The following is a 72,089-nucleotide window of genomic DNA, read 5'->3' as shown; positions in this document are numbered from 1 at the left end:
TAAGATCGTGGCATCCACGTCTTTGAAGTGGCCGGATGCCTTACCGTTAGCATTACTCTCTATTAGATCAGTGCCCCACTCTCGAACTGGCCTCACACCTTATGAAGTGGTGTTTGGAAGGCCAATGAATATATGGGGAATTCCTAAGCCGCGATTGTAACATGATGTGCCTTGTATAATGATGAACGATTATTTGGCACGATTAACAAATGATTTACTTTCTATTCGCCAACAGGTTCGAGAAGTGCTCCCCGACAATTCTATTGGAGAGGCCCACAATCTTCGTCCTGGCGATTTTGTTACGGTAAAATCGTTTGAGAGAGCGAACATCTTGGAACCGAGGTGGCGTGGCCCGAGCAAGTCCTGCTTGCAACTCGAACGGCTGTGCGAGTGACCAACAGGAAGCGGTGGGTGCATTCAACTCACTGCCGTCGCGTCTCTCCGGATCTGGTGAATCCCACCGTGCTGTCTGATTACAGAGACATCTTGGACGAGGAGAAAAGCTCAGCTGTGACGTCGGCCGAATCTGAGGGAGCCTTCCCGGACCACACCATTTCTGGACTACAGCGTTACAATCTGCGGCCACGATAGAAAGAAGATTTTTTTGGGTGCGAGACTGGTTGAGTTACCGCTCTGGGGTTTGTGAAATGGAAGCCAGGAATCTCAAGGAGGGGGGGGTCAGTTCTGCCAAGAGTAGCGACACCCGTCTTGACCCCGGAGAAGAAAACAACGGCTACCTCGGAGCTCAGCACTCACATTTTTATTTTTTAGTTGTATATTTGAGACATTGTGAACTCTTTTGAACTATGGCGTCTTCTGCATCACGAGACAAAAGAATTCTTGGTGCTATATTGTTTGTATTGACAATTGTGGTAATAGTAGTGATAGCCTGGGTAGTAGAACTTGTGGTACCCATACGAGAACATTTGCTGCCGACTACCCCGCCTCCATCTGAACATTTTCATTTCACCTTACCCCATCATGAAGAACGGCATCGACAGACTTATTTGAACAATAGCTTCATTCAAATCTTGCATCATACTCACAATATGACGAACACTTCTAACTGTTGGGTATGTGGGATGTTGCCTGGGCACCAGAAGAAAGGGGGCACACCACTTATCCCACTCCTGTTTTCCCACAATGGTTCCTGCAATGCTTGGTATACTCTTCTATTCACTTTGCGCTGGCCAACAAAAGGGGGGGTGCTTTTCCGTTTAAACAAAATATGTTATCATGATCGGGACGGCTATCCACAAGCCGAGGGTACTCGATTCAAATGGGAAGAGTACCGCCCCGACAACGTGTCTGCACCCCGAATTTACAGTAATCAACGAAACATCAATATGTCCAGCTCTCATGTTAATAATGTCATAGATACTAAGGCTGATCTCTGTATACGAAATAAAGGTACAATACCGGTTGGAAAAAGTGAATGTAACACCGCACTTACATTTGACAGTTCGAATGGCATATCATTTGTGGCATCCCGAAATACATACTTCATCTGTGGCAATAAAGGTTATCATCGTCTCCCGTTAGGATGGTTAGGTACATGTTATATCTCTTTTGTATTGCCCCCTGTATTCATTGCCCCACCAATGTACCATAATGACTATATTTTATATCACGATTTTGTCCTAAATAGAGTCAAACGTGCTGTAGTTCTTGAAGATATCGATTAGACCGATACTGCTCTGCAACAATATGTGGATTTTAATTTGGGTTTGTTTTCCTTTGTGGGGGCTGCTCTGAACAGTCAAAAAATACGACGACTGACCCGTGTTGTTGAGGCTGTAGCCAATGATACTGCTTTTGCATTGGGGAATATAACTGAAGAGCTTCAAATTTCTAGAATTGTCATGCTCCAGAACCGGATGGTTCTAGATGTAGTTCTAGCCGATCGAGGGGGGGGGGCATGTAGAATTATCGGAAGTAGCTGTTGTGTTTACGTTCCAGACAATTCACCATCTGTATATGATGCCATATCTAAATTACACAAAATTGCTGCTGAAATACATCCGGACAATGGTACATGGACCTTTTCGGGATGGTTCTGGTCAATGCTTAGTACATGGGGCTGGAAGCTATTGACAATCTTATGTATCATAGTTGGGATATTATTCTTCTTGTGTTTATGTATACAATGTGGCCCTGCATTATGTTCCATGTGTTTATCAGCTTGTATTCCATCTAAACGAGCTCTCGCCCAGAATGAATTGATGCTACAAAAAGAATGGCTCAAATTATGATTGATATAGAAGATGAGTATCCCGACTATGTTCACTATGAGGTAGCTTCAGCTAAACGCTAAAAGGGTCGTCTGTCGTAATTTGACAATGACTGGGTTAGCGTTAAGCTTTGCTACACGTTATTTCCCTTAACTTGGCCTTATTCGAAAGCACCATTTTGAATGTTATGGCGGCCATTTTAGAGAATGAGCTGCCTCGTGGTCAGAGTACCCTTTAGTCCTTTGTCCGTGCTACTGACAACTCGAGTTTGCCCAGCAACAGGCTATTTTTAGTAACGGTCAAGCCTGTACATGCGCAGTTCCGACTGACCAGTGACTGACCAGTCACCCCTTAGGAATGATCCGCCAAACTGACCAGTGGTGTTGTAACCCCTCCCATGAGTTGGCTGTGTTCCAAAAATGACCATTTATGTACCGAAAACTCTGTAACCATGTACCGCCTACCTTTTTATTACTGTAAATCTGTATAAAAGAAGGACTCGCACCGGCGTTCGGTGTGATACTTCTTGCATTGCCGAAGGGTGCTGTAGGAATGTACCACCACCCCATGGGGTCTTAATAAACTTGTCTTTTGTACTTTTCAGTTTCCGTGCCAACAGTTCTTTCGGTGTAATGGGTATTCTGCGGAGTATGTCGGCCTTGGGAACCCAATACCACAGTACGGCGGCGAGGGCGAGGCTAGCGGACCGTAGCTGGCGGGTGGGCGTGTGAAAGGTCAGGCGGTCATTGAGGTACTTGGGTCCCAGGTTGTGGAGAGACTTGTGTGCATCGGTGAGGAGCCTGAACGTAATCCTCTTGTTGACGGGGAGCGAGTGCAGGTTCCTCAGGTGGCCAGAGATGTGGCTGCATCGAGGGATGTCGGGCGGAAGCGTTCTGGATGGGTTGTAGTCTTTTCTGTAGCTTGGCTGTGGTTCCGGCGTAGAGGGTGTTTCCGTAGTCCAGCCGGCTGGTGATGAGGGCCTGAGTGACCGTCTTCCTGGTTTCGATCGGGATCCAACGGAAGATCTTGCTGAGCATGCGGAGGGTGTGAAAGCATGAAGAGGAGATGGCGTTGACTTGCCTGGTCATCGAGAGAGAGGAGTCCAGGATAAAGCCCAGGTTTCGTGCGTGGTCTTTCAGCTTGGGGGCGGTGCCCAGGGCTGGGGGCCACAAAGAGTCATCCCAGCCGGAGGGTGACGGTCCGAGGATGAGGACTTCCGTTTTGTCTAAGTTCAGTTTCAAGCGGCTGTTCTTCATCCACTCGGCGACATCTTTCATCCCTTCGTGGAGGCTGGTTCTGGAGGTGTCGAGTCTCTGGTGAGGGAGAGGATCAACTGGGTGTCATCAGCGTAGGAGATGATGTTGAGGTTGTGTTGGCGTGCGATGGCTGTGAGAGGTCTCATGTAGATGTTGAAGAGGGTGGGGCTGAGTGATGAACCTTTTCTTACCAAACTTCGACTAGATGCCCAAATCACTGGTTTTAACCCTGATCCCCATCAAGTTAAATTGTCGGTTTATGCAGACGACATTCTTTTCTATTGCTCTAACCCTGAGTCCACTCTTCCTGCCTTTTTATTCCAAGTTGATGCCTTATAAAAAAAGGTTTCGGGATACTGTCTCAATCGTGACAAATGTGAGGTTTTACCCCTTAATGTTTTATGTCAGCGTCATTATTTTGATCATACTGGTTTTCTCTTGGCAGTCGACCTCTTGCTAGCTATCCACGGATACTCCCACTAACTCTCCTGTTTGGCTTACTCTGGAGGAATCTCTCATTTCACAGTTTACTTTTTTCGAGATTCTTGCCTTTTCAGCCAACGTTTCTCTCTTGAGGTCCCCTGTCATTGCTCATTCCCGTCATCTCTTAACCCCCCTTTTACCCTATTCTTATCCCTCTCTTACTTCTTTGTCTCATCAGTCCATCTGGCATAATAAGTTACTTCGCATCAAGAATCATTCCTTTTATTGGAAATCTTGGCAATCCAAGGGTCTATCTTGGATCTCCCAACTTCTATCCCATAATGTTCCTCTTTCTTTTACAGATCTTCAAACTCAATTTTCTCTCCCTGCTTCCTTTAGGAAACAATACGACCTATTACTTCCTGCTCTTCGCAGGAAGTAATAGGTCGCTCCTGTCCCTCAGGCTGAGTGGTCACTCCCCAGTGTCCCCTCGTGACACTCGGTATCGTTGTGCTGCTTTAGCCCTGATTTCTGCTCAATTGCATTTGCCTGCTGTGTGCCTGCCTGCCGAGTTGTTCATTTGGTTATTTAATTAGTTATACGTGCCGCTTTCACTGTACTCGGTATCGTTGTACCGCTTTGCCCTGATTTCTGCCTAATTGCATTTGCCTGCTGTGTGCCTGCCTGCCGAGTTGTTCTTTCTGTTATTTAATTAATTAAAAGTGCCGCTTTCACTACATTTGCGCGTTCTGACTAGCGCGACGCTGTGCTCCCCCCTCCGCCTCCATTTTGTTGTTGTTGTGATCCCTGGAGCCCGCCCCGCCTCCCAGCTGAGCCGCCCTCGCCCCTCCCCCTCCACTATCCATATATGACAGTAGTTCCCGCGTGCAGCGTCCACGCGCAGCGACCGCGCCCAATCCGCGCCGAAGGTGCGCCAAAGGTAAGCCCGTCTACGCCCGTCCGCGCCTGGACCGCGCCCAGCGCCAGACCCCCTGCCCCTCGCCCTGCCCAGCCCTCCCGCATTACCTACGATGCTGCCACCCTCCTAGCCCTTAACCCCGGTCGCGCCCCCAACTGCGTCCAAGCCGCTCCTGGACACACCCATGGACCTTTCTCCTGCTACTCCTGCAAATTCTGCGGCACCGACATCATCTCCGCTACGACTACACCACAGATTCCCGACCCCAACAACCTACAATGCATCCTTCTCAACACCCGATCGGTGCACAGGCACGCCATTGACCTATGGAACCTTCTAGACACCTTCTCTCCAGACGTTGCCTTCCTTACGGAAACATGGATGAACGCTTCCTCCGCACCAGACATCACCATTGCCATCCCTGAAGACTATAAGATCACTCGCAAAGACCGTACCAGCCACACAGGAGGAGGAATCGCTATCGTCCATAAGAAATCCATCCGCATCTCAACCAGCTCTGACACCAACCTCGCCAACTCCGAACACCTTCACTTCCAGATCCACATCGACCCCAAAACCACACTCAGAGGCACTCTCCTCTACAGACCACCAGGACCCCGCGCAAAATTCAGTGAAGACATCACAGACTTCATCTCTCCACACGCGCTCCCCTCCAAAGACTATATTCTTCTGGGAGACCTCAACTTTCACCTTGAAAAGATAAACGACCACAACACCGCCACCCTCGTGGACAACCTCGCCAACCTCGGACTTAAACATCTAGTCACTACCCCCACCCACATCGCAGGTCACACACTCGACCCCATCTTCACTTCCAGCAATCATGTCTCCTTCAGCCACACTACGGATCTCCTATGGACCGACCACAGCTGCGTTCACTTCACCTACAATAAGCCGAAACCCATCAACCACTCCCAACCTACCCTGCAAAGAAACTGGAACAAAATCACCACGGACCAAATCTCCGCATCGCTCCTTCGAAACTCCCCAGCCCTCTCTTCTAACGCCAACGAAGCCGCCGCCAACCTCACCCTATGGTTATCCAACACCGCCGACACCTTAGCACCACTGAAAAAACGTCAAAGCAAACCTGGCAGCAAGAAGGCCTCATGGTTCAACGATGATCTTAAGAAATCCAAGAAACTCTGCCGCTCCCTTGAAAAGGCCTGGAAAAAAGACCCAACCACCAGCACCAAGGACGCCTTCAAAAACGCCACCCGCACTCACCACCAACTGATCCGAAAAGCCAAGAAAACAGCATTCAAGGATCGACTTGACAACAACGCCCACAACAGCAAGGAACTTTTCAACATCGTCAAGGAATTTTCCAACCCCTCAGCCAACTCCAACGACATCACCCCCTCTCAAACCCTCTGCGACTCCCTAGCCTCTTTCTTCCACAACAAGATTGCAGACATCCACAACAGCTTTGACAACCAACCCGGAAACCAACCCACCCCACCATCTGCTGACCATCTTCCCCCCGTAAACACCCTTAACGCCTGGAACCCAATCTCCACTGAGGAAACCATCCGCCTGATGAATTCCATCCACTCTGGATCCCCCACAGACCCATGCCCTCACCACATCTTTAACAAAGCAGACTCCGTCATAGCACCGCACCTCCGAGACGTCATCAACTGCTCCTTCAACTCCGCTACCTTCCCAGAACACTGAAAACACGCTGAACTCACCGCCCTTCTGAAAAAACCAACAGCGGACCCCACCAAACTCAAAAATACCGCCCCATCTCGCTTCTTCCATTCCCGGCCAAAGTCATCGAGAAAGCTGTCAACAACCAGCTCGCCGCCTTCCTCGAAGCCAACAAATCCCTCGACCCCTCACAATCTGGCTTCCGAGCAAAACACAGCACTGAGACCGCCCTCATCGCAGCAACAGACGACATTCGAACTCTACTGGACAATGGAGACACAGTCGCCCTCATCCTCCTCGACCTCTCTGCAGCATTCGACACAGTCTGCCACAGCACCCTTCTACAACGCCTCAATAACATCGGAATCCAAGGAAAATCACTTGAATGGATCACCTCGTTCCTCACCGGAAGAACCCAGAGAGTCCGCCTTCCTCCATTCAAGTCCGAGGCCTCGGAAGTCATCTGCGGCGTACCTCAAGGATCCTCACTCAGTCCCACCCTCTTCAACGTATACATGAGCCCCCTCGCGGCCATCGCCCGCCAACACAACCTCAACATCATCTCTTACGCGGATGACACTCAACTGATCCTTTCTCTCACCAAGGACACCAGCACCGCCAAAACTAACCTACACGAAGGAATGAAAGAAGTCGCAGAATGGATGAAACAAAGCCGTCTGAAACTGAACTCAGACAAAACAGAAGTCCTCATCTTAGGTACATCCCCCTCTGCTTGGGACGACTCCTGGTGGCCGGAAGCCCTCGGAAAAGCACCCATCCCGACAGACCACGCACAGAACCTTGGCGTCATCCTGGATTCTTCACTCTCAATGAACAGACAAGTCAGCGCCGTATCCTCTTCCTGCTTCAACATTCTTCGCATGCTCAGAAAAACATTTCGCTGGATCCCCTCCGAAACAAGGAAAACAGTCACCCACGCTTTGGTCACAAGCCGACTGGACTACGGAAACACCCTCTACGCAGGTACCACCGCTAAACTCCAGAAGAAACTCCAACGAATCCAAAACGCCTCAGCCAGGCTCATATTAGACATCCCACGCAACGAACACATCTCTGGTCACCTTAAAGACCTCCACTGGCTACCCGTCAATAAGAGGATCACTTTCCGACTGCTTACCCACGCACACAAGTCACTCTACGACATCGGACCAGATTGCCTCAACTCTCGACTGTCCTTCTACACCCCCTCCCGCCAACTACGTTCTTCCAGCCAAGCCTTCGCCACTGTACCTCGCATCAACAAGACCACCATGGGAGGCAGATCCTTTTCATATCTGGCTGCTAAAACATGGAACTCACTCCCCGCTTACCGTCGCCTCACCCATAACCACCTAGCGTTCAGAAAGCAGCTTAAAACGTGGATATTTGACAAATAATCCTCCTCCCCTTCCTAAGCGCCTTGAAACCCTCTGGGTATGTAGTGCGCTATACAAATTTTATGACTTGACTTGACTTGACTTGACTTCTTCAGTATCTCCAATCTCTTCCTTCTTCCTCTGAAATACCCTCCTCTTACTCTACTATTCGCCCACTTTTGGACTCTTCCCCGCCCGCTTCTCACTTTAACAAATGTCTTATGACTTTGCCTCACCGACTCAAATCAAAGACTGAATTGGTCTGGGAACGGGATTTATCAATATCCTGGCCTATCTCTCTATGGGATAAGCTGTGGTTAAAAATACACAAAACGTCCAGAGCTGCTAATACCACTCAAAATCTTTACTTTTTATATCATTGTCTACTTTTCACTCCACAGAAGTTAGCCACCTTTTCCCAGGATCTTTCGCCAAAATGTTGGTCTTGTTCCTGTACACATGCAGATTTACTTCACATGTTGTTCCATTGCCCCAACATTGCTTCATTTTGGAAACTGGTCCGGTCTCGTTTACATAAGATTTTTGGTTTTACACTCCCTTTCTCCCTTCCCAATGTCCTTTTAGGTTCCCTATCCCCTGATTTACCACTCTCCCCTTCTCACTATAAGTTACTTTACTTGTTTTTGGCCGTTGCATTTCATCTCATTACCTCCAATTGGAAAGATTCCACTAAAGTTAGTTATTCAGCTTGGTGGAATGCTATTTGTTTTCATCATAGACTTGATACCAACTTTGTTACCCCTGTTTCATTGGCTGTCAAACGAGACATATTATGGATTCCTCTCACTACCTACCTTTCCAAAACCGCTCCCTCTCCTCAAACTATTGCTGTTAATTACCAACATCCATCTGATGATGTTCGCAAACCACCATGATTTTGCTTATTTCTCTTTTTATTTCGATTTACAAGTTTTATGCTTATTTATTGCTTGCGGTCTATCACACATTCTTTATTTACATTCATTATCTGCATACAATGTTATGTTTTATGAATTGTCATACTCCATTTTCCTCTTATTTTTGTTTCTTTTTCCCTCCCTTGTTTTTTTTCTCTCTCATGATTTAGCTGTAGGTGTTTATTGATTCCGTTGTATTATACCTTCTTAAATTTCATTTGTATACCTCTTATGCCTCTCATTGATTGAATGTATTACATTTTGTATTTTATGCTATGTTCTTGCTTTCAATAAACTTGAACTTAAAAAACTGGCCGCACCCCTTTCCTTAGACAGGGCTCATCTAAAGAAAGGGGCATGGCCTCCATTACCATATAAGCGCAGCATGGGGCGATTTGATAAAAAAAATATTTGCAAAGCAATAAGTCTTGCATTTCCTAGAGTTTAAGTTACTGTCATTTACCATTCCAATAGCTCCCCATTGTCCCGACCTGCATGGAAATGTTGCAGGAAAGCAGTCATGCCTGAAGCATGGCAAAACTCATTAAAGAAAATAGTGCTTGCAGACTAAATAATACATACAATGTAACAACAGAACAAAAAGGGCAAGTCCTCAAAGGAGGCTTCAAATGAAGCCAAGGCGGTACTAAAGAGGGACTAACAAGACGTTTAACGAATCAGAGGCCAACATTTAAAAAGGACAACGTCACAAGCCAATGAAAAGTATTGACGGCGAGTCGACTGAACTTTAAGTCTCTACCTGAATACAGCATGCCTGGCAGAGCAGCGCATGCGCTGCCCAGGCTCGACCTAAGATTGCAACAGCTTAAGATGAGGACTTGTTTGAAGTGTTTTCACAAATCACTGTTTTAAAAATGCCTTTCCAGAAACTGGGCCATTTGAAGACAAAAGTGGGAGGGTTGGGGGGGCGGTGCCTGTGTATAACACACAAACATAAGCTCCACTATTTGATACAGCCGTAATGCCAATGTGAATTACTGACTTTTATAAGGTGCTCAGAAGCAACATTTACCCCCTATCTGAGCACAATCAACTGTTAATGACTTAGAGAAATGAAAGCCCTCAAATCATTCTATTTTGCAAAGAGGCATAGGCAACAGATTATGCAGGGGCAATAAGCAAACCCAGAAAAATATCGTAACACATCAATTAACACAAGGACGGAAAATAAAATAAAGAAACGGAAAGTAAAGGAACGCAAAGCCAAAGGAAAGGGAAAGTAAAGGGAAAGTGAAAGGAAAGGGAAGGAAACAAAAGAATAAAGATGTCAGTTAAGGAAAAATAACTGCAGCTTTAGAGATATATGTAAATAAACATATACAAACTGCACCAGAATACGAGGCTGCACATCATGCTACCTACAAACAGGACGTTTCTGATTTCTAACCACTTCTCTACACTGGACACTTTAGTTTCTCCTGGGACTTTGGTATAGGGGGGCAGCAGTCACACCTCATTCCAACGGACACCCTACTCCGGTCCAGCCTTGCATGAGCCAGGCCGGTATCCAAACCATGCATCCTTCTCTCAGCAATGTGGACATGCTTGAGAAACCAGCCTGGGATGGATGGTGGTCTCTATCAGAGATGACCTTTGGACTAGACTGTTCCTATTGGTGCAGGATCGAGGTTGATTTGCATATGACAGAGTTGGCAAAATAACGATGGGTTACAAAAATAGTTGAACAATTTATTGCACCCAGATTCACTCAGAGGGTAGGAGGTGGGAGTAGGAGTGTTGCTTTATATGCTGAATCATGCTGAATCACTCTTTATGGCGGTTTTGGCATGATCAAGTTTGCTTTTAAGGAACGTGTAGTTAGTTATGTACAGATTGGTATGCGTGTCTTAAATTGTAAAACAGCGTCTTACTTACTTGGTTACAGTGTGATAGAGGGGGATTCTTGTGTTTTTTAATTTAGTGAGAGGAGGCACAATCGTGTCCAATATGTGAGTAACAATGCACCCATCTTTTATTTGGACTCGGGATCAGTGAGGAGAGATTAAGTAGCCTTTTAGAAGGCAAGCATGTCCTTGAAAACATTAGGATCGATGTTTTTGATGTCTCTGGTAGTTCTCCGGATTTTTATGGGTAGAATGATCTGTGGCAAAGGGCAAGAGTGAAGGAGAAAAGAGAGGTACACATGTCTAGACAAAACTCCTGGCAGAGGTGTGCTTTCCTTATAGTGTCATCTTGAACACAGGTAACTGAGGGGCATATTATCAATGGGGTTTATCTCCGCTTTTTTGGCTTTAAAAGCCAAGAAAGCGGAGATAAAATTATCTCCCTTATTACCTAGCTGTCGCTAACACCAGTTAGCGACAGTTAGTAGGAGATAGCGACCATCTTGGGCCCCGCTATCCCCGATATTTATCACTAATGACATGCAAAATGGGCGTGCCAAGATGTTAGTGACTGGAAACAGTCACTAACATCGCTATCTCCTAGTACCAACTTTTGTAGATATTCGCGCTAAGCGCGAATATCTCCAAAAGCTACCACCTGACCCTGATCAGTTCTTAGCAATGTTATCCAATGGGAGGTGGATAGCATGGCTAAGAGCATTAGCTCGGTAATGCATGATTATCACTGACTTTTCAGCGATATTCATGCATTTTGGCCGATTTTTATCGCTTAGGAGATAAACCTTGATAATAGCAAGGTTCCTAAGCGATAAAAATCGCTGCAGCTGGGCGATAAAAATATCGCCGCTAAACCAACATAGCGATAATTATCGCTAGTTGTAGGTAATATGCCGCTTAGTCCTCAGCATTCTTAGGATACTTCTCCCCTTGTGAAGTCATCACGAATGGGAAATCTGCTGGCTTATTCTTCAATCCCAGCAAATACTCAAACCCCAACTCAACTCTCAGACCAGACAGCGACTTTCAGCCTTCAGCCATGCCAGCATTTCCACTGGTGTTTTTAATACCAAAAGCATGCATCAGTAAACTGTAGTCCTTACACACCATAAAAGGCACGTCCACCGGAATACCCTGTAATGTTGAATAACCCAACCACTGACGAATGACTTCTTTCAAGCTTAGCTGAGGTTACCGTATATGGTGTAGGGGCCAGCGGTAGACAAATTTCTGCACTACTGTGACCTTTGTGTATTACCCATACTCTTGGTATTATGTCACAAACTTGACTATCAATTGAGTAATATTTTTGTTCTTCCTATAGATTTTTATGTTGCCGCTTCTCCCCTGACTGATGTTGCATTGTGCCCAGTTATTGGGGATTTTAGCTGTGCCCTACTCCTATTTCCCTTTTCCGTATTCCTTTCACCAGTCAACTCATTTTTTTGTGATTGATGTATTGTTCAGGTTCACGCTTCCAGGCTGCAGTGATGTAACAGGGACCACCATATTATGTATAATTCCCTTTTGTATGACCAGACTGTTTTTTAAGAGTTTTCTTAGGCCTATTTTGATGTTTTCCAGTCTGACTGTCAGGGTAGTGATAGACTGGTTAAATGACTTAATAATATGATAAATAAAGGTTTTCCATCTCAATAGGAGATACCTTATGTTTATTTTTGAATATGACAAATTCAATGCCTATTCTAATTTTGTTCTCAGTTCTTTTTTTTTCCTGCTGCTTTAATCTTTGATAGACCAGATGTGTTTTAATAATGGAAACACAAGGACTCTCTGGATCTTGTATTTTTGTTTCCACATTTTGATTTTTAGCCTATGTCTACATGTCCCTGATAATCTGTATTGTGTGATTTCGCTTTTGAGGTGTTCTAGATGAGGAATTTAGGAACACTTAGACTTAATCATTGAGGAAAATGTTTACCCCATTAGACGATGCCACTCTGTGTGAGGACATCTATTCATAGAGAATTTGTATGTAATTATCTACACTTAGGTGGTAGAGGATATGCTCTCATATGGAAACCCAAATGAAGAGGCTAGAGTCATTGTTTTGCCTTTGTCTTTGTATTCTATGAGAATGACAGTGTATTTTAGATCATAATAGTCCCATGGCATATGGCCACTCTTTTGAAGATTGCAGGCCACCTGTTTGCAGTCCCCTTGTTAAATATTGAACTGTTTTTTGTAATAAATTGAAGGAAATTAACAGTTGTGTCACATTTCTTACATCACTAGGTTCTGCAGGATCTTCCAGAGTCAAAGGGAGAATGATATCCTGCAGAACAAGTGACCAAGACAAATCCTAACTCCTATTATGGGCAGCTACTGATGAAAGCAGGAGGCATTGGCCTACAGTCCCAGCACCCAGAAAGTAGCAAGGCACCCCCACGCCATCAATGGTATCTTCAAAGTATTGTGTTTGCTTCATCGGACAGCGTTGAACATCAGAGAAAAAGGAGGATCTAGTTTTGCCACAGAACCAGAGTTTCAGTGCAAAAAAGCATACGCTACCTGTCATGTGCTGGTAACCTCTGACAGTGTGCAGTCCCTTGAGCCCCTTGGCCTGGGTTTTGGCCACACACTTCCTTTTTTCCATTTGCTCCAACGGAAGAGCAGTGCACCGGAGAATCCAAGATTGGCAAGAGGAACTACATTATGGTGCCCTTGAAAGAGCAGCCTGAGCGTCCTCTGACACTGAATAATGAGTGTTGGAGCTTGAGAATTTAGACCCGAGTCTGCACGAGATGGTTTTCACGAGATGATTTGTGCCCATGATCAGTGAAGTTCACAATATCTCTAGTGTCTGCCGCAGAGGAGAGATACTGATGCACTGCCTTGAGACATTGAGACTTTCGACTGAGCTGTGAGTGTTTGAAAGGAGGGCACTCCAACGGATACTGAGACACATTTCCATGGGAAGCCTGAATAAAGAGGCCCATGCAACAATGGTAGAAGATTTGATGGACAATAGAAGCCTGCCAGAGAGGCTTCGAACGGACTCTGGGCACAGTTGTAGTTACCTGAAATGGGTGTTAGGAGACTGATTCTTATTATTTTTCTGGTAGTGTTTTAGAGTAGTATTCTGTTTAGTAAAGGTAGAATAAAGTTCATTCTCTGTGGAAGAGTATCCCTATTCAACATGAGAGCATTGAAGGATTGCCACTGTTTCACATGAGTATATGGTGCTTACTGAAAGAATTTAGGATTTGCATTTGCTTAGAGTTGTGAAAAATGCTAATTTTCTTTGTAATAGTGGTCCTTACTTTCTCCTACTGTCTGTATGTATGTTTATGACCTAATGTCCCTTTCTTTTTTGTATTCCTGCTCATACCTAAATGAAATGTTTAGAATAGAAAATGCTTATCTAGCAATGAATTAGGAAATTGATGAAATTGTGACAATTAATGAGCACATGTTTTCTATGTTCCTACTGGATCCTGGGAATGTCTTCAGCTAAACGCTAAAATGGCCGTCTGTCGTAAATTGTCAGCAATGGGTTAGCGTTAGCAGAAGCCATTTTGTCTGCCATGTGCTCACCATGTGCTTTGTCCTACTTTCCTGTTAGCTGCGCCTGAAGTCTGCCCAGTAACAGGATATATTTAGCCTCCTCCACTTTAACGTATGCTCAGAAATGCCCGGTAGGGTCTGCAGCTGTTACTTATTAGTTTCACATAGGAATGTGTTTACTACGTTCTGAAAACTGTTAGCTCCTCCCACTTGGTTGAACAAAGAGAACTTGTATGTCCATATTAGGCATTTTTGCGGGCTTGCATGAGCCAGGACTGCCCCTTGCATTTATGCTTACTTTGTAATTCTCAAACATATAAAAAGCCCCTAGTTTCTGTATTCTGCAGACTGCCTCATTCAGTTGCCACGGCTTCTGTGTGACGCAGCCTCAAATCTTGTGAGTTTAATAAATGTTTCTTTTATATTTCAGCTTCTGTGTCAACTTTTGTTATCAGCAAGACCCCTGAGAAGGAGTGTTGATTTCCACACTTGTCAGAATGTAGCCTGCCAATTGTGTATCTGCCTATAAAGACTCACAAATCTTTTTTAACAGTTTGTGTGTCAGCCAAGCACCCGAGTCCACATCCAAATGAATCTTGTCCTAATAGTTGTGGGACCGCATTGGTCCATGGTGACGTCTGCGCGTAGAAAGTCTAATGCTGTCTAACAATGGTGTCTGAACTGGGCTGAATACACTGTAGTCAGGTATCTGGTGGCTTTCAAAACTATGATCTCTGGAGAAGACATCACAATTAATTCTGAATTCGTAAATGTGGGCATTCATCCCTGGCCACCAGTACTCTCATTCAATTCCACTAGAGTTTAGAGATCCCTTGATATATCAGACCCTCTCCCATAAGTGCTTCTTGTATCAAAGCACCTCTACGTTTCTTGTTTGGAATTACTCTGTTCCCCACTCCAGGGATTCGAGCAAAAGGACTGCAGTTTGCATCAATTATGTATGAATACTCGAGTGGATAGTTTAGCAGTAACGCTGCACCGTTGCCTTTGCTAGTGGCGATGACAGCTAGCATTGTTTCACCATCTACTTTTGTTTTTGAACGAGTGATGGCAGCTACAGAAGCCATTGCACAGCTGCCTTCGCTGCTTCATCAGCCAATGAATTCCCTGCAAGGTGAACGCCATCACGCTGATGACTCAGTGTATGGATCACATGAGTCTTTTGTAGTTCCTTCTGTAATAGAACTACTTGTTCCCAAAGCAAATTATGCTTGATTGTACCACCTTTTGCGTCTTTGAAACCTCAGGAAAAACAGAGTGACACTACGGACCGAAAGAGGAAACAAACATAGCAGTGCCAATCGGAACCCGAGCAGCTCCAAATGCAATAAGGACAGAAACTAGAAACAGCCAGACAACGAGCAAAAAAGAAGTCTACAACAATGAAACAAAGGCACCAGTCCGGCAAGTTGGCGGGCTCTTCATCACTGAAACCTGGCTTCACGATTGTTCTGGCCCAGATGTTGCGGAAGCATTATCTACTGGGTATGCCATTGTTAGTTGTGACCTCCCCAAGAAAATCGGGGGTGGTGTTGCAATCATATTTAAAGACACCTACCAATGTCAGCTAGACCCTGTTACTTTAGTCAGCTGTGAGACCGCATATTTTAAGCTCGCTTTGCACCCTAAGACCACTCTCACTGGCCTGCTAGTCTATCGACCTCCAGGTCCGGCTAATGCCTGGCTGGTCCCATTTACCGATTACATAAGCTCGGTCCTCTCATCATCCAGCAACTTATTAGTCGTGGGCGATCTTAATGTCCATCTGGAAGACCCCACAAATAGTTTGAGCAGTAACCTTATTGCCGACCTGGCTGCCATGAACCTCGTCCTTCAGAATAATGGTCCCACCCACAGAGGCGGTGATCTACTTGACCCTATTTTTTCCAATATTCCTCAGTTACTTTGTTTTCCATCCATACCGATTCTTTAGTCTGGCCATTATTTAATTAAGTTTTCAGTTGTCAGTACCAATGCATTGACTAATAGTAGATCTCCCGAGAGCATAAAGAAGAGAGACTGGAACATTTAGACATATGTGCTCTCAATAAAGCTCTGGCTGACCACTCTCCGTTTAGTCAGCCGAACCAAGCAGATATTGAAACAAAAGCTTGTGCCGTGAACGCCTGGCTTCTTAAAGCAATTGATACTTGTCTTCCTTCAGTTCTGAAGAAAAGCTCCACTCACAGAACTCCTGCCCCTTGGTATAATGAGCCTCTTCAAATTGATAAATCCCGATGCAGAACATTAGAAGGGGCTTGGAGAAGGGATTATTCCGCTTCCACTTGCCTCGCTCATAAAACTGAGCTGAAGCATTATCACAAAGCCTGTGCCCAGACTAGGGCAAGCTACGTGAATAAAATGATTTCCGAAGCAGTTAATAAATCTAAAATTCTGTTTAGCGTGGTCAAGGAACTTGCTGGCTCCAGGACCATGGCCACGCTTCCCTCCCTATCTAATAATAAATGCAACGGGCTCGCACAGTACTTCAGCTCAAAGATAGAAAACATACATCAGGACATTGCTGCTCAAGGAGCTAGTAACATCAGTAATATTTCAGTCAATCTGCTCCATGATGCTGGTGGGGCCGTTGCCTACCCAACACAGTCATCAGTTACACTCCTGTTTTGGCCTGATTTTCTTCCTTCAACCCTCTTGGAGACCCTGAGCAAGGTTAAGTCTGGTTCGCCATTGGATCCGGTGCCTGCCTCCATACTACGCTCCTTGGACTCCCCCCAGCTTTCTACCATCAGCACGTTGCTTTTTCACTCTTTAAATTCTGCTACTGTCCCCAGCTGCTGGAAGCACGCTATTGTCACCCCACTCTTCAAACAATCCACTGCTGATCCCAATGTTTCCTCGAATTATCGTCCCATTTCTTTATTGCCTATTTTTTCTAAAGTCCTGGAGAGACACATTCACGTACACTCTCTCAGTACGTTGCGCTTAACAACTTATTACACCCTTCTCAGTCCGGCTTCCGCCCGGGATTTTCCACTGAGACTTCTCTCTTGGGCCTGACTGAAAACCTACGCTTGCTTCTGGATCGAGGGGAAATGGCTGCACTGATATTGCTCGATCTCAGTGCGGCATTTGAGACCGTATCCCATAACATCCTCATCAGAGCCCTTGCGAACATTGGCATTGGGGGTATAGCCTTGGATTGGCTCTCGTCCTTTTTGAAGGATCTGACTTTTCAAATTCTTTCCCACTCATCCACCTCTAAAATGTATTCTTCCCCACATGTTGTACCCCAGGGCTCTATTCTGAGTCCTCTTTTGTTCAATCTTTATGTTACCCCCCTGGCTCATATTGCTCAAAGGTCTGGGCTGAATTTATTCACTTACGCCGACGACTCTCAAATTATTTTTTCCCTATCCCATGCTGACCCTACTTTGCCATCTCATTTGCAAACAGGACTCAGCGACATAGCCTGCTGGATGAACAGCAACCTGCTTAAATTAAATGGTGGGAAAACTGAGGTCCTGGTATTGGGTAACAAACTAGATCTTTGGAGCCCGAGGCATTGGCCTTCTGCCATGGGTGTCCAGCCGGTTCCGTCTGAACGTGCGCGTAACCTCGGAGTGACCATCAATAAGGGGTTATCCATGAAGGACCAAGCCAACAAGGTAGCAGCCACCTGCTTTACCATACTGCGGTGGCTTAGAAAAATCTTCTGGCTACTTCCCTCAGACACCCAGAGATCTGTGGTGGACGCCTTGGTTACTTCCAGATTGGACTATGGCAACGTGCTCTATCTGGGGTCCACCAAGGCGGTCACTCGCCGCCTCCAATTGGTCCAGAATGTCGCTGCTTGGCTCCTTTGCAGCTGCCTTAAAACGGACCATATTACGGAGCGTCTGAGGGAAGTCCATTGGCTCCGCATCGAAAGCTGTGTAAAGTTCAAAGCCCTCAGCTACATGCACAAGATTAAGGTGGGTGTAACTCCCCTATACCTTCAGTCTCTTGTTAAGCCTTATATTCCTTCTGGCTCCCTCTGCTCTTCTTCTGAAACACCTATTTTGTGTACCCAAGTTTAGGCTGTCCAGAATGGGTGGTAGTGCCTTTTCTACTCTAGGACCCAAACTTTGGAACTCCCTCCCTCTGGCTATTCATATGGAGTACAGCCATGCTTGATTTCGAAGGGCAGTGAAGACCTGGCTCTTTAATCAGTAGTTTCCTTGTTTGGTGTCAGGTTGCTTTTGGTCAATTAGCGCCAGGAAACCCTTATGGGTAGCTGTCGCGCTTTATAAACTCAATAAATAAATAAATAAATAAATAAGTTCTTCCGAAATTCAGGAAACCTAGAATTGACTGTAAGTTTTTTTCCAGTTTTTGGAGGTTGGAACAGCCATTTTTCTAAAACGTTAGCTGCCAGGCTTTTGCCTTCACTTGAAAGTTTGTATCCTAAGAATAGGACATTGAGTTTGGAAATTTGTGATTTCTTAAAATTGAATTTGTACCCTTCAGATGCGAAGCCAAGTATTATATTATTCACTCTGTTGAGGTTACTGTCCAAGTCATCGTCTGTTAGAAAGATGTCATCAACATAAGATAATGCCTCATCAACATACGTTTTAAGTAACTCTGTTACTATGGCCAAAAATAACCCTGGACTATTCTTGAATCCGTGGGGTAGACACCAGAAGTGACGCTGTGTCCCCATAATTGAGAAAGCGGTCAAGTACCTGCTTTCAGGTGCAATGTTTTGACAGAAGAAACCGTTAGAATTATCTAATGTGGTTTTATATTTTTTGCGCACAATGTTATTCATCAGTGCTGCACTGTGTGCATTTTGCACTGCAAAAGTTTTGCAACAAGAGTTTAAATGTCTATAGTCCAAAACTAGACAAGATGTATTGTCTGGTTTGGAGACAGGAAACACAGGATTGTTCCTTGACGAGGTGCATGTTTCAATCATCATTTGGTATTCAAGTTGATCTAAGATCTCTCTGACCTGTTTTATTGCTTCTTATTTACCTGGATACTGCCTATGAGCAGTATGTTGATTTTTTAACTGGATTTCATGGTGAGGAGAATGCTCATCCCATTCCACATGATTTTTATATAATGCTGGAGCTTGGGCTACTGCCCATTTTCTGGCATGTATTTTTCATGAATTGGAATATGATTTGAGAAGGCTGCCATAATTATGTTTTCGCCATGTGGACACTCCCTGACAAAATCAGGTTGCTAGTCTTGTTCAGCAAGAAGAATGTCATAACCCTTAGAGAGCTTCTCCCAAAAGAGTGCTCTTATTTTCCTAGTTATGTCCCCCTCCAATCTGGAATATTACTACATATAACCCTGGTATCGGCAGTTTCAACTTGAATGTAGTCTCCAGATGATCCTTCAGGATCCTGCGAGCTACGGTATCCTCTGCTCCGCTGTCCAGAATTATCTGAGCCCACTCCCCGTCTTGAGTTTTGTCCTCAAGATCCTCAGCATGTCTGAATTTTAGACCTGCTACCTTCTTCTTGGTGAATTGGGGTTTCTTATTCTTTGGAACGTGTTGATCGTCTTAGGACTTCACACGTTCTTCCTTGTGTTCTGACCGCCCTCTTCTTTCGGATTTCTGCGAGGAAGTCTGAAAGGTATGAGAGGAACATGTATCAGTATCTTTATATCTATCCGTTTTTCTCAAATGATCCCTATCCTGAGGTTATACCTCTTTTCAGAGGGCTCCTTTTGAGGAGACCTACCTCTGGACTGAGAACGTTTCTCTTTAGGAAGTGTCTGTTTAGTGTTTTCCCACTTCTTCTTAGGAGTAGTGAGAGGGTTTTTTATTAAAGACCTTTTCAGGGTTCTCTGTTAGTTGGACATTTACTGGTTTCTATTCCAAACTATCTCTACCTAGTTCCTCATAGGATTTTTAAATTATTCTGGCCAGTTCATACAGTTACTCAGTTACATCAAGTTCTTTTAGTTTTTGGCGGATTGCCACGGATGCTGCTTCACCTGTAATATTAGCTAATATTATAGCTGAGACCGCCTTTAAATCTTTAACTAATTTCATACCTAGATTCAAAGCAGACTCTGCCCCATATTCATTTTGAATCTGTTTCTGGACGTCTGGTATTACCGCCATAGACGGAACACTGTGTGTTTTTGTGTAGATTGCAGCAAAGACTGTACCCCAAGTGTCACAGTCCTCCAGGTGTGGTGCGATCCCCATTGGTAAATATATTGTTAGAATCCTGTGTTTCTCTTTAGGTGTACTGTCAGGAAATACTGCCTCTATTTGAGTAATCTTTTGAGCTAACCAGAATGGAATTTATTCTCATTTTGCGGATAATTTACCAATGACTGATTGTATAGTCTGTGGTGTAATTTTGTTTGTGTTCCCCTGATGAGGTGTGTGTTGTGGAATCCTTATAGCAGGTTGGACTGTTAAAGTCTGCATGACATATTGAACCAATTGTCTATGTATTTTAAATAATTGTTTTAGTTGAACCAATAGTTCTGCAGCTGACATTTTTTCAATGTCAGGAAGTGGTGTATAGCTGGCTATTACCTGCCATGTTGCTCCTGGTCTAACTAGTGGACCGAGCCTGGTAATGTGATTTTGATGTTGTAGGGCGCCTGTAAACCAAAACGCATGCTCTTGGTATGTTAATGGAATTTCAATATCCTCGAAAGGAGTGTATTCCGCTGGAGGTTCCCCTATCTTCTTGAAGTGGAACACATGTGTTGTTGGATTTACTTCTGGGAAGATAATCCATTAATAGAATACCTCTGTTTGCCGATATTCATGTGCCTCAATGACAAATATCACCCTACCACCTCTCGATGATAGGCCATTTGTCATAGGCTTTATAGTGATGGTTTTCCTTAAGTTTTCCAGGATGATTATAGCATCCGCGTCGTCTTCATTAAATGCTTTAACGTCAAAACCTAGTCGGGCTGCTGCTGCAGCTCCACCAGTCTTGTTGACTGAAAGTTTGCAGAGCAAGCTTTAGGAAAACACAGATAAGTTGTGCAATATTTTGGAACACTGTATCCTTCAACGTTGAACAAACCAAAAACTAATACATAGGATTTTTGTCCTACTCAGTTATGGCGGATTTTATCCTTTCACCCACTCCAGAAGTCTATTGGAGTATTTTTATGGGAAAATGTGCTCTCTGTGAAAAGCCTGACTGAGTTACTCTAGTATCTAGCGTTAAATTAGTGCCTTACCAAACGTTGGGCGCCATGTAGTGTAGTTCCTATATTCCCAATAGGCTCTGCGCATTGGAATAATATATCCTATAGAATTGACGTAGGATTTAGGTCGAATCCAGGTCGCTATTGAATATTACATTTAATTGTGAGTGCCAGCTAGCTCAGAGGTCACTACAAACTTTGTGGAATAAACAAGAAGGGATTTGTTTCTGCCAACCAATTAAACATGACAACTTTGTTTACCCAAGATAAAACATATCTTCGTGGAAACAATAGATAGATATTTTACTCAGTAAATCGTGCATGCTCCGTTTCACCAGAGGTGCAGAGAAATAGAGAGACGGGCGTTTTCAATAAAAAGTATTTATTGAACAGTCTTCTTTCTCATGCAGAAGAAATGTAGTGCTACAATCGTAATACTGGCTGCAAAGTATAATACGTACAGCAAGAAGAGTATTATGAAATAATACTGTAAAAGCATGGTAAGGTTTCTAAGACATAAAACACATACATAAATAAATAAAGACTAAAAGCACTCAACTGGTGTTTCTAAAATACGCCTACCCCAATGTACCTAACCTAGGTCTAATACGAGCGAAGAAGTAAGTATGGTGTACCATAGGTTTAGTATTCTTTGCCAAGAATCTATCCAAGATTTCTCTTAGGGTCTAATTTGCTCCGTACCTTGGTTTAGAATGACGGAGGTCTGGTATCTCTGTCTCGGGACTAAAATTCCCAACACCCCGCAAGGGAAGCTTGGAAATACTGGAGCTCACCATACTGACACATTCCTAGTGGTTACTTCAGCGACATTTTAAAATACTTTTAAAATACATTCACAACCATATCTACGCTCTTCTCTACATAGCATCACTGACAGGTGCCATACTCAGTGCAAGTCTGTCTTTTGTGTCTGTCTTTTCACTTTTTCCTCCACAGACGCTACTCACATGAGAGACACGGCCGCCTCAACAAGCACCAGCTGCGGAAGGAAAATACTATTTAAACTGCACTGCGAATCGGTGGCCAAGATGGCGGTGTGAGCGGACGTGTCTCCGAGAGCTCCCGCCACCGGCAGTCTTTATAGCACCATTGCAGCGCTTCAATCCCCAGTCAGTGGGCCCCATCGAAGTGAGCTTGTCGCCGGAAGAGTGGAGTGTCGCCATGTGCGAGGCCCGGTTGGGGCTAACGAAGAGGAGACGCAGGGCGTGACCTTGGGCCCCAGCGAAGCAATCCGCCTAGGTGGCGCCTCAGGCGGTGGCGGACTACACGAGAGCCGACAGCAAGAAAACGAGTCCGGCCCGCGCGTTAACGGTGCGAGGCCCCTGGGACGACACAGTCCAGGGGTTACTACAGACCCGCGAATGCATAGTAGCAGTGGTAGTGGCCGAGGCTGAGATCTCAGATGGTGGACGGTCGGGTGGCCAGGCGCAGTGGGCCCGACCGCTGACCACCACAACCAGAACGCAGCACCCGAGACCCCGGGGACTGAGGTGAGGAGAAGCGGGGAAGAATAGCACCCGAGTGGCGGCTGACATAGTCGGCGTGTAGACAGGACCCAGTGGATTTCAAGTACGCCGACATGGAGCCCACGGGGGAAGCAAACAGTGGCACCGGACTCGCACTGGAGGGGCTGCTGCGGCCTTTGGTGCCTGAAGCTTGCGCCCGCCATTTTGGGTAGCACATTGGTCGCCTCCGTTCCTTTGTCCAGAGGACTGGTGCGCCGCGGTGTGGAAACAGTTGCGAGTGGCACGTCAACAGTTAGCAGCATTAGATCAAGACAGGGCATAATATGCGGCACTGCGGGTACGACATGCATACTACACCGGGGGGCGACAGATGCGGGAGACTATTGGGCCGGGCACTCTGCGAGCAACACACACTGGACGGGGTTATGGTGTCGGAGGATGGGGCTATAGCACAGGCATTTAGTGACTTTTGTACCACATTATATGAGGGGGCTGCTCTGGAGCCAGCGGATGGAACGGTCTTCCTGGATTCGTTGTCCCTACTGGCTTTGTCACCAGCACAATCGGAACTCCTTGACAAGGAGATCCGCCCTGAAGAAGTCATTGCCGCGATTGCCCGCCTCAAGCTGGCCAAGGCGCCAGGACCGGATGGCTTCACTGCCGCCTTTTACAAAATGTTCTACCCACAGGTCGCACCCTTGCTGACTGCCCTCTCTAAGTCCTTCTCAGAGCCAGGCGCCATTCCAAGAGATCTGATGAGCGCCATGATTTTGGTAATTCCCAAACCGGGGAAGGACCGAACGCAATGCGGGGCCTACCGCCCTATCTCGTTACTTAACATAGATCTGAAGCTTTACACCAGTATACTGTCGAAGCGGCTGGGTCCCCTCATGCCGGGTCTGATCGATCCGGACCAGGCTGGCTTTATCCCGGAGCGGCAGACGTCGACAATACCAAAAGGGCGCTCCACTTAGTGGAACGGGCCTCCAGGTTGCCGGGATAGTTCATGATGTTGGCAATTGATGTGGAGAAGGCCTTCGATCGTGTCCACTAGCCGTACTTGGAACAGGTGCTCATCAAAGCAGGGTTTGATGAGAAATTCCGTACGTGGGTTCTGAACTGTTATACCTTCCTCACAGCGGCAGTTCGGGTGAACGGCAGCTCATCGTCCACATTCCCCATCGAATGCAGAACTCGGCAGGGGTGCCCACTCTCACCTCTGCTCTTCGCACTGTATATGGAACCCCTAGTACTGGCCATGCGATCGCATCCGACCATCAAGGGGATTAAATTCGGGGCTTATATTCACACGATCAGCTTATACGCTGGTGACGTCTTGTTTTCCTTTGCTACCTCCCCGCCGGCTGGGGCGGCCATCCTGGAGGCGTTTGCGAAGGCCTCTGGCTTTAAGGTTAACATGATGAAATCAGTAGCCCTTGACCTCTCCCAACAGGCACACACACGGGCCTCCCTAGAAGCACAATTCCCCTTCCAATGGGCAGACGGTGCAGTCCCCTACCTAGGCATACAATTGGTGGCCACGCTACCAGAAACGGTGCGTCTTGACAACGCTGACCTTAGTGGCACTATCCGTGTGGAGGTCGGGCGGTGGCGGCACCTCCCATTATCTTGGCTGGGCCGAGTGGCAGCAGTAAAGATGACAATCCTCCCGCAAGTTTTATAAATTTTTCGGGCTATCCCGCTCCGTCCCCCGGAAGGATGGATTTGCCGCACGCAATCGGAGCTGGCTCAGTTTGTGTGGAATGGGAAATGGCCCAGGCTCAACCTGAGGCTAGCGATGCTCCCACCGGATTTGCGTCTCTATTACCAAGCGACCCGACTCAGGACCCTCGTGGAATGGCGCAAATGGGAATCAGAGCGCCATTGGTTGTTCCAGGACCAAGCAGTCGTGGGGTGTCCACTCCAGGAGGGGCCTTTCTTGCGGCGGCAGCACAGGACCCTAACCTATACGCCTCCTTCATCACGAGGGTACCGCTAGAGGTCTGGGATCGAACATGTGTCCTGCACGACCTAACAACTGTCTCCCCTCACACCCCTGTTGGAGAATCCTGACTTCAGCCCGGGTGGGGATGTCCAGGGTTTGCACGGTGGCGCCCGGCAGGTTGCCGTTGCCTCTTTCACATATATTCAGGTGAGGGAGTGATGCCTTTTGAGGAATTCCGGAAGACCTATGACCTCCAGGAGACCGAACGCCTCCCGTATCTACAAGTCCGACATTGGGCGCTTCAACCCCAGGTCCGAGGAGACGCCACACGCAAGCTCAGTAAATATGAATACTGGCTTCTTTCCCGCACTACAGATAAACAACTCATTTCAGACATGTATCGACTCCTCCTGGACTGATATTCGCGCGTTTACAATGCAGGACGGGCGCGTTGGGAGAGGGAACTGGGGCGGATACTGCGCAACAAAGAATGGGAGGGCATTTACTACCGCACCAGACACTCGGCCTATCACATGGGGTTGACTGATACATTTACCAAATTAGTAACCTATTGGTATCACACGCCAGAGCGCTTGCACGAGATGGGCCAAATGGGGGATGCACTGTGCTGGCGGGGCTGCGGGGAAAGGGGCACTCTGACACACCTTTTGTGGGATTGTAGTCTTATACAGGGTTATTGGAAACTGATTCTGGATGAAGTTGAAGCCCACTTTGAGACAGAGATCCCGCGATTCCCGGCCTATGTTCTATTGGGGCTCCCTAATGCTCTAACCTATCCTCTGAGAGCCCGTAGGGGTCAGTTGATAGCGATAGCGCTGGGTGCGGCTGTACAGGCTCTGTTAGCCCTGTGGCATTCCACGCAAGTCCCCACCCTCCAGAACTGGCTGTGGCAACTCTGGTCTGTCCTTGGTATGGAGAAACTATCTTTGGTGAAAGCTGGGGAGGGGTCAAAATATGCGGAGCTGTGGCAGCCCTTTTTATCCCTGCTTGCCACCGAATTCCGAGAAGTGACCTGTCCTAGGTATTTATGGTTGCTCCGCTTGTCACAGGTGAACGGCGAATCTGGATGAATGTATGAGGAATGAATGGTGGGGTTGGAAGAAGGATCCGGAGGGTGGGAGGGGGGTGGGGTTTTGGGTGTTGGTTGAGGGAATGAGTTACGGTCCGATGTTTTCTTTTCTTCTCCTTTTGTGGCTCCTGAGCGCTGGATAATCTCTGCTGGTTAAGCTCGTGGCTCCCAAGGACTACAAGACATTGTGACTTTTGCTTAGAATGGAGCTCGGCAGATCTTGCTATGCATCACAAACATTGTTATCTGTATTATATTATGCTATCGCCCAGCTGTATGTGAGAGCCCTTTCTTTTTTTGTTTTAGTTTATTTTTTTCGCAAATAAAGAGATTTAATACTAAACTGCACTGCCACACGGATCCCTCATTGACGGAGTTCCCGGTGGGCCACATGAGGTGCAACAGCGTATCCTGCGATCACGCCAAAGTGCATGAGTATCTCGGATCCCCACCAGAAACTTATGAAGTTTGTCCCTTGAATCTAGGGAGTAAGCTCCTACCTTTTTAATTCTGTTTCACCTTGCTCACAACAACATTTTGTTTTGTCGGCCTTCAGGTATTAGCACTTGTACCGCATTGCAATACTACTCGACATATACTTCACCAGCAAACACTAACCGCATAACACTGCCGGTTTTCCCGCTCACTGTTTAGGCACCTTGTATCGCCACCCCAGATCGTGTGCCTTAGGAGCTTGTTTTTACAAATTATGTCTCTACTTGTTTGTCCCGTCTTTTTTTCTTTACAGATACAAACCGAGAGGAAATACTACTCTTACACTAACAGCACCTTAGCGAGTGCTTCACATAGGGTGCTTAAAGGCACTTACGTTCCCTGCTTCACCCCTTCACACATAGGTCCTAAAGAAAGCCAGTTTTTCAATCCAAGACCTGACCCAAACTAGTAGACCACACCGGACGTGGGAGACCATAAGTCTCTCCCACCACGTCCAAAAGGCTTGTTTTTAACTCTGCCTAGGCCCCACTAATAAATTAATTGACTGGGACCTCTAGGACAGATTTTTAACCCCACTCTAAGCACCATCACTGCACACTCACTTAACACAACCTGCTCTGCTGTAAACAGGCTTCGTAGCACACCTGAGGCACACTTGGTGCCTCGGGTAGGGCCCATGATGAAACATGCCACCAACTAGGTTAACGAGTATGTTTTTCAAAAGACACATCCAACATGAGCGTTATCAATGTAGCTAACTCCTATTGATTACTACAGTTATCCTATCATTCCATTTATGGTAAGTGTAAACAACCAATGTTACGAATACCAACTTAAGCCGCACTCTATGTATCGACCTCAGAAGGCTAAATGAACCCTTGTGTTCATCTTGCCAGATCTAGAGCTTGTGAACTGTAGCAGACAGCACTTAATTTCGCTGAGCCGAGATTGATGTACAGCTGCATTTCACAGAGCGAGGTATTGCTAAACGGAAGAATGAAATTTGATGACCCTGCAGTCTTTATTAAGTGCCAAGCTAACACATTTTGTACTCAAGACATTTCCTGTTGTCAGAGAGCGAAGGAGGTGGAAGCTGCTGTGTGCACTGCAAAACACAAGATGGCTGCTTAAATTAAACTAGCATTTAAAACAGCCAGTGAGACATTGTTTTCTCTTTATAGGTTTACGTGTGCACTTGCTCCTGTCTTTGCCTCACTAGGGCCCATGCAATCGAATATTCACTTCATTTTTGGACAGTGCTAATGTCTCATGTTTTCAGAGCAGCTGCTGGCCACTTTCCCATGCACATACGAGCTCACCTAATACAGGCCAGGCATGCGGTTTGGTGAGAAATGTAATGCAATATTGTGCAGTATTCTATTTTGTGAAAACCCTGGTCCAGGATAAACAAATTGTTGCAGCCTTCCCCTTCATAATGTAAGAACCACAGAGGGTGATTTGACTTTTTATGGGGTTAGCAGAATATGCCCCCTCTGTGCCGTATTGCAGTCCTGAGAGGTATGAGGAAATGCAGTCGCTCAACTTTTTTATACAGTTAGGGCTGAAAGGCGAGATTAGCATTTGATTTAATTTGGCATGCCGAAGAACCCACTCTGTGTTGTTATGCATAACCGGAGTCACTGAATGGGGCTTCTATTTCATTACCATATCCCCGACGTCCATTATGTGTTGCACAGCAACCTTCTTCCAACGCCATCTAAAATTGCATTTTTCTCTCTCCACAGAATGTCTCACAGAGCAGCGCATTCTCTGGCTCAGGCGATACCCAAAAAACACTTCTATGAGGACAGTGTAAGCTACAGGATTATTGAAAAAAGATTACATCAAAGGGATCTACTAAAGAACACCATTCTGGGTTCACCATTAGCTTGGAGATCCCAGCCACATTCCATACCAATAACCTTAAAGAGTGGTTTTTCAAATGTCCCTCTCCTGTGTCTGTTACACTCCCCAAGACTGGGCCTGCCCCACCCCCGTTTCCCACAAAAGGATCCATCTCCCTGTTCACCTAAGGATCTGGAACCGCAGCACATAATGAACAAGTTGTTGGAGTGTTAGTATGTGACGGCACCGGGGGACTTGGAGTGCCTCGCCTGTTTGCAGGTATCATCTGCGCTTCAGGCGGGGGGGTCAGCTGTCCCTTCTCATTGTACTCATGTGTGGCAGGAGCAACCCTGTTGGTCTTATCCCCTTTGTTGGAAGAAACAATCTGGTGCAGATTTCAGCTCTATGTGTTAGAAGAGGTCTAGGTGTAACTCCTGCGGATGGTCTATACCTAATAGAGGTGTGGTAATTTCCTGGGGGGAATGTGCAAGAATCAATTGACAATAGCCAAGGGATGATACCAGCATCATAGAAGCTAACCTCAATCATATCCAATATTGACCTGTGCATAGGGTGTCTTCTAGCTGGTTTTATATTGTCCCTAATGATTAGCTGGTTTTATATTGTCCCTAATGATTGAGTAACATTTTCGGGTAGACCTCAACCAGTGTATATCCTTGTTCTTAAGTGATTCATTATTTTCAAAGATCCTGGGAGGGAGTTTAGGAACTTCTATGAGGTAGATCTCTGTAGAGCTTTCCCATGGCCTGGGTCTCACAATGAAACCTTCCCATACAGTCCCCTAGCTGGGACCCTCTGGTGATCTTGCATATGTGCATCCCCTTCATTCAGAACCACCTCTCCTCTGTCCCTGCCTTGTGTGGGGCCCGCTGGATTTCTCTGAGTTTGCTTTATGGTATCTTGAATGTTACAATCCCCAGTGTAGTGTTGCAGGGGCTGGGGGTATCCTTTTTGCACTGTTATTATACGAATATGCCCTTTCTGTTAAAAATAAACTTCCCCATGATGTGGGCATAACATTGCTTCTGTTTGCTGCTTGTGAGAATATAGTCCTTACCACAATACAACGCTAGTCTCTCATTCCTCAAGCCATCATCTGAAAGAATATATTCCATGTTGCATATTAACATTCAAACAAAGGCAAATAAATGTAAAGACCCTGAATTTCTGATACAAGCATTAAAACGTAACAACAATAGGCATTCATGCCTCTAGTTTACCTGCCAAAAATTGTCAAATCATTTTAAATTGTATCGCATTGTATTGCACCATCATTCTTTATTTGCAGATAAGGATCAAATGGCAATAGAAAGGAATTCTGAGATTCAAAGCTGACCCAAATTGCTGTTAACAATGTTTATAATTCAATAATTTAATGTCAAAAACGTTTTATTTTAATAAATGGAGAAAAGGGTAATTTAAAAGAAAATATTTGGAAAAACACAGGGTTATTCAACTTTTATATTGGTATATCTGTCATTTCTGCTGATAGTTTGTGTTTCTGGTGAGCAAAGTGTGTTTAAATGCAAAGTGTGCTCAAGGCTCCAGTACCACAACCTGTCTACATGGCCAGAGCTGAGCAAAAATATAAACACACTTCATGAAACTCAGGTCCCCACAAGGTAATTTTTTTTAAAGGTGTAAAAATTGACACAGATGTTCCTGAAGCAATTTTTTAGAAGACATTGCCTTGTGGGGACCTGGGTTTCGGTCCCCACAGTGCAATCAAGTGCCCACAGTGCGAGTATGTTATCACACCCAAGTCCCCACAAGGATAGTAACACAAACCCACACACACATACACACACACACAGTGGCCAGAGAAAAGAGATATGTAACACAGAGAACAGTATTCAGCTATGCCCAAAAAATGTTCACAACACACATCCTCCAAAGGCATAAGCCCACCTAAACACTGTTTTCAGGGGGGAAACGTTAAAAAAAACAGAACAAACACTTTTTGTATTTTATTCCAATGCCATTCCTGGCCTAAATGATGTTTCATATCTACAGACACCACAGAAACAGTTGTTTCATGCACCCATTAATAGTACAGGGCTTACTGTCTGGAAGGCCCATTTGCAGACTAGGCAACATAGTAAATTAAATCAATCAATATTGCAAACTTATTAGCATTTATTCCCTGTGCAACATTTTTCTTTTATAAAAGATACATTTCATGCACACAAAAATTAGGCCCCTATTAAATCTGCAGGCCGCCCAACAAAATAATTTTAAAAAATCAAATAAAAGTGCAAATAAATCCAGGTGCATGCATCCAGTCAAATTAAACAACACCCATATACACCAGTTTTTCAACTTACTTACGATGTCTCAAAAAGAAAGTCCTTAAATCCAATCGTATATATGTAGCAGACAAGGAGAATTATCCTTCCAGCTCCAAATCCAATTAAAAGTAACCAGGAGAGGGACAAAGCACTGGGAGTAGCCTGCTGGACAGGAACAGGAATAATAATAATATTAATCCACATTTGTAAAGCGTGAACAATCACCAGTAAGGGTCTCTAGGCGCTGGGGGACGTCGGGAAGATTAAGCAAGCTATTGCCCAGAGTCACATGGTGCTGGGCTGATCTGCTGCCGGCTCCCGGGACCGAGCCGTGATCCCCAGAAGCCGGCGTCAGTCGCCCTGGTGACGGCGCCAAACCTCTCCCCGACGGATGTTGGAGATTCTGGGGCATATCCTTCTGGTTCGAAAAAAAGGGCTTTCTCGCACAAAAAACACTCCAAATCCCTCTAAGCGGCTTTCTCAAACAGAAAAGCTTCTCAACTGCTTCATTTGTGATCAGCTCTAAAAATGCTAGATTGGTTCAGTGAAGGCCTGAAGCCATGCAAGTAAGTGCAAACTCTTGTGGGAGATCTATAGTGATGTGAGAAGTTTCATGTTATGTTATGTTTTGTTATGTTATGTTATGTTATGTGAAGAACTTGTATCGCGCACGAATCACCGGGGGGCATCTCGGCGCTTTTTCTAGGTCACACCTGAAGAGCGAGATAGCCAAACAGAAGTCAGGGCCGCTAGTACAGAAATGCTTTGAGGTGTTTCCAAAAAGCATAATAAGAGGAGATTTCACGCAGGGCCACAGGGAGACTGTTCCAGTATTTGGGGGCTAAGTAAGGGAAGGCCTTGCCCCCCGACCTGCTGCGTTTGATGCACCGTACTTGGATTAATTGCATCGAATGAGACCTCAGCGCCCGGGTAGGACTGTATATTACCACTTTCTTTTGCAGGTAGACAAGACCCAGGCCCTGAAGGGCAGAGAATGTCAGACAGCAGACCTTAAAAAAGGACCGCTGTTTGACTGGAAGCCAGTGGAGGGATTTTAACAAAGGCAGTGATGGTGTGCCAGCTGGTTGATTCAAAATTAGTAGTGTTTTGAATAACCTCAAGTGGGATACACCGACCTGGACTAGCAGAGCGTTGCCATAATCTAGCTTAAAAATGATCGTCGCTTGGGTCAGCGTCCTTCGGTAAATCATAGGGATAAAGGGAAGAATTTTTCGTAACAGCTTCAGCCTGAAATATCAAGCCCCGGCTATTGATGATATATGGTCTTGCATTGACAGGGTTTGATTTAGTTTGATGCCTAGATTGTTAACACTATGTGCCAGCACAGGAGGCGCTCCGAGTTGCGACAGCCACCAGTCCGAGGACCAGGATTCTCCTGCCTTGCCCAGAAGTATAATTTCTGTCTTGCTTGGGTTAAGCTGAAGATAGTTTTTACCCATCCAATTGGGAACCTCCAACATGCCCATACAGAAGAGATGTTTATCAGCCTCTCTGTCTGGTCCACATTTGAACACCAGTTGGGTGTCATCGGCGTATGACACTGTTTCAAACCCCAGGGCTTCCACCACCGTAGCCAATGGCGCCATATAGATATTAAAAAGGGTGGGGCTAAGAAGCTGTCTGAGAGCCTTAGCGGTCAACCTCAAAAGAAAACTAGAGTGAACAAGCAGAAAAAAAACTTTGCGGCCAAATGGTGGAATTCAGAAACTTCAAGTTCCTCCATGGAGCGTGGTGTACCGTAATTCAGCAGACTCCACAAGCAGAATGGACATTACTGCTCAGGCCTAATTGGGGTGTAAGGACGCACATACATGCACAAGTTGTTTTTAATTGAGTTGATTTGGGACATGAGCACGTTGCACATGGAACTCTTGATCTGTACAAATGTTCAGAACATTGATTTGTTTGTAGTTACTCCTCATTAAGGAGTACCCAGAATGCATTGGGTGGGGGATGAAACTGGATGCCATTGAAGAAAATGGGTAATTAGCAAAGGTTGTGCATCCAAGCAAAGCATTTGGGTATTGTGGATATTTACATTTGGAATCCAATAGATCACAACAAAGCATAAGAAACGTGAACATTGTTAGATACCAGCTCCTTTATTCATTGATACATTGTTTGAGCCCTTGGGCCATTAGTCGTGCATCTTAGGAGTGCGTCTAATGAAACAGGAACCTTTTAAAAAAAACATAACTTTCACAATTCTAACATATAGATGTAACTGCAGGAATTCAAAAATTCTGTTTAACTCAGTATTTTCTTGGAAATATGACTTACTGTAAAGGTATCAAACAACTTCACACAGTGGCAAATCTCACACAGTCCCTTGTCACAAACTGTTTGGTGCACACACTATCCTTAGCATATTATTCTGGGCTTTAAATCAAACAAAAATAAATATGACAATATCTGTACATATGTCTTCGAAAAAAGCCACACATTTTAAAAGAAAATCCATATTCTGATACTAATATATTTCCCCATGTTGTTGGCATAACATTGCTTCTGCTCACTGGCCACAAGAACTTAACCTTTGGCACAATGCAGCTCTAGTCACTTACTCATCTAGCCATCGTCTAATAGAAATAATTCCATAGTGCATATTACAATGCGAACCAAGGCAAAGCAACATAAAGACTCAGAATTCCTGATACAAGCATTAAAAGTTAACAGGCATTAATGCCTCAAAGATTTTTGCAAGAAATCTTCAGATCCATTATAGCCTATCTCAGTGCAGTGGAATTGCAGATAAGGATCAAATGGCAATAGTGAAGTATTCTGCGATGAGAAACGGACCCTAATGGTCTTTAGCAATATTTATAAAACCATAACATTTTAGACACAAAATTCAATAGCTTCATGTAAATAACCTTTTATTTAAAAAAAATAAAAAAAAGTTTAGTTTTCATCAAAAATGTTTGGATGAATACAGGATTATGCATCTTTCCCTTTGAAATGTCTGCCCTTGCAGCAGCTAGCATGTGTATCTGATGAGCAAAGTGAGTTTAAAATATAAACACACTTGATAAAACTTAGGTCCTTACAAGGCAATTAAAGAAGTATATAACAAAATTGACACATGTTCTTGAAGTAATTTTTTATAATTTTAAAGATTGAATTTATTCTAAAATGCTAATAAAAATTAAAAAAAAAAAAAAAAAGATGTTGTCTTGTGGGGGCCTGAGCTATCAAACCCTCAAAGTGTGAGTGTTTCATCATACACAAGTCCCGACAAGGAGAGTATCACAAACACGCACGTAGATGTCATTTTTAACAACCACAGTTTCAGTATCAATATACTGCATGGGAAACTTTAATCCTAGTATAACGCAATTGTTTTCTCATTACAGTTGATGCCATAAATACAGTTTAAAATCAGTTCATGGTGCATCAGAGAATTTGAAATTTAAACAATAAAAATAAAAACTGACTTTTAGCTTTATGAACTGTTTTTGTTTAATAACCAATGGCCAGCAGAAAGAAGATCTTCATGGAACTACTCATTTTAAGCTCCAACATTTTATGTAATCTGATTTATATTAAACCAATTCTAATATGTTTTGAAACATACTACTAACTGTTTTGATGGGTCTTGTTAGTACAACAGATTCAGCTTTTATTCATCATCTCTACACCATACTTTCACATTCACATAAAGGAGCCAGATTCAACTACGTTACACAGTTTGTGAAATGATGATGGTGTGACCTAGAATTATAAGGAATAAAATACCTTCTGTCATATGTTGAAATTATATTGCATGTCACATCTGTCTTTGGCGTCCTTGCTTTAATGCTAACAAAACACATCAGTGACCTGTAATAGCCTAATAATGTACAGCAGACATTACTTTATTCCATCTATAATTCATCTCCATTCATATGCATGTATAAGACTCTTTGTCTCATTTTCATTCTGGCTTCTCTTTATAGCGCTGTATATCACACTAGTCCCCAACTCCGCCTTCTTCAACCCTTCAAATACATCCGATAATCAAGATTGTTTTATTGTTGCTGGGACAGATTTGGAGTGAGGTGGGAATTATTTATCCAAACCACATTTTTAAGGGAAAGAGAGAGTTTAATCTGATGGTGTCAGATAATTATTTGCATCTGGCCTTTGACAAATGTTGCAGCGGCCTGCCATCTCAGCCTTTGGAGTCACCAAAGATGATTTATCCAATTAATTACTTGCAAATGTTAAATCTGTGCATTGTTTTGAAAGTTTGATATTACCCTATGGGAGGCATTTCATACACAGTTTGGTATTTTATCATGTATTCTTTCTACTATTCGCTTATTATTCGTCAATTTCAGGTATTTTCTTCATTGTTATGTTATGTTAAAAGTACTTAAAAAAAGTACACCAAGCGGTTTATTTTCTTCATAAGATTGGTTCTTCAATTTTGTCAATGTCAGAGATTAGTTCTGGAGTTTGAAGCTTATCTTTTGTCATTTTTGTACAGCATGACCAATTTTTATGAATGTGATTCTTTGCTTCATTATTGTTTTTATCTTTCTATGGAAACAATCATTTAAACCAGAGACTACTTCTCTTTGTGTAATTACAAGGAAGTAAATCCTTCCTAGGACCCATCGTAGACACTTTTTCCAGGTTAAAGGGAAGTTCTGTGCAAATAATAGAAGATGTTTTTATTCATTTTTCTTCAGTAAGAAGCTTGTTGACACTTGATATTTTCAAAACCATTCACGTTCCCATGTGTAAAACATGGTCCCCTTGAGAGTTGCATAAAAACAGAACAGCATGTTTTCATACTAGCAAAATAATATATATTTTTCATTTAAGGCTTTCATGTTGCTCATGTTGACAAAATGAATGCTATGCAGTACATCAACATGAGAATAATTAAGGGCTGAGTAGGAGCTGCACTGAGTCTGACCTATTCGATTTATAGTTTATGAGTCAAGGAACAGTGTGGGTTAATATGCTATTTCATGACAGTGAAAATTAGTTATCAAAGTTATAAAAGAGACATTAGTTAGTATACAGTCAATTATAAGACAGAAAAGTACTAGTCACATTGAGGGCAGATATTTTGTGAAGAAACTCAATGGCATCATCAAGAGGTATAAATTACATAACAAGAGAAACACAGGTGCCACATTTATTGTGGATGTATTGGATCATTAATTAAGGTAAATGTCCATATGTTTATATTAGGAAAGTGTCCATGTGCAGTGCATGATACTGATATTTTGAGATTCTAATACATTGTTACTGTAAGAATTACACACCTTCCCTGGCCCCTATCAAGGTTAGTGGATGTCTTTCAGGTTGGAATGCTAAGAAAGCTTAACAAGGATCATTGAATTCACAGGCTTTGCTCAAGTGGATCACCAACACCAAAACCCTTTCCTACTACTACATCTGTGAAACTTCAATCTTACAACATACCTGCTTATAGGCTGATCACAGTATAATAACAATCCATCTGTACATGGCTATTGTCTTTAAAACACAATATATATAGTTTGGGCCTACTGACTTTGTCACGTTGTTTCATGATAAACAGATGAAACCTATGATATCTGTCATGACGTTTACCTTTACCCTTTCTGATTGCTTTACACCTTAACCATGACATTCTTATTCAGGTGCTCGTAAACTTGCATCCATAATGCATACAGATATAAAATTACAAATATGTAATGGAACACTGTAACAGGGTGGGTCCGCTTCCCCAGCGGCCCAGGTACTCTGTAGGGGATTCATGTCATGGCCCACCCCTCTTATCTTCGCAGAATACAGACTGGACTTACATCGGAGAACAAGAGGATACACTGGACGAGGAAGAGGACAGCGGTCCCTTTAACTGGCAAGACTTCAGAGAGTGGGAGGAGCCACCAACGCCGTCAAGAGCAGAGATCGAGGATGCCAGAGTGTGCTTGTTCACCAAAGGCGTAGGAGGTGGTTTGGCGAGAGGAGTCGAGTGAGGAGTTGACGGAGGAGACACGAGTTGGAAAGGAGGAAGAGTGGAGACCCGAAATACCATTGTCGGAAGAGAGGAGGTGAAGAGAGGACCCGTTGGCGGTGCGGGAGCCAGGAGGCCTTCGGCACCACGAGTCGCCCAGCCAGACGCCTGGAGGTGTGTGGCTATCCCACGTACGGGGGCGTATAGCAGCTTGGGTGGGGAGAAAGGGTGGGTCTGTGACGTAACCTGGTCCCTTGGCAGTTCCCCGGTATTACCTCTCTTCCCTGCATTCCCTTTCACACACCCTTTTCAGCACCAGAGTTCAGAGTGTTTGCACAAGAGGTGTTCCCTCACTCCCTGTCCCTGTCAAGTTTGAAGTACGTTCACCGAAGGACTGATACGTTCCCTTTCTATCCTTTCCTTTTGCATGTTTCGAGAGACGACGACCCAGCACCACGGAGCTGGAGGAGTCCCGGACCCGCAACAAACACAGATGCAAAACAAGAAACAATCCCTCTAGACAGGGTCTATAAAGTATCATCACCTCAACATTTACCAGACTGAGTGGCCAATGCCATAACCCCTACCCACTATGGTAATCTGTGAGATTACATGGAACTAAAAATCAGTCTATAACCTGTAACACCATGTGATAACCAACTACTAAAAGCTTCCTGGCGTAAACATATGCTTTTCAAAATTAATAAGCTAGACCAACTACCTTTGTCCTAATGTTTCATAATAAGCAGATCAGACCCAAGTCATTCGACATATAATTTCCAGTGCACCAAACTGCTGTATAGTTTGTCATCACCCTAACCATTTTAGGCTTACAGCATTGAAAGTAAGCTTTCCCACAATATAAACATTGGACACAGTCCTAAAACTGGGAAGGTATGCAAAATAATGTCTGTCCAAAAAACTGCTAATAATGATTCTGACACAGCAAGCCTTCTATATCAACATTTCATACACTGAGTGATCGACACAAACACCATTGCCTACTATGGCCCTTACGTCAGATTCCATATTATATCCCTAACTGCAGGCTTTAAAAGAGGCTAATAACATTCCAACCTTAAATGTCTATCAACCTAAACGCATTCTTTTCATAATAAATATGTCAGGCCTACTGCCTTCATCATTATATTTATTCATAAGCAGCAGTAGTGAGTATAGATTTTGGAATACAAGTAGTGTTTTAGTGGAAGCACAAATATTTAGCCCATTGAAATCCACAAGTTATGAGTACTATAATGAGTGTGGAGCCTATGCCCTACTCTCAGTAAGACTTCCAAAGCTCTTTAACAATGATAATATAAGTTCAGGTAACAGTTGCACTTTCACGCTGGAAAAATTAATCCATGTAGATTAGTGAAGCCTTGGATCTCAAACACAAAATTGAAGTCAGAAGTGCAAATGTAATAACCACACTCCTCGTCTGTGCTGCTACCCGTGAAAAACACTGCAAATTATCTTGTTATCTAAGACAATGTCATTTGTGTGTCCATGAAAGTTTAAGCTCAAGAAACTGTCCTCATAAACAAAGTTATCACAGCTCTTTGTACGCAATAAGCAGTTTTTTGTAGAAGCACATATCTTTTGCCTATACAAAAAATGTCCTCCAGACTATCAACATAAGGACGGAGTCAAAGCCTCTCACCCGTTAGTGCTCCTTAAAGTCTGTTTTCTAGATTGACAGCACAATGCCTGGCAACAGCTGCAATATCAGCCAGATCCCATGAGCTTGAAGATGAATATAGATGAATGCTATGTGAGTGATGGATTGAAAGTTGGTGAGGTCATCAGTGTCCAGTGTAGGATTCTTTATGAGTGGGAGTATCTGGCCTGTATTGAAAGCTTCTGAAAAGATACCTTGAGTGAGGGAAGCATCGTCAATGGAGAGTACGGGTAAGAGGGAGTTCCCAGAGTGAGTTTTGATGAAGGGTGAGGGTAATACAGTATAGGCTTCATTTACAAGGCCCCTGCACTGCAAGAACGTCACTTTTAATGATGTTCCAGTGGCACACATTACAGGCCATAGCTACAAGGCCATGTAAATCCACCCTTCTAGGCTTTTCATGGCATTGTAGATATGGTGTCAGGCAACACAGCGCAAGTTGCTGGGTTTCCTCGCACTGGGATGGGGAGGCTTAGCATTGGCCTTACTGTGGGTGTTCCCAGGTAACACCGATGGCACTTGACAGATTCCCAGATTTACAATGTTCTGTAAACTTGGGAATGTACCCGAAGCATACGCATGGTGAGGAGTAGGGGAGGCGTAACAAGGAGAAATAAATTTTCTCCACATTTTTTTCCTCTGCATTAAGCAGATAAAATAGAGGAGGAGATTACCTCCATGGATTGCTTTTGTGCAGGATGGTGTCCTTTCCTGCACAAAAGAATTCCCACAATGCAGACACCCTTACACCATGGCGCATGGTAGTCACCTTAGCACCAGTGCGGGGAAAGAGGAAAGGAATGAGCTAAATCTGTTCAACAAGGCACATTCCTGCCCTTTTCTTTTGCTGTAAGGCAGTGTGGTAGAAAGACCTGCAGTGCTGCCTTTCAGCAAAATATTGTAAATGCATCCCTATCTTCATAAGGAGTGCCTTTGAGGGAATATGATGGTGAGATAGGAATTTGAAGATTTTTTTATTGCTGGATTTTATGGCAAGGTGCAGTTGCCAAAGATGAAGCAGGGTTGGTGTTTGTGATGTGCTGTTGGATGTTCAGTATGAATTGCCTGAAGACGAGGTTCATGGGATTTCACTTTTCTGTGGAACAAGGACAAGGTGAGTCTGACAGGGGGTTGATGCTGTGCTTGATTGTATGCCTTCATTAGGCAAGAAGACCTGGTCAGCTAGCAGCCCATTCACATTTAGGAGAGAAGCTTAGGAGATGTGAGAGCTCCATCCAAAGGTATTGCAGAGCAAAATGCATGAAAAGAAGCAGATTACTGGGATTGCACACAAACTGCAGTGCTATAGGAACGCACTGCTTTAGCGTGCTGCAGCTTTCTTCAACCTTTGGTTAGCCTCTCCCAGCTTATGTATAATGTTTGGTAATCTAGCCGTGATCAGGAGTGAGCTACTTTCAACCAGGGGTCTTAAAGTCGCTGTGATGTCATTCAAGCCTCCCAGCAGACCATCAAGCACTCCACTGAGCTCCAGGTACATGTTGTCCACACCGGTCTTGCCAGCACCAGTGCTGAGGAAACTGGTGCATTGCCTCAACGAATTGAGGAATGCATTCAAATTTTCATGCTTGACCCTTTCTGAGCTTAGATCCGTTTCGGTGACTTTAATTTTTTCTGTGCAAGCTGCAATGGCCTGTTCTGTGGACCTGATTGCAGTCTCATAGTTTTGATACAGAGATTCATACCCCTCCACAGTTTTCATGTGTATCGTTCTCAATGCTATAGCATCTTTTGCGTCCTTTAATGCCTTTTTTATAACTTCTGTTGCCTTACCGATCATGATAGCACCTAACAGAAAGGAAAAAATTTGTACATTTTTATTGGTACACTGTAACACTGAAGTGCATGAATACCTATACATTAAGAGATTATTCAGACAATTCACTTACCAGTGGACAAAGCATATCATTGCAAATGTTTAAAATTTGGATTTGAAGAACCTTTTTAAGAGGATTTCATGTTTTGCTACAAGGATAACATGCTTACTATTAATACTAACTCTGGACGGATCTTTGGGTTACTCTTGTTATGCCTAATTACTGATAAATGCTGGCTGAAATATTCTGCAGTGGTTGATTTCTAAACTGGGCAGGTAGAAGAAGCAGTCTCTCTATGGTTAAGGTCGAAGTTCAATCTGCTACGTTTTTTAACCAGAGGGACTGCCCTGTTTGGATGCAAGGGTGTTTTTTTGCATTACGAAAATAGTGCCAAATGCCCACTCTGCCCTGCCCGAATTCCAAAGTGTTGGTCACTCCAGGAAGATGCTTGTCGCTGAGCCTGCAGTGTTTCTTTGTCCCAGAGAATCTCCATTGAAATCAACAGGGCACCCAACCACAAAACAGCACCTTTTAAAAAACGAAATGATATTCTTCAAATAATCATACCTTTAACCTTATTCCTTAAATGTCAGCCAATTAAAAAAAAACGTATTTACTCACCTGTTTTCAGAATATGTCCCAGGGCTGAATCTAGGATCCAGTCCTGTGTTAGCAAAAGTAATCTGAAAAGTAATTAACTGCATTTTATGTTTTTTATACTAGCAATGTTCTGATAGGGGTATTTTACGGGCTCTGCGATTGGTCAGTTTATAGCCAATCCGCAGGCTGTTGCCCTGGTAACATGAACGCATAATACCTGGTAGTTCTGATGCCTATGACTTAAAAGCGATTGGATGGAATTTAGCCAATTCAAAGCCCATTGTCGCAGAAACGTAAACGCACTCTTGTATAATGCCACAGAATTGAAGGGATCCTGACGCAGCACAAACTCTAATTTATGATTGAGGTCAGAACAAATTATTTTATTTTCGAGGTATGTGACACCTTGGGGTTACTATAATTACAAAACAGTACAGTGGTCAGTCTATATACATATTTTAATTGTTAATTATATCAATTGTGTATACATAGAAAAAAGAATGAGGGTATGTGAACTCAATAGCTGTATTTGTATGAGGAACATTGTGATAATGTAGATACAAAGACAATACTGTGATAATCAATGTTTGGTAATTCTGTGTTCTTTTAACCAAGAATCTGTCCTGAAGAAGATGTTTTTGTAAGAAAAAAAGCAGAAACACTGTGTCAACAACTTTCTGATTCTTGTTTTAATTATTATGTTTTACATTTTATAAATTGTGTATTGAATTGAGATGTGTACTCATCTATGTTTTTAACGTATCGCTAAATCAAATTGTATAAGCTATTAATAATAACAATTTGTATACGCCTTTTACAAAAAATCTCTTGAGAACAGCCTCATTAATCCTTTTCATGTTAGAATTGTGTTAGAATTGTGTTAATACTATAGAAAAACTTGTGTGAGTTTACTATTTTAATGTACCAGAACCTCTTACCTCTTGCCTTTTCCCATAACACAATAGTCTCTGATAGGTCACGTTGTGTTTCACTGTTAGGTTCACAACAATATCCTTACAGTAGTCCTTTAATCCAGCATTGGGACTTGTAGTATGGGACACCCCGCAATTTTCATCAAATGCTTTACACAGTCCTCTGATACTTCCTTACTTCTCGACCCAGCTACCACTTTAGAGAATAAGATTTTGTCTAACTTTATCCCCCACAGACCTTTGGAACCCTTGGACTCTATACACACTGTAGCTCACTTTGGTACAGTATATACAGAGCCAAATTCTTACAATGGTCTAATTAACTCCATTCAAGCTATACTCTTCCATTGCTTTCACTGACAGCAGCAGTGGTAAATATCTGATGGTATCAACCACAGAGTGCCTAGATACTGAAAGTACTGCATATTTTGAACTGCACTGCATTTGTCTCCATAATTAAAAGTCTACACATATTTATTCAAGTTACTGGAATTGTATACAATAGATTTTTTATTTGAAGTCTTGTGTCTCAAAAACATATATAAATAATCTTGTTATTAATTCTTCAGTATGTGTCTCATTTATTGCCTCTGTGACTACAACAAATGATTAACACTGTTCTCTGATGAGAATAACTGCTCGCCCACATTACCACAAAAAGAGAGTTAATATTAGATGCTTGTTACCTCCATCGTCCTCTCAGAATCTATCACGTACTCTACATAGTTTACTTAATTTTAGTAAACTGTATAGAGAGGCAGTATCTTACATTGGTGGCTCAGTGGGGGAGTGTAAACCTTCTCATTTCTTGGACTACTTTGTCAATGAGTGAACATGTGGGTAAAACCAAAAATTGCATTTAGATACATTAACTTGAGATTGGCTTATTTTTTCTAAATTTCTGAAACATACTGCTATGTCCTTGGTTAAGTTCCTGAAACAAGCATTTAGATATGTAAAAGTCTGTACTTTATTTAGGAGTAATTGAGCTATTTTTTGGTAAATCTCTAAAAAGGTCAGAACGTTAGTGAAATAATGTCTGAAGCCTGTAGCCATGATCAGGAGCTTGACAAGACCCCTTACCTGGACCTGAACGATGCACATTTCAGAAACATCTGTAAGGGCAATGGTATCAGAATGGGCACAAGTCCTAAAACTGAATATCCCAGACAACTGTTAGCTCAATTTGAGAAAGATCACCCAGGTGTAGTAGCCTAATCTAAGAATGATGAGACTATCACTGATAATGATAATGAGAGTGGACATGAGGCAGTCCCCTCAGAAACAGCTGAGGTCCCCTCAGAAGAGGACCTCCAGCTTAAATGATTTGCCAAGAGACTGTGGGCCATTGAAAACAGCAATGCATCACTTCTCAGTGCGCCATCCTTGAATGCGTCATTTACTGTATGAAGCATCATGTAGAAAGGATTGACAGATAGGTCAGTATTACTGAAGTATCTGTCGGTGCAAAACTGACGCATTGCTGGAGTTGTGTCAGAAGCGTGATGCAACTCCAGCAATGTGGCAGCCATGAGGCAGGCGTAAGGTTTTCAAGCAATGGCACTTAAATCTTATAGTGTTTAATGCGCCACTTTTATGAGGCTTGGATATGAGGAACACCCACCCTGCATACATTATACCTGGCGCAGGTATAATGTAGATCAGGGGTTTACAAAGTGACGCATCTATCTAGATACGTCACTTTGTGAATAGGGCGCAACATGGCACATTTTCTACGCCACCGGTGCATCACACAAAGTGATACACCCGTGGCATAAAAGTGTTGCAAAGGCTCATAAATGAGCCCTCGTGTTTAGAAACCTAACTCCTCAAAATAGAAATACAAAAGGAAAAAAATGGGCATATGACCTCTCTCTGGTGATAGCATACAAGTAAACACTGGGAAAAATCTTTGAACATAAAACTCCCCAGAGAAGATATCCCTCAATATGCAGAGGTTGATGTTATCACCAAATGGTTCACTGCTTTTAAGAGAGCTTGTGTAGCTAGGGAAGTAGAAAAGAAACATTGAAACTCTCTCTTATTGGAACTGTTCTCAGGAAAATATCAGGATAGACTCTTGACATTGAATGAGGCAGATGTTAAGACCTATGAACTCCTGAAGTGTACCCTGACAAAGGGTTTTGGTCTTACTACTGTAGAGTACAGAATACATTTCTGGGAGAATCTAACAACCCAGAGTCAGTTCTCGGTCAAATTTGTTGACTTTTCAGAAAAAACACTAGATGGTTGGTAACAGGTAACAATGTGAAAGACTATGAAGGGCGTTAAAATAAAATTATGAAAGAGCATGTTTTTAGTAATTGTTACAATGAGAAGTTACGTCAGCATCTGGTAGACCTGGGTCTACTTCCTCCTCTAGAGTTGGGGAATAAATCAAACTACTGGATGAAAACTAGCATGACCAGAACTACCATTGGTAGGGGAGACCAAAAGAGCGAGGCCAGAAAGCCCCACCCAGGACAAGAGGGTAATCCTAAGAACAAACAGTCTTCATCAGGCCTCTAAAAATATGTTCAGAAGGTTGAGCCCTGAGACAATTCACAGCAAATTGTATTGTATTGTATATGTGCTTATATAGCGCTACTGCCACCCAAAGGGGTCTACAAGGGGAATAATTAGGATCGTTAGCAGGCTTGTTGTAGGACTGTTGTCCCTTAGGGCACCAATCCAGACACCCTGGCTGTAAAAACAAGAACAATGCCTCTAGTTTTTCTGTAGTAAATGCAGTGGCCAGTCTCCAGTTGGGATATCAGGAGGGCCCTGACCATGTCAGAGAGTTCACTGAGGTGACTATCATGGGGTATGTGGACCTAGCCACCTTAGTAGTCTGGCCTAATAACATGCTTAAATACAGACATTATCCTGTTTTTAAAGGGGTTAGGGTTGAAGAATTGAGAAACATTGGGGCTCGTGTCACCATCCTGACTCAGAATCTAGTGTCCTCTGATCAGGGCATGCCTGGAAGGTACTATCCAGTCGCAAACGTTGACAATTTGACGAGAAACCATACCATGGCAATGATGTCATTTGACTAGGTGGGGTTGCTGTTGAGTAAGAGAAAGCACTCACAGTTGAATGTTTGCTTGGTAATGATTTGGAGACCTCACTATGGGCTGAGGCAGCAGTAAGGAGTCATAACAAAATCATTGGAATCACACACTGGGCGTGTGCAAAAACCTGAGCAAAGAGCAGAGCTTAGACTGCAAAATAGGTGCTGGAGTCTGGAAGAATGACCTAGCACTCCAAGAGGAAAGACAGAAACACAGTGGAACCAGCTTCTGAACAGACAAATGACCTCTTTCCTCAGGAAGAAGAAGAGTCAGCCCCAGAGTGAACTTAGCCACCGGAGTTGGAGCCTTACCTGCCTGAGTTCCTGGGCCCAGTGGGACCCTCTAGGAAAGATCTGTGCCAGGGCAGAGGACCTGTCCCACTCTTGAAAGCCTGCGACAGCAAGCTGCTGCACAGGAAAGTGATGATGTCAGTGGTTCCCACGAAACCTGGTAAGAGAAGCGGACAATTTACACTGAGGCCAGAGACCCAAAGCTTCCACAGCCTTCAGCAGTAACAGTGGCATGACTGCTTATTCCATGATGATCTGCTCTGTATCACACCTGTGGGCTGTCCGCTGACTGTGAATTTCGAAAGTCCTTTGTCAAGCCCTCCTTCCAGTAACTGTGAGGACATCTGAGTCAGTGGTTCTCCACAATCTAAATTACACCAGCTGTCCAGTCACCAAGACGGCCGGGTTGGCATCCATAGATCTAGAGAGACCTGCTGCCGGCGCCCACAACAGTAACGGTGTTGCCGGTCTACTGCATTCAATCTATACGTTTCCATCTTTTTCTCTTATGACCGCAATAGTAAATATCTGATAGTATCGACTGCCATGTGCCTAGATACTGAAAAGCTGCATATTTTGAACTGCACTGCATTTATCTCTGTAATTAAAAGTCTTCAAAGTATTTATTCAAGTAATTGATACTGTATAAAGTATATTTCTGATTTGAAGTCTTGTTTCCCAAAAAACATAAAGAAAGCATTGCGATAATTTTGTACTAAATTGATTTTGGACTTATTCTTGAGTGTTTGTCTCGGTGAGTACAACAAATGCTTAACACTGTCCACTAACGAGCCTATCTGCTTGCCCACACTACCTGCTTGTAGCCTCTTTCTTTCTCTGAGGATATCTTGCACTCTCTATATGGTGTACTTCATTTTAGTTCCATTTACAAAGAAGCAGTATAATACAATTTACAAAGCTACAACGCAAATCAGGGCAACAAGCAAAGATGGTGCAATGCACTGAATCTCGTAAAATGGATAGAGCAGAAATGCCTCATATTTACAAAGATACAGATCATTCATGCTCTCTTCTTGAGCTGGTTCACTGTATGCAGCTTAGTCCAAGGGTGCCTGCATTACAGACAGGATTTTTTCTGTGCAGAAAAGGTAACCTTCATGCACAAAAACAATGTTTAGAGGTATTTTCCTCTTTCTATGTGTGCTGAATAATGCAGCACACCTGAAAAGAGGAAGTAACAAAGAAAAACAAATATTTCTCCTTGTCAAAACTAAATTGGGAAAGTTAAATATTCAGATGCAATCCCAGTAAATATGGGTTAGTGTAAAAATTCATAGCTGAATCCATGGAATAATAATAATAATAATCATAATATGAACATTTATAAAGCGCCTGGTTACACCCACTGGTGTGTCCCCGCGCTATGATGAGGAGCTGACTGCCGAAGAACCTGGACAAATCAAAAGACCCTACAGGCGCTGAAATAGATGAGTTTTCAGGTCTTTCCTGAATCTAGCCTCTTAGACTTCTCAATTCTGAGTATTTATTGAAAGGAAGTGATTTAGGCTAAGACCTTTTTGTCTTTCTGTAATTATGCCTAGAGAGTTGGTATTTACCCACTTTGTATGTGTGTGTTTGTTAGTGAGTTATGTCTTTCCAACTGAGCCTCTTTAAATGTATGTGTGTGTGTGAGCATGGTGAGTTTTTGTTAATAGGTTTTCCAGATTGATATACCTGTTCATGTGAATGTGTATGTGTAAGAAACCAGGGCTAGATTTGCACAGATTTTGGGTAGCTTGTGTTGCTTTTCAAACACAAACCTGGATCAAAATCCAGGATGGCATTTTTAAACTGATGCAAATGGTGAGTTATGTTGACATATGACCAAAAGTAATGCATCAAATGAGAGTTCAATAGATGATGCATGGGCACTCCTGTGGCTCCACCCATGGATTCTGAAGCAATTTTTTATCTATCAAGACTTGCATTCATGAGTTTACACCTCCCAGAGGCTGGCACAATGAGAACATTGTTTTTATGCAACCTCCTTTCTTCCTCTCTGCATGTGTGCTGTATTCTGCAGCACCCGTTCGTTTTTTTATTATATTTTTATTACACCTATATAGCCATAAAAAGAAAGAGCTACAATACATACTATTAAAATCTGCTTTGTACAAGCCCTATAATGTTAAAACAGTATAAAACACAATAAAATACAGATAAAATTGAACATATAATATCATACAAACTGTAGGTGGTACCTAATTCATCATCGGCGAGGGGATCACTTAAATTGGGTATACATTTGTGCATAAGCCATAGGAAACAGGGTCCAGGAATATCCCCTAGCATAGGTAACTTCACGTTTCAACCCCACTCCTTATAAATTATATAACCAGGTCATTCAATGACTCCTGTATGGCAATTACAAATCTTCCCATTCCACATGGTACATTTAAAAATCTCATATTTATCAACAAGCTAAGCGCTTGATCCCTACTTAAAATTTCATTGACAATAAAAAGAGGTTTCAAAACTGTTTTGTGCTCTTCTAAGAACCACAAGCAGTCCAACAAAATATGTGGGTCATTGCTTTTTACTTGCAATCTGCATGTACATAGACCTTGCTCATTCGTCATTACAGATTTTATCATCCGATCCGTGTTGCATGGGTTCAGGCCCACTCTAAATCTCAAGATTGTATTTCTAAGTTTTGGATTGGGCATGGCCTCGATATAGGGGAATGTTTGGTCATTGGTCCACCCGTTTATCAAAAATAGGGAGGACGATTTGCTCCTCAAATATCCCAAATCTCCCTCTTCGGCCTTCAAGTCAATTATAGCACGTAACGCCGACTTAGGGATCTGCTGCCCCGACCTCCATTGGTCTGAATTTGAGGATAGTGTGACACACAACTTTTCTAGCCTGGTTCTAGCATGGGACGTCCAATTTAGTTCGCTAGCCTCTATTTCTTTTTTGCAGAATTTTGCTATTTTGTCAGGCCCCTCCCCATTCATTTTGTGACAAAAATTCAATACTGCTTGCATCCCCCGAAGTTCCAGGATGTAAGGTGGCATTCCACTAATACAGCCTGGATCATTGTTGCCACGGGGAGTGGTAGCAGCTGTTTGACACATTTACTAACTATGGGCGGAAAATCAGTTCCGCTCGCGGAATTTGCGGATTTTCGGCAATTTTGCGATCCGCAAATCTTGTGAAATTGCCAAAAAATCCACACATCTGCTCGCGGGTGGATTTCAGATAAGGCAGGTGCTCGAGTTGAAGAAGGCTAACTTTGTAACCATTTTAGAATGGCGCCGGCAACCTGCCGGAGATGCAGCTTGCAAGTAAGCAACTCTGGCAGCTTGCTGGCGCCATTCTAAAATGGTTACAAAGTTAGCTTCAACTCGGACACCTGCCTTAATTAACTCTGTAAGTGCTTGCTGTGGGCCAAAAAGTAAACCTCAACAGGAAGCACTTACAGATATAAATAAAGCAGGTGCCCAAGTTGAAGCTCAAATTCAGTAACGTTTTAATCAGCCCAAAACATTAGTGAGCACGGTCGAGGCTGGGCAAGTGTGCTTTAACCCAATATTTGCAGTTGAAAATTAGCTGTAATACTCGAGGGAGGTCTTTGAATCCCTGAGTTTCTCGAGCGCAACCCCTGTGTAGTTCCTGTGACCAGGAGGCTGCTTTCTTCTCACCTGCTGCCCTGCTCGCTCTCTGACCCTTTAAACACAAGAGGAATGTGAACACACATAGAAGCCCCACCGTTTGGCCCCTCACCACACACTAGCGGTATCAAAAGTCTCCCCGCCCTTTCTGATGGACAGCTCACTCAAGGGACCTCAGCGCCCTTTTGAGCGGTGGCAAAGTTACAGGCACACATGGTCAGTGGAGACAAATCATCTGGCCCTTCAGGCAGCTGCAGTGTAGGAAAAGCATTGTACATTTACCCAATGAGGTAGCACTTACTGATTAGGCAGTAAAAGTACTCCAGTTGAGTAGAGGAATTGCACAAAACAGTGGCATCTTCGTGGATAACTATGCAGGGCAGGATTGATTCTGGCACGAGGCTCCTGTCACAAAAATTAAACCTCAACAGGAAGCACTTCATATAAATATAGGAGGTGCCTGAGTTGAAGCTCAAATTCAGTAACAATCAGCCCAAAACATTAGTGAGCACGGTTGAGACTGGGCAAGTGTGCTTTAACCCCATATCTGCCGTAGAAAATTAGCTGTAGTACTCGAGGGAGGTGTTTGAATCCCTGAGTTTCTCGAGCGCAACCCCCGTGTAATTCCTGTGACCAGGAGGCTGCTTTCTCCTCACCTGCTGCCCTACTCGCTCTCTGACCCTTTATACACAAGAGGCATGTTGACACGCATAGAAGCCCCGCTCGTTTGGCACTGCACCACACACTAGCGGTATCAAACGTCTTCCAGCCCTTTCCCAACTATGATGGACAGCTCACTCAAGGGACCTCAGCGCCTTTTGGCGTGGTGGTAAAGTTACAGGCACACATGGTCAGTGGAGACAAATATTCTGGCCCTATACATTTACCCAACGAGCTAGCACTTACTGATTAGAAAGTAGAAAGAACTCCAGTTGAGTAGAATGCAAATCACAAAAGAATCTGCGATTTCGTGGGAAAATCCGCTAATTCGCGTATTTTTTTTGCGATTTCGCCCAAATTCATGGACCGCAGATCCGCAAAATTCGCCCATACCTAACATTTACCCTCTCCTAAGTTCCAATCCAATTTACATCTTATATATAATACCTCTACACTTTATTGGAACTGCGGGCGTACCAATGCATTAAAAGCCAATAAAATTGGCTGCAGAGAAGGACCTCCATATTTTTGCTTAAAGTGTTTAAGGCCCCATACTGAAGCAAGCGCCTTTGTTTTGAGTGCCTGTATGTGATCCTTCCAATGTAACTTATTGTCGAACCACATTCCCAAATATTTATATCTATCCACTTCTTCCACTCTAACCTCCCTCAATTTCCAATACAGGGAGGACTTTTTTTCCTAGTACCATTATTTTGGTCTTTTCTAATTTGACCTTGAGGCTTTTTTTAGGCAATATATGTGAAAAGTATCCTGTTTTTTTGCATTTTGCAACCCCCGCTCTGTCATTTCCATTATCACTAAGTCATCTGCATATAACAGACAAGATATATGAGATCCGCCCATCTTAGGGATTACCCCACCTGCTCTACTCAATAAATTGGGTTGATCTGAAAAAATTAGGAAAATAACAGTGGGGCTAGGACACAGCCCTGCCGCAAACCATTCATTATCTGGATTTGTTAGATAGGGTTCCCTGGGTTTCCGAGATGACCCTAGCCCAATTACTTGAGTGCATTTCCTGTATTATAACTAGTACTACCTTGTTGATTCTGATGTCTGTTAACATTCGCCACAGTAGGCTACGATCCACTGAATCAAAAGCAGCTCGAAAATCTACAAAGCAGCAAAACAGGTCACCTCGCACCTCAATTGCCTTCTTTGCCATTGCCCAAAAACCAAAACAATGGTCAATGGTGGAATGGCCCTCCTGGAACCGACCGTGCTCTATTGGTATTAGGTTATACTGCTCTGCCCAGGATTTCACTACACCTTGTAGTATTTTAGAAAAAAAACTTTTTCCCCTACATCCAGCAAGCTTATTAGGCGGTAGTTCTGGGGTAGTGTTGCATCCTCTTTTTTATAAATTGGCCTCACAATCGCCCCCTCCAACTTTCTGGAAAAACCCCTGAAGTTATAATATGTTGAAAGGTCGTATTTAGAAACCTTTCCCACCAATCTGTACTATTTTTTAATTGCAGGAAGGTTATCTGGCACAGCTGCTTTAGTTAGTTTTAAAGACTGGATAGTTTTTTTTATATTTTGAATGGAGAAGTTCAACCCTTGCAGTTCTGACTTCTTGTACCTTATTTCCAGGGTCTTCTTCCTATTTGAACCACTGTACAGTTTACTCAAATGGCTGGCCCAGTCGTCTTCACCCACTAAACACCGCATTTCCTCCTGTATGTTTCCCACTCTCACCAGGCGCCAGAATGATCTTATATTATTAGTGTTAATCACATCTAACATTGTATTCCAATTTTTGGCCATCAATTCGAATTTCCTTTTTTGCCCCTCGAAGGCTCTCTAGCGTTCCTTTATCTGTCCTTTTCCTCAACTGTCTTTCCCATTTTTTGTACCCTCAACTTTAGCTTCCTACACTCGTTATTGAACCAACCATTTTTTCTTGATTTCTTCTTGAAGACTGGCCCTGCCTTTATCTGTAACCTTAGGAAGTTTATGATCTGCTCTATTGTGTGCTCGTACTTGGTTAAAATTGTATCGTCTTGCACTGCTTCCCCCACAGCCTTACAATCGATCATTACATTATTAACCAATTCCAGGCTGTCCTCTGTTATGCATGTAGTTATACGTCTGGGGTATTCAATCTGTAAAGGAATCACTTTCACTCTTCCCAACTCTTGTTCCATCTTTATTAATAATTGTAAAGGCCAGTGATCACTAACTTCGTACTGCAGTACTTCAAATTGTTCTATTTCCTTGAAGTACCATGCATTGATAAAAGCGTAATCAATTGGGCAGTTCTGATTTCCTATACAGAAAGTCTTCCTTGCAGGGCGGTCGGTATTATACCATCCAATAGCACTAAATAGACCTATGGATCCTAGAAATTTTACTAAAAGTTTGTCTCGTACCGAATTGCCTACACCATCGAAACTTGCTGCAGGTATTTGTGCGGTAGTTAAAAGATCTTTAAAGTCTTTATCACTATGGGAGGGAACTAATTTATGATTAAAATCACCTAAGATCATTATCAGATATGCTGCTTTTGTTGTGCAAATAGCCTCTGGATCCTTCTCTAACAGATCCAGTTGCTTTTCATAGTCTATTAATGCTCCTGGCTAAATATATACATTGATCACGACTATTAGTTCCCTTGTTTGCATACCCCTATACAATTCTACCTGGCAGGCTAATAGCCACCTACATATCACTTTAAAATTGGTTTTTTTATTTGCTCTTTTTGATGATACCAACATTATCAGCCCCCCTGAGGGTCGCCCTAGATTCATTTGTACTTCCTCTTTAGCATAAAATATCCATCAAAGGGTTCGGGACTTTCACACAGCCAGGACTCTTGAAGACACAAAATATCATAAATACCCAGCATTTCTCTAAAGGTGTCTTGGGTTAGCTGCCTTCTGTACCCCCCTATATTCCATGAAAGTGTCCGTAGGCTGTTTGAAAACCCCAATTCCTTACCCAGCTCACTCAACCCTTTGTCCATACTATTCCCCCAACTTATTGCAGATTCAGACAAAATATCAAATCGATTGCTCAGGGTGGGTCCCTGTGTGATATTTGTTATCATTACTTTTAGCCCTCTTTGGTTTTTATCCCTGCATATTCTTCTATATTGAGCGCCTAGTGTATCATATTGTATTTTCTGTGGAATTAAACCTGCATGGTATGTGAGGGTCCCTGGACTCCGCATTTACTCTCACCTCTACCAAGTTGGTCATCAAACACAAGACTTATTCCCTCTTTTTCCAGATCTCCCTCTGCCCTTATCACCATCTGCTTTACAAATTCAGAATAAAAAAGCACATTTGTTACCTCATTTCCATCAGGAGTAGTTATAAAACCTATTTGTCTAATATCATCAGTGTTGGGCATTTAGCTAGTATTTTTAAAAGGTTGGAGCGATTTAAGGGGTTAATTTTCCTCTGTCGCTTACTCCCTACCCTTTTCCCCCATGGTTCTTAATACACCGAAGAGTGCTTGTTATTCTCGTATTTCCTTGAGTTCCTACTGCCCCTCCCACCTTCAGTTGCAAGTGTTGGCTTTGGGTAGGTTCCTATACCTTGTTGTTCTAGGGAGGGCTCTCTCCTTATTCCCCTATTGGTTAGACCACACTCCACTCTATGCCCAGGAGTATATCAGCACTTTAAAAATGGGCACTACTTGCACCATGGGTCTCGGGAGGGGGGTTGGAGCGTACCTGGCACATCGCCCTCAACGCTCGCAGCCCGCTGAAAACCTGTGTTCAGCCTCAGAACCGGACCCCGACGTGCTGATATACTCCTTATTTTGGAGCATTTTTGAAATGAGCAACCCTCTCTTCCTTTTTTTTTAAAGCACTTTTTTCACCCCCTTTTCACTTTCACGCCCCCAGGTTAGGGTGGACTATTAGAGTATCCATACCGCCGGGGTATAGTCCTGACGAATGCCTTGGTAAATTGAAACCACCCATATGGCAGAAACATGTTGACTGATTGTATTCTCTGAATTTAACCAATCCTAAACCTTGGCATCTAAATTCAGACACATAATACTCTATATCTGTGTCTTAGGGATCACATATTAAATTTCTTTTTGATACCCTTTTAGACACTTTTAATTTTATCTACCCTCACAACACATCCCTCTTCACACAACCAGCTCTGCAGTCTTTCTGGCGTCGCAGCACACCATAGAGGCACTCGGCCTCTGTGGTGGGGCCCAGTGATGAAGCATGACACTGACTGGGTCTGTGTGTGAGGGCTTCCCTATTCACCCGAAGTGAGTGTGTGATCCTTATCCATCTCGCTCCAAATTTGTGGCAGTACTGAGACTGACCGAACCTCTCTTTCTTTGTTTACTTGCATATAACCGGGGACTGAGAGAGTGTCCTTGATTCTCCCTACCTCTCCCATTGTTGTCTTGTAAATAACTAGATGGCCAATTGGCAAAGAGCAAGCCCGCAAACCCACAGAACCACAGCCCCCGCTTACCGCTTACTGCTCCTGCCTTACGCTCATTCTTTACACCACCTCCTGTAACTCGGAGGTCCGTCGGTCTAGGGTGTATGACCACAGATAGCAGGAGTGTTTAGGCTGCAGGCAGCTAGCTGCAGATAGCAAGGTGATGAAGTGGTGATGGTGGCTCTGGAGCATGAAGGTCAGGTATGGAAGTCAGGGGTTGCTCAGCTCGACTTGCAAACTCTGAGCAGCTAATGAAGATGATTAGGTAATTAGGCAAATTAAAGAGTGGCGGACACACTCTGCCATGGTAGACCGTGGCCCGTTATGTTATAGGGCCCCTAGTGCACTGAAAACCACTGATAGCCAAGGGGGATATTGGCCCCCGGAGTGGGGGGGAGTCAGCTGAGAAATCAGCTGGGGATTGGGAGCGGGGTCCGGAGCATTCAGCAGTTTTTGGCATCCTCCCACTCGCTCGCGTTCTCCTGCTTCTGCTCCTGCCCTGCTCCGCTCTGCTGCTGGCCTCCGCAAAGACGTGGCATCTGGATGCAGGACCCATTCATAGAGGACGTTGCATTAAAACATAGTTTTTGTGAAGGAAGGAAAGCGTTTCTGCACAAAACTATCCTGCCCACAGCTCACTTACCCTTGTCCTAGAGTGCAAAAGTACCTGCCTTGATTCATGGCCACAGAAAGCATGCCAGCACATGGAGAGAGCATTACTGTGCCAATCCTTTGTAGCATTGGCACATTTCAGCTCTTGCGGGTTGAAGCAAAACAGCGCAGCAACTGTTTTTGCTGCGCTGCATAAAATCTTTTACATTTTAGCCCTAGGTGCTCATCTGGGTTCTGTCTGAGACTAAGTGAAATACATGTGGATGTGTTATTTCTTTTATGACATTCAATATGAGGCAAGAGCAATATTTACCTAATTTTGGTCCAGGTACAGGATAAATTTGCATGGCAATACCTTTTTTCCTTTCTGCATGTGCATCTTCCCATACTTTCTTCGCTCTGTCTATAGCATCAATTGCATCCTTGAGACTTTTCTTTGCTGCTTGTAGTTTTAGGGACTCCTCGCTTCGATGTCCATAGAGTTGCATATTAAGAAATTCTAGCTTATCTTGTAGCATCTTCAGTTCGATATTTAAACGGTTTAAGTTGATTAAGAGCGAGTTCACATTTGAGGTCAATGAGTCCACTTGTAGCGCGGTTGACTGCTGTGCCTCTGAAAGGCTTTGGTGGGACGAATCTAGGAGTTGGCGAACATTTGGAATGACTTGCGGAAGGTTGGTGGTGGTCAGCACGGTGTCAGCAACATAGGCCAAGGAATTTAAGCCATTCACAAAGGGTGTCAGAACTTTCTGTTCAAAACTCTTTTCTGTAACAGTAAGGACTCCCAAAATGTGACCCGGAAACACTGTACCTTAAAGGTGAGAAGAGAAAAAAAAAGGTTAGCGATGTTTTCAGGAGAAGGCAGTCATGTTTTTCAATATTTTTTGACAGGGAGGATGTCACAATACAAAAGGTATTTTGTAAATTTTGTAAACTTTGTCAAGCTCTAAAGCTTGACAATATTTCACAACTAACAAAGCTAAGACCTTTTGGGCTTCAAAACAGTGCTGGAAATGCATTTAATCCATATAAATCTTGGATCTGGCAGCTAATCAATCAGGTTTGTAAAGCACAGCTACTTGCGCATCTCAAGGCGATGGTGGCGGCTCCGTTGGATGCTGGGTCATCTGAAGAGCCAGGTCTTGAGGTCGTTCTTGAACTGGAGCAGTGTAGGGCGTTGCCCAAGGTGGGGTTCATTTCAGGTCTTAACTTTGAGGTAGGAGAAGGACATTCCACCTGTTCAGCTCCTATGGACGGGAGGGATGGCGGCCAGTAAGAGTGCAACTGATAGGAGGTTATCTTGGTGGCGTGGAAGGAGAGGCGGTGTTTAAGTATGCTGGTCCGATGTTGTGGAGGGCCTTGTATGTGTACGTGAGAAGCTTGAAGGTTATTCTTCTTTCAATGGGGAGCCAGTGGAGATCACAGAGGTGTTGGGTGATGTGGTTGTGACGGAGCTGTCTAGGATCAGTCTGGCTGCAGCCTTCTGTCATTTCTGGAGCTTGAAAAGGAATTTTTTGTTGATTCCGGCATAGAGGGCATTGACATAGTCCAGTCTGCTAGTGATGAGGGTCGGTGTGACCTTTTTTCTAGATTCTGGGGGATCCATCTGAAAGTTTTTCGGAATATGAGGTGGGTGGTGAAGCTGTCCGAGGATACAGTGTTGATCTGGCAATTTATCGTGTGTGAGGAGTCCGGTATGTTGCCAAGGTTTTGTGCATGTTGGTTGGGGTAGGGGTGGGGTTTCATAAGGCAAGGGGTCACCAGGTGTAATCCCATGCTGAGGGGTGGAGTCAACGATAAGGACTTCAGTCAGCTCTTCTCCATTCAGGTGGTGACGCCTTTCATCCCTTCTTGGAAGGGTGCCTGGTGATGTTGGATTCCTTGGTGAGGGAGAGGATGAGCTGGTTGTCTTTGGCGTAGGAGACTATGTTGAGCCCAAGGTTTCTGACAATGGTTGCAAGGGGGTCCATGTAGATGTTAAAGAGGGTGGGGCTGAGGGAGGATCCCTGGCATACTCTACATCTAGTCTCTGTTGTTTCTGAGAAGTAGGTCAGGAGTCCAATTCAGTGAGCTCTGCCTGTGAGAAATTAGCATGTCCAGTTGAGGGCCTATCCTTGGATGCCAGTGTTGCGGAGTCTGGTGGTTAGTGTGTGGTGGGAGACGGCGTCAATGGCAGCTGAGAGGACCAGTAGGTTGACACCTTATCGATGACCTTGGCCACAATTAGAAGCAATGAAATGGGCCTCAAGTTCTTGAGGTCTGTCGGGTCTGCAGAGGGTTTCTTTAGTAGGGGGTTGACTTCAGTGTGAATCCAGTCATCGGGGAATGTGGTGGTCTCGAGGGAGCAGTCGATTGCCTGGCATAGTTAGGGTGCAATGGACGTGGTGGCCCTGTGGAAGATATGATGGGGGAGGTCAGGGTTGTGAGGGTGCTCTAGAGAAGATTCTCTTCATGGTCTTTAAGGTGTCTTTTGTCATGAGCAGGGTCCAAGTGAGTAGAGTCAGTTGGGTGGGGTCGCTGAGAGATGAAGCGGTGCAGAAGTCTTGGTTGTCGATGTGGTTATAGAGCGTCTCAATCTTGAGGTGAAAAAAGGTACAAAGTCTGTTGCAGAGGTCTTGGGAGGTGAATGTCTTGTTTCACTGCTGGGTATGGCAAATTCCTGGATGATGGAGAAGAGTTCTTTGGAGTTGTGGGTGTTTATTTATTTATTTGTGTGTTTTATAAAGCACACAGCAACCCCAACGGGGTGTCCCAGCACTATTGCTCTAGATACTAGATCTTACTGGGGAATAGAATTAGCAGAAGAGAAAGGTTTTAAGGGATTTTTTGAAATGGCAATTCTTCTTGAATCATACGCAGGGAAAGTGGAAGTTTATTCCAGCGGGAGGAAGCGCACACCTGAAATGTTCTCCCACCGGAGCGAACTTTTTTGAATCTGGGGGTTACCAGTAATATCTTGGAATTGGAGCGGAGATTTTGAGATTTGCTGTAGGGAGTAAGGCACGAGGAAAGATAGGCAGAGCCGCAGCCCTTTGCAGCCCGATGGGCCAGAGTGTCGGGGAGGATTCTGTCTTGGAGGAAGTTCTTTGTGGATTTGAGAAATTAGTGGTATGTTGTGCAGGCTGTTTTGTAGGTGGTGCATGTTTCAGGGGTTTTGGGGTTTCTCCATGTCTTTTCGAGTCGTTGGCAGGAGCGCCTGGATTCTTGGAGTGCATAGGTGAACCAGCGTGCTTTCTTTTTGTGCTGTCCTGTATCTTGTTGAGGGGCAAGGGTGTTGGCGCAGTTAGTGATCCAGCAGCTGAGGTTACTTACTGCAGTGTTGGTGTCTTGCATCGTTGGAGGAGTAGTGCTGGTGAGGGTGGAGGTGAGCTGTTCTTCAGTGACTTTATTCCAGTTTCTGTAGGGGAGGCAGAGCGCACTTGTGTACAGTGAGGTTTCTGGTGGAGAAATGGATGCAGTGATGGTCTGTCCAAAGCGGTTCAATGGTGTGGCTGTAGGAAACACTGTTTCCTCCTGCGAAGACAGGATCGAGTATGTGTCCTGCTGTGAGCATGGGGGTGGTAACAAGTTGCTCCAGTTCTATGTTGGCGAGGTTCTCTAGGAGGGCGGTGGGATTGGGGTTGTCGTGGTTGTCCAGGTGGAAGGTTAGGTCTCCGAGTTATATGAAGTCTATGGAGGCGAGAGCATGGGGTGCAATGAAGTCGGTGATGGTGTCGGTGACAGGAGCGAGGGGGCCAGGTAACCTGAACATGAGGGTTCCGTGGAGAATCTTTTAGGGTTGGTCTGGATCTGAAAGTATAGATGTTTCATAGGGGTAGTAGTGTTGTCTGGGGCTGAGGTTGTCATGTGGAGGGAGCTTTTGTGAACGATGGTGATGCCTCTTCCTTGGCTGGTCTTTTCTCTGTATCTTATATCCACCGGGAATAGCAGTTGCGATGTTGGGCACAAAGTTGGCGTCGGTCCAGGTTTCAGTGAGGAAGGCGGTGTGGGGCGTGTGGTTGTTGAGAAGGTCCCACATCTCTGTGGCGTGCCTTTGTAGGGAGCGCACTTTGAGGCGGATGTAGTTTAGTGGTTTGTTTGCTGTGGTGTCCGGTAGGCTGGGGGTTTCTGCTTGGGTTCAGAGGTGGGGAAACGTGCAGTGAGAGTGTCGGCAGGAGATCAAGCCGTAGGTGTTGCTTGGTGTTGAGATTTGGCAGTTGGTGCTGCATCCGGGGTTTAAAGCATGGAGTGTGCTGGGGTCCTGATAGGGGTGGGTCAGGAGGACCAGGGTCCCTGGCACTGGTCACAGACAGGCACAGATAGGCACCATTAATTAGGGGTCAGGAGGAGTCTAGTCAGCTGGACGTGGGAATGGGAAAAATATTTGTAGAGTAATATAATTTCACACAAATTATTGAACATACGTTTTCCCTCCTTCACGTAAATCAGAGATCTGAAATATGAAACTCTGGCATACACCACAACCACACCATTACTGCCTCAAGGTGCGTACCTCGATGATCTCCTACAAAACGTCCTCTCTTTCCCGCTGGTAGCTGAGTGAGCGGGAACATGTTGTTTATATAGGTGCTGCTTGTTTAGTAAATGAGGATAAATTGGGCTTAATTTGCAGAATGCATTGCATAATTAAGCAACTCAAGATCCGGTGTCCCCATAATTACCTAGCCGCTACGTGAGATTTTTATCAACTGCTGCTTTTGCAAGCAGGACACTTGACCGCATAGGAAAGAATACTACTGAGAATGCGACCTAGACCTGCAGGCTGCGTCCCTGCCACAGATGATTAGCGCTCAGGTGTCACGTTTTGGAAATACTGGACAGAAGACCGAGGGAGTGGTTCATGTTTGTGCATGTGTGTTACAGTGCTAACTGAACTGTGACGTTCAGAAATAATTATTAGTGTGATTCAGCTGTGGGAAAAGCAAGTGAAGAATGCACACTGTGTTCTTAATTTTTTACAGCATTCACACAGTACAGTCAACTGAAAGATATCCGATTTTTGGTATGCACTCGATGGATTTAATGCACTCCATAAGTATGTTTGCTGGTATTGCTTAATGCTTAAATCAATACAAATTGGTAGCTATCATGCTATTACTGGCCAAAAGACTAGTAGCAAAGAATTGGGATGGTAAGGCTAAACCCAGAGTGACTGCCTGGTTTAGAGTTGTTGTGCACTGCTGAGAACAGCTAGACACATATGCTGAGGAATTGCCAGTCTCCTTTAGGCCAAAAGATATTTGGAGCCCTGTAACTTTATACGTTATGGAACACCCAGATGTGTTAAGATATGTCAAGAACCAGGCTTGTTTTTCAGGATGGGAGAGAAGACGCTAGGTGATGGTATGAATGCTGACATGGTCAAGGCCCAATCTCATTTTAATCTACTGGAATATATGTTTGCCTTATGCACTGTAGGATGTTACTCATGTTGCAATTGTTGTATTGAGTAGTTATACTAAATACATATGTAATATGCAATGATAAAACTCAATATTACATTTTTTTAACCATCTAGCAAGCACATCTCCATCCTGGGTATGGGTAGAGGTCAAATGCAAGACTAAGGGAAATGGGACAGGAGAATGACCATACTTAGTGGTTCTGAATGGAGCAAGAGATAGAACAGATCGAGGAAATATGTTCTGCATGATATTCAGGTGTCGAGATTGTGAACAGTGTTTGTCGCTGCTGTGTATGCTAACAAGAGGTTGAATGGATAATTCAAAATTTGTGAACATACGTGACAAGAATTATGAATTCTATTAAGGACACAGAGGCGAGGATAATGCTTTTCATTTCTTTACTAGAAAAAACTCAGCAGCCAATCAGATTACAGTAAAAGAAAATAACACTACAATACCCATGAACACACTGGGTATCACCTGACAACCATAGAGAATCCCCTATAAATGGTCCACAAGAGAATACTACATCCTCTTTCATTGACAATCATAACAGTTAAAGTGAAGAAACACAGTCCAACATTTGTGAAGAACTTGAAAAACAAAGTAGCTCGAACAGTGGTACAGCAGACCAACGGGCTTGAAACACAAAACTTGATGCTTGCATCGTCAGAAAAAACTGGAACCTGCACGTATCCACAAGACAGTCCATGGAGACAGAGCAACGCACCTCACTTAGGATCTGAACCTGCAAGGAAATATAGAGTCGTAATACACCCTTCTCTCATGGGGAGGGAAAAAACAAGAAATACATCCATAGTGTATAATACACATAAGTAATAAAGGCAGATAATGTAAACAACCATATGAAATACAGAAAAAGGGTGGGATAATCCTTGCCTCCGTGTCAATAAAAAAATTGAAAATTCTTGTCACGTTTGTTCGCAAATTTTGAATTCTATTTCAGGATCGGAGGCTCCGATTATGCTTGTTCAAAGCTGCGCCACGACTACATATGCAATATCCACAATCGGTTTATAATGAAAAGTCTTAAACATAAAATCAGTTTACCAATCAGCTGACTTCATAATGTCCATTAAACTCACTCCCATAGAAAAAGCGTTGGAAGCCATAACTCCACCAGCTGAATGTGCACCAAATGTTGTAACATCAATACATGTCTCACCCATGAGCCATCTCACCCATCTAGCTATTGTAGCCGGGGTGTCCAGACTAAAAGGTTTTTGCAGAGCAATCAACAATTGACCATGCATATCCTGTTGAAAACCAGCAGTACTTACCTCATAATCCTTGATACATTGTACTACACAAAGTTTTGGATTATTAGGAAAACTTGGGTAAGTAATAGAGGCAGTACTACATTCAGTGCGTCTGGAGATAGCAAAAGTGACACCTTATGGTGGAAATCTACGACCTGCAAGATCAAGAGCATGGATATCAGAAGCTCGCTTACAACAGACCAAACATACTTACTTTTGCCGAAAGCTGTTTGATAGATAGATTATTATTGGCGGGCCAAGCGTTCAAGAATTGCAAAACAGTAAAAGCATCCCATGAATCCACGTATTTAGGGCGAGGCAATTTTACCAACCTGATACCCCGAGTAACTTGCACACCAAGAGGTGCTCACCAGCAGGTTTGTCATTGATCGTTATATGGCAGAGAAGGCAGATTGAAAATTATTAACCGTTCTCTAAGTGAGACCGGAAGAAGCAATCAAAGCAAGAAAATTCACAATCAAAGAGATATCTGCTGAAGCGGGATCCACCTCCTGTTGATCACACCAACAACACCATCTCTTCAGGCTGTGGAATAACGTTTGTGTGTGTTGGGAGACCAGGCCTCGCTGATTAATCTGGGAGGGTCTCGCGAAAGGCCTGAGATTTTCCAGCGATCCCCGGAACCCACTATGCAAGTAGAAAGAGTTGACTTGACTCTATCAGTGGATGTCTGTTGTTGAGAGGGTCCAGCAACAGATTCCAACGCTGGGGAAGAAGGAGCGGCATTGCACAAATCATCTCTAGAAGAACCGGGAACTAAGCCTGAGCCCCCCCAAAGAGGAGTGATCAGAATCAACTCCAACTGATAATGCGTTGTGCGTGCTAAGAACCTGGGTGTGAGAAGTTGGCCTGATATATGATGTTTCCAATTCTGGAACCATCTTGTATCAGTCCAAACAACCCTTATGATGATTGGTTGTAAGTCAACCTTATAGACCAGTTATCCTAGTGGTAACGTGGACAAAGCAGTCTTAGGCTAAACTATGAAAGGCATGTGAAGCCAGCTGTATTACCATACACAACCCCCTTGAATACCAGATGAAAAGACACTACACAGATATATATTGAAAATATATATATATATTTATTAACTGCAAAATATCCCCTGAACTCTTTATGAGCACAGAAGCACAAGCGTTAAACAAAACACAGTTTAAAATACACAAAAGTTGCACAATATGGATGAGCCCTAGGGGCCACCTAAACCATATACTAAGAAAGTGGTATAAGAGATACCAATCTGAAAGGAAACAGGCCTAGGGCCTTGGGAATGGTTGGAGCTGATCGGGACTAGCAGTGACTAAGTCAGGAAAGGCCCGCGGGACTCGAGTGCAGTGTTTAAAGTGCAAGCACTCACCAATGCAATATCTATGGTGCATAAAAGTTAGAAAGTTAGTTAGTTCGGAACCTTCCGAGTGACCTAGAAAGCTGAAACTTGAGACACAGGCCTTAGAGGTGTGTACCAGTGTAGGAACACCGGTGTTGTTGATTTACCTCACCCACAGGAAGTGGGTGCACAGGGTCGAAGTAGTGTCGGGTTTCGTCACCCTGGTCGATGGTGCTTGGAGCTGAAGATGCTGCAGGCGGCTCGATGTGAAGAGTTCCAGTGGATCCAAGGGTGGATCTGAAGATGTGAAGACCTGAAAGCAGAGGGGACAATGTTCAAAGTCACTAGCCAGTGACTACCGTGGAACCAGATTGGAACCAGGCGATGTTGTGTGCAATCAGCCGTTGAGGTGTAGCTTCTCTCTGCAGCCACATGGACACCGGGGATCGAGGACGTCCAGGAGTCGGTCACCAGCTGTCCCACGCAGGTTTCTCTCTGTTGGCGGTGTCGGCAACTTGATCGGAGCAAACAGGCCTTGGCTAATGCATGCCACGCAGGAGTTGAAAAAGGCTTATCACTCGGACCAGCAAGGCCAGAGTGGGTGCTCCTTTTTACAGAAGCTAGGGCAAGTCTGGAGCAACCAGACCCGCAGTGTAGTTTGTCGGTTTCGTTGCCAAGATGGCCACTGACCAGGTGGCTAGTGGCCAGGATGGCACGTCGAGTGGCACAATGCAAAAGGGCCCCACGCAGATCGTGGAAATGCTGGGGGGCTGATCTTCGGTGCAAGGGCTGCTTGGTGGTGGGGGTTCTCAGTTCCCAAAGCACAACATCGAGGATGCCTCTGATGCTGCGCAGTCAGCTCTTCGGGTGTCTTCCAAGATGTCCGGTCCCACGTCTCTCAGTGCCTCCACGGGTCCCTTCTTTGCAGGGACTGTGGATCGGGCTGTGAGAAGTCTGGAAGTCTGGGTCTTGTCAGGCTCTGGGCTCGGGCTCCGGCGGGAGGCGGCGGCAAAGCAGATGTCGATTCGCTGGTTGGTACCTGCTTTCACAGGGTGGCCACTCCTAGGCCACAAGGGAGATTCTCTTCAGTCTTCTGCGCAGCAGAATGTCGAAGTCCAGTAGTCTTCTTTGTGTAAAGTTGATTTCAGGATGATCTGCTGTGCAATGACACTGCTCCCACTCTTATTCCCAATCTGAGGGGTGGATCACCTACTAGGTCCCTCCACTGGGTGGGACCAGGAAGGGGGCGGTTACACCCCCTTTCCTTTGTCCAGCTCCTCGCCAGGCCTGGGTCTGGAAAGTCCCAGGACCGGTTTGCACTGGCTTATGCACGGGGACTCCTTGTGTGCCCCGGGCATGTCTCAATCTATTCAGCCCTGTCCTACCCAATACACAAAACCCTGTCTGGGGTGGTGCTCGCACCTCCCAAGGCAGGAAACCCTTTGTCCAAGTCTCCCTCGCTAGAAGGACTCCCAGCAGCAGGAGGTCAGACTTGTGTCTGTGGTGGCAGCATCCATTTTGTGATGCTGAGGCTCTGGTTAACTTTAACCAGGGTTAAGGCTACACACATGTCGTGTCCCTCTAGAAGGGTGGAATGCTATCCCCATCGACAGAACTGTCGAGGGGATAGTATTCCAAATTGTATGACACCTTACTCAACATGTTTTGATGAAGCCAAACCAAAGTTAGCATATAACCGCGAGGATTATAATGTACTTAAGAGTATATGGTATGGCAATATCCCGGAACAGCTAAGGGAGTGGTTCCCGACAGCTGCAGACAGGCTCAGCTCATGCTAGAGCACCATCTCACATATTTCCAAGCACTCTGCCTCCCGGATTGAAGAGGCCTTCCATAGGAGTGGCTGATAGGAACATATGTGTCCAGTTTAAGGTTAGATATAGGGATACTATATCTAAGTAAGAGGTGATTACACCAACTTACCCCAGCTGAGTGATCAGCCAGTTGTGTCAAATATGGAGACCAGGCCAGGGGTGGCACAATACATGCTGCAGCCCCTGGTAGGCCTTGGAAACACCTATGCCCTGGGTACCTAGGGTACACTGTTACAGGGGCCAATAAGGTGAACCAGTTCCAATTGTGTATGCACCTAAGGTACATGAAGTCCATTTTAAGGAGAGAGCAATCAGCCTGGGGCCCTGAATAGCAGGATCCCAGGCCAACTATGTCAAAAACCAGCTAAACACCAGGCCAAAAGTTTGGGGGTAACCATAGTCAGATATCCACCTTCCTACACTGGGTATCATTACAAACGGGCGAAAGCCATGCCACAGATGAGACGGCCAGTCCTGCAGAAATGCATTCATATCCAGAGCTTCCGGATCTGGGCACCAACTCGAAAACATTGGAAGTTGCCTGTTGAGTCAAGAGGCAAATAGATCGATCTGGCTCTGACCCCAAAGGTGAGTCAGGGATCTGAATACACAAGGATGAAGCCTCCAATCTCTGAAATCTCGAAGGTGACAAGAGTTCCAGTCTGTAAGAAGATTGGTGTACCCCGGAATATATTACGCAATCACTGTGATATTTCTCTGAAGACAAAAGTGCCAGAAATTCTTAGTGATTTCTGCTAGAATCCGGGATCTCGTTCCCCCTAATTTTTTGACTTACCAAACCGCTGACACACTGTCCCTGCAGAGAATTATGTAAAAGTTCATCATGCTTGGAGACAGACAACGAAATGCATAAGACCCTGCCAGAAGTTCCAGACAATTTATATGGAGAGACAATTCATCCTGAGACCACTGGCCACCCATGGTTACCTGACACAACGGCTCCCCATCCCCACTGACTGGCGTTGGACTCTATCACCGTCTCCGGAGACACTCTGAACAGGGTTGACCATTCCAAGACTCCAATGTTCTAACCTCCATAACATCTCCCACCTCGCCTCCTCGGAAAGAGGAATCTGATCTGAATACTTGAGTCCTTTCTGGAGATGGCGGATTTTGAGTCGCTGAAGTGCTCGGTAATAGAGAGGACCCAGAAATATGTCTTGGATCGAGGAAGAAAGCAGGCTATCCAAGCTACAGACCTCAATGATACAATCTGTTTGTGTAAAATCAATCTCAACTCCCTCTTGAAAGATCTGATTTTCTGATTGAGCAAGAGGAGTTGGCAAGTGAGGGAATTGACTAGAAAACACAGGAACTCCATCAATTGAGACGGAAGGAAAACTGCCTTCTGAGGTTTTCCCAGAAATCCGAGTGACTGTAAAAGATCTATTGACCACTCCAAATGAGTCATTAACAGACGAGGCCAATGAGCCATGATGAGAATGACAAACACCCCCGGCTCGCAGAGATTCCACGAAAGGCCTCAGAAGCTTCATGAAGCACCAAGGTGCTGACGAGAGGCTCAAAGGGAGAACTTTGTACTCGAAACAGACTCCTTGCCATTGGAACTGCAGAATCCGACAATGAGGACCGTGAATGGGAATCAACAAATATGCATCCTTCAGATCTAGATGGACCACCCACGCGCATTCCTGAATAAGGTCCTGCAGAAGATGGATGCCCTCCATCTTGAAGTGGCGGTAAACAACCCAGCCGCTGAAGTCCTTGAGGTTGAGAACTAGTCTAGAACCACCCCCTTTTTTCTGAACCAGAAAAACTTTGCTGGAGAAAACCTGAGGATGACGGGTGGTCTGAACTATGGCCCCTTGTTCCAGAAGAGATTCTATTTCGGTGGAAATGACTGCTTCATCCTGAAGAGAAAAAACTAGGGGCGAAGGAGGATGAGGTTGAATGGGAAAACTGAAGAACTCTATCTTGTAACCCTTGACAGTCTCCAACACCCATGCATCGCTCGAGATCACTTGCCAACTGTGGGGAAAAAATGCAATACTGCACCCCAACAAAACATCTGAAGCTGAGATCAGGATCACCTGAAGCTAAGGAATCCTGATGTCCTCCTTGATTTCCACCATAGCGTCCTTTCTTGAATTGGTTGTGTCCTTTGCGAGTGGGATATAAGGAGAATTTGTTGTTAAAACCTGAGTTCTGATAACCTCCATTATGGGACTGATAGCCATTTTGGTTAGAACCACGGCCGAACGATCGTCCCCTATATTGTCCGGCCCATACAAAAAACGGGCAAAAAGCTAATCGAAGAGAGGACTGAGCTTTATCGAGTCCATTAAAAGTGGCAACAAATTTGGTCAATTCTTTGAGAAAAGGCCGACTAAATAATAAACCTTGAGCCAATGGTCCAGACTCAAAAGATGACAATTCTGCCAATTTTGGGTCCAACTTCAAAAGAATAGAGCGTCTGCGTTGACACGACATGGCACAATTGGTGTTACCCAATTGACAAATGGCTCTCTGAGCCCACCCAATCAATTCATCTGGGTCAATGACAGAGGTGGACTCCTTAGCCCGAAAGCCCAGTTCCAAAATGTTTGTAAGGGGACCATGTTAGTCTAATACCTTTATTTTATTTAATTATTTTATATTCTTATATAGCACCTGAATAGACCCCCGAAGGGGTATCTCCGCGCTTTTGCCAGTAAGAATATGACTCCAGATAGCCGTGTTCAGGGGGGGTAGTACATATTACAAAGGAAGAGTTAATTACTAGTGAATAAGTGTGTTTTTAAGGTCTTCCGAAAGACCAGATGGCTAGTGAGTGATCTCAACTCAAGAGGTAGAGAGTTCCAGAGCACAGGTCCCGCATGGGCCAGAGCTCGGCCTCCTTGTCTGGACTTCTTTATTCTGGGTACCTGCAATAGCTGCAGATTACTGGATCGCAGGGAATGCCCAGGAGCATATGGCTGAAAGATTTTGGCCAGTTATTTTGGGCCTTTGCCTATCACACTTTTGTGAATGGTGCATAGAGTCTTAAACTGTACTCGCTTCCTCACTGGTAACCAGTGGAGTCTGGTCAGCAGGGGGCGAGAAGGAGTCCTAGGGGGAACATTCAGGACAGTCCTTGCAGCTGTATTTTGGATTACTTGTAACTTATTAAGTTGACCTTCATTAGCTCCTAAAAGAAGACCGTTACAGTAATCCACTCTGCTGATGACTAGCGCCTGCACAAGTGTTTTCCTGTGGCAATCTGGCAGATAGGGAAACACTCTTCTTAGCATCCCAATTGCCCGAAAGCAGGTACCAGCCACTTGGTTTACGTGGTCTTTAAATGTGAGTGTCTGATCTAATAACACTCCCAAGTTTTTTACCGTGCTCTTAGGGCTGGGAACAGGTCCTAATTCTAAGGGCCACCATTCAGGTGACCAGTGTGTTGCCGCTTGTCCAAACAGCATGACCTCTGTTTTCCCTACGTTACACTGAAGACAGTTTGATGACATCCACTCTGATATTGCTCTCATTCCGTCTGCAAATGATCTTTTTATTGCAGGTGTCAGACTTTTAAAAGGAAAGAGGAGTTGGGTGTCGTCGGCATACGACACCGGGGTAAACCCAAATGATCTTGCTAAGTTGGCCACGGGCGCCACGTACACATTGAATAGTGTCGGGCTTAAACATGAGCCCTGTGGCACTCCCTTGTTGAGCTCCCTGTAGGTGGATTTGTGGGAGCCCAGCCTAACTTCTTGGGAGTGGCCCGATAAAAAACTCTTCATCCATGACAGAGCCACTCCCTCCAAGCCTACGTCCCTTAAATGATCGAGAAGCACTGTGTGAGACACCGTATCAAAAGCAGCGGAGAGATCCAACAGCACCAGAATCATAGAACTGCCCTCATCCAGTGCCATTTTGATGTTATTGATCACTGTTTGAAGGGCTGATTCGATGCTGTGGTTGGGCCTGAACCCAGATTATGAGTAGTCCAGGCCCTCCGTTGCTTCTAGATGTTATGTTATGTTATGTTATGTTATTTAATTTTTGTATAGCGCACGGATGCTGCAGCCAAGTGGCGTCCCGGCGCTTTGGAGAATTGAGAACACAACACATCAGAGAAGATAAAAAAGTAGGCCTAAATTGTAGAAAAAAGGAAGGTTTTTAGTACCTTCCTAAATGGGAGCAAGTCAGGGATGGAGCGAAGGGGGGCCGGCAGAGAGTTCCAAAGGGCTGCCGCCAGCACTGAGAAAGAGCGTCCGCCAATCCTGGATTTTTTACAGTGTGGCACAATAGCAAGATTAGATCCGGCGGAGCGAAGAGCTCTGGCAGGGACATAGTGCAAGATAGTCTGTGCAAGAATAGGAGGGGAGGCTGATTTGAGAATTTTAAAAGTTAAACAGAGAGCTTTAAACTTAATTCTCTGCCCCACCGGCAGCCAATGGAGATCCTGAATAGTCCGACGGGCCGAGACAAACTTCGGGAGGCGGACAAGCATCCTAGCCGCCGCGTTCTGAACCCTCTGAAGGCGGGATAGCTCAGCCTTATTTAGACCCAAGAACAGCGAGCTAGCATAATCCAGCCTGGTGAGAACCAGAGCTTGGACTATAATCTGTCTGGTCTCCGCATCAAAAAACTTAAATATTGGATGAAGACACTGCAGAGTACCAAAACAGGTGCCAGCCACACGTTTAGTGTGAGAGGTGAAAGAGAGCTTGTCATCGAACCACACCCCGAGATTTCTGACCTCGGTCACGGGGGAAGGAACGGGGCCTAACTCAGAAGGCCACCATTGATCTCCCCATAATCCACTTTCCCTACCAAAAATAATGACCTTGGTCTTAGAGGCATTAAGTCCTGATAGTTTTATTATGTTTTATTATGTAGTATGATATTATGATTGATTATGTCCTGATAGATAGGTGTTCACGTGCCTCTCTGCTATCTTGCCGATGTAAGGCAAGAGTGAAATAGGACGCAGGTTTGAGAGGTCTGTCCATGGAGATGCCGCTTTTTTCCTTATTGGGTTTACTACCGCTCTTTTCCAGTCTGCCGGGACCTGTCCTTTCGCAAGAGAGATGTTAATGATGCTCTGTATAGAGGGTCCCAAGAGAGAAATCAGAGGGGCAACCATCTTGGCAGGGAGGAGGTCATTTGGGGACCCAGATTTAATATGGACGATGAGAGGAAGGAGCTCTGCATTATCAATTTGAGGGAAGGATAGCAGAGGATGTTTATTGTGCTTTAGCGGGATCGGGGATAGGGGCTTATTAATGTCACCCATGTTGTTGTTAGCTGCCACTATTCTTTCGTAAATGATGTTTATTTTATCCTCAAAGAATAGCGAGATTTTATTGCATAGAGTCTGCGAGAAATCATCAGAGCTCTCACATGCAGCGGGTTTTACAAAATTTTGCAGAATTTTAAAGAGCTCCTTAGGACAATTACCTGCTTCTGCAAGTTGTTGCATTAGGTGGTGTTTCCTAGCTTGCTTTATGTTTTTATAGTATATTGATTGAGCATCTAGGAAAACTGCTCGGGTCTCCTCAGTTTTACTTCTTCTCCATATTTTCTCTGCTCGTCTGCATTTCTGCTTCTCTTCTCTTAGCTCATGCGTGTACCAACTTTCCTGCTTAGAGGGAGGATACTGTTTATGCAGTTTTAAAGGGGCCAAGATATCAATGGCTCGCTTAATTGAATCATTAAGTTTAGCTAACGCTATATCTGCTGTGTCCACTGCCAATATGGCAGGTTGTGTCCAGATTTCCTGTAGTTTGTTAGCTGAGATTTTATGCCATTGACGGCGCCAGGTAGGAGGAGATGGTACTTTATTAGTGGGTCTCTTTGGAGTCAGTATTTTAAATTCTAACAGGAAATGGTCTGTCCATAGAATCTCTCTTGCTGGAAGGCAGGTTAATTTGGTACAGTTGGAAAAAACTAAATCTAGCGTATGGCCACCCCTGTGTGTAGGTCCATTATTCTGTAATTCTAGACCTAAATTTGAAGGATCCGTAACCAGGGAAATGGATTCGGATAATGCTGGCTGATCTACATGGATGTTGAAATCTCCCAGGAGGATAAAGTCTTCTTTAGATTTGAGACAGGGAGCTAAAAGCTCTTGAAGAGTGAGAGCAAAGTCAGGGTTTAATCCTGGTGGGTGATAGACCAGAGCGCCTTTCCAGGAAGTGTGGCTAGTTAGGGCGATTTTAAAGATCATGATTTCTAGTTGTGGACTGTGATGTTGCTCGAGTATTGTGACCTTTATTTCGTCCTTGTGTATTATGGCCAAACCACCGCCTGTTTTCACTTCTCTATCTAGATGTTTAAACTTATATCCAGATGGGATCCCCATTGCTATTGCTGTGATTGTATGGGGTTTCATCTATGTCTCGGTGAGAAAACATATATCCGGCTGAGTAGTGTTAACTAAATCCTAAACCTGGTGCTGGTGTTTGGGTAGGGATCGTACATTTAGAAGGAAACTCTTTAATCCATCTAAAGGAATGTTTACCTCTGATTGGGTTATACTATTGATAGATTGACGCCGACACTGTAGACAAGAGACACCTCCCTCTACTCTCTGCCATGGTATTTTGGTGCAGCATTCAATTGGTGGCTTTAGATCCAGTAGTGTTTGGGCTTAATATGTTATGTATTGTTTGCTCATACCTGTTAGAGCAGGGAGAGCTGAGGTAGAGTCCATGGCCCCTGTGCCCCGTCCTGTCGCGGACGGGCGCAGACGGGCAGCTCTTTGGCGGGTCTTTGGCGGGGCTGCGCGCGATCGCTGCACGCTCAGGAAGGTGCGAGGGCTAAATAGCCCTGTGTGCAGCCACTAGAGCGCTAACCGCTCCTAGTGGGACCGGAAGTGCCGAAAATGCCTACCACCCCCTTGCTACAATGGGAGGTGGGAGGCGGCTACCATTGCTGTAACGCGACAATGGAGGCACAAGAGTGTGGCCAAAAGGCAAGTGTTGGTGCAGAGTGATGCCGGGAAATGCGAAATTAAATGTTTCAGCAAAACACAATATTTAAAATACACAATGTAAACACAATTTATAAAAGCGATGCAGTCGCTATGTCGTTGTTTTAAAATACCCTCTGGAGCGAGGCTGACCGGCAAGCGGGTCGGAGACACTGCCACCGTCTCCTTCCCACAGCGAGCTCCTCCGGTGCTCTGCCTAAATAGCCCTGTGTGCAGCCACTAGAGCGCTAACCGCTCCTAGTGGGACCGGAAGTGCCGAAAATGCCTACCACCCCCTTGCTACAATGGGAGGTGGGAGGCGGCTACCAGCGCTGTAACGCGACAATGGAGGCACAAGAGTGTGGCCAAAAGGCAAGTGTTGGTGCAGTGTGATGCGGGGAAATGCAAAATTAAATGTTTCAGCAAAACACAATATTTAAAATACACACTGTAAACACAATTTATAAAAGCGATGCAGTCGCTATGTCGATGTTTTAAAATACCCTCTGGAGCGAGGCTGACCGGCAAGCGGGTCGGAGATACTGCCAGCGTCTCCTTCCCGCAGCGAGCTCCTCCGGTGCTCCACCTAAATAGCCCTGTGTGCAGCCACTAGAGCGCTAACCGCTCCTAGTGGGACCGGAAGTGCAGAAAATGCCTACCACCCCCTTGCTACAATGGGAGGTGGGAGGCGGCTACCAGCCTTATCCTGACAAGAGCGTCACGCTCTATCAATACCCTTTTTGGGGTCCTTAGCGTACTTCTGAATGTAAGTAATCGTGGTTGGATCAACCTCAGGTATCTCAGCTAATTTATCAGTCAGATCTGGCCATGGACATTCAGACCGCAGACAAGTCCTTACATCTTTATCAAACGGTTGACGAATAAGGGACTGGACATACTCTGCTCCCTTTACAGACGGAAGCCAAGATGATGAGTTAGGGTGCACAATTTCTGAAGGGTCAAATGTAAGGATTTGGGGATGTGTAGGAGCATCCACAAAATGCTCTTTTATGAGCCTTCTTAGTAGGAGGAGGAGAGGCGTCATGGTCCGAAGACGT

General features: G+C 44.5%; 1 protein-coding gene across 1 annotated transcript; it reads right to left on the bottom strand.

The window, feature by feature from the left end:
• Positions 1-39,464: 39,464 nt before the first annotated feature.
• LOC147726099 (uncharacterized) lies at positions 39,465-70,422 on the bottom strand. Its single transcript, XM_086963417.1, has 3 exons — positions 69,519-70,422; positions 54,537-55,034; positions 39,465-39,949 (listed from the first exon to the last, which is right to left on the bottom strand). The coding sequence occupies exons 1-3, from the start codon at positions 70,420-70,422 to the stop codon at positions 39,465-39,467; spliced, it is 1,887 nt and encodes a 628-aa protein (XP_086819543.1).
• Between the last annotated feature and the right edge of the window lie 1,667 nt (positions 70,423-72,089).

Source organism: Lissotriton vulgaris, chromosome 3_1 (genome assembly GCF_964263255.1).
Source record: "Lissotriton vulgaris chromosome 3_1, aLisVul1.2, whole genome shotgun sequence".
NCBI classification, from domain to species: domain Eukaryota; kingdom Metazoa; phylum Chordata; class Amphibia; order Caudata; family Salamandridae; genus Lissotriton; species Lissotriton vulgaris.
The sequence above is the reverse complement of the archived record's forward strand: the minus strand, read 5'-3'. Positions and strand labels throughout refer to the sequence as shown.

Bases quoted from the DNA above. Each gene is read 5' to 3' on its own strand.
- LOC147726099 (XM_086963417.1), bottom strand. From the start codon at position 70,422: ATGGGGATCCCATCTGGATATAAGTTTAAACATCTAGATAGAGAAGTG. The intron at 55,035-69,518 runs GTAATTGTCCTA...CTCACCTTTAAG, and splicing joins GCAACAACTTGCAGAAGCAG to GTACAGTGTTTCCGGGTCAC. The intron at 39,950-54,536 runs GTAAATATTGCT...CCTTTCTGTTAG, and splicing joins TGTACCTGGACCAAAATTAG to GTGCTATCATGATCGGTAAG.